The following is a 72,089-nucleotide window of genomic DNA, read 5'->3' as shown; positions in this document are numbered from 1 at the left end:
CAGGATATAACTTAGTGTCTTGCAATGTAATTTGTCAGATTGATCCTTAATGGTAAATTCATAGTATATAAGTCAATATTTGAGTGTAGTCAGTGTATTACTAGCTGTGGGTTATAACAGCATGAAATTCATTGACTTCTTTTTCTAAAAGTAGTAGATATAACTCCAAGCATTTGCTTCCCACTTGTAGTTATATTTTCCTGTTAGAATCCACTTATTAGTTATTTCTCCCTTTTAAACAAAAGGAAAATTACTGTGGCTTGTTCACCTTTATGTTTTAATATATCAGTTTGGTGCATTAACCAGCTAATAGTGTCCTTTCTCGTTATTAAACACTAAAGAATTTAATCTTATATTCACTGGGGAAAAATACTTATATAATCCAGTCAAAAAGACTTAATATATTGATCCTCTATGTATTAAATCCACAGTGTGATCTGTATATGTAGATTTATGCCTTCCATTATAAATTCCTTCTATGGAGTACATATGTATAAAGATGTGTAAAATGTTAACAGCATACCACTCTTGTGAGTCTGTATTTTATATTGCTAGAGTTTTTGTCTGTTGATAAATAGTTACCCAATGAAACAGAAATATAGCTATAAGATCTCATAAATACAGTGTCTCCTGTACAGGGGACGTGAGATTTATCTTTAAAAGCACTGTATGTTAGTGCCAGTGATAAACAGTAAGTTACCAGGAATAGGTGTAGTTGGTTATATGCCAGTAGTTTTTTATTTTATTGACTTTTTTGAACTTAACATTTAATGCTAGCTATAATACTAGATATATGGCTTTAAAGAAAACATTGAACGCTTTGGGAATATTTATTGAATAGATAGGCTTTTACATTCTAGAGTGATAGACTCTATCTTTTTTTTAGTATGTTTAGTTGTAGACCATACTATCATTTATGTGTGCAATTATAAAAAACAGACTACACATTTTCTCCTTTCCTACTGTTAAAAATAAGAATTAAACCAAAGTAAAATTTTTCAACCTATCAACTTTTGTGTATATGTTGCTGAGGATAAATAGATGAAGTGTTTAGAATTAACAATCAAACCATATATGGATTGATACTCTCTGAGCCAGTTTTTAAAAAGACATATACATATAATCACATATTGTTGACATTTTATTGTTACCTATTAAAATATCATAGTGGTTTTTGAAACTATATCAGAGTACAGTATTAAAACAATAAAATCAGTTTCCTAATTTTCAGCAAAGCAGTTCATTTTTTTATCACTTAACTTGTTATTTCACTTTTTATCCAATGAAAAGTAGAATCCACTAATTGCATTTATTATTACTATTGTATTTGGATCGGGTTCATATTCTTCCTGTTTTGAAGAGAGGATTTTTTTTTTTTTACCATATTTTACCATAAGTAGCTATTTGCTTGAAAGACAATATTGAGTAGAGAGATAGTTCCCTTTTATCTTTTTTAGAGCATTAAGGAGGGCATGTGATGTGATGAGCACTGGGCATTATATGCAACTGAGGAATTATTGAATTTTACATTTGAAATTAATGATGTACTATATGATGGCTGAATGGATTTAAATTTTTTAAAAAACTACAAAAAATAAAGAGGTTATAGCATACAGTGAATACTATAGAATTAAAATATGTAAATATTATTAGAAGAGGAGAAATATATATATCTAATATATATGAAAATATAGAGTTTCTTTTATAATAGAGTAAAATGTAGCATTCTGAAATCTATTTTTCCCCATAAACTACTGCATAATCTTGAAAGAGGATGTTTTCAAAGCATTGAATGTCAGTAGTTTCACTTAATAAGCTCACTTAGTAAGCAAAGAGTTTAATAAATGTCATAATACACCAACCTTTAAAGGAAATCTTGGAAACTGTTAAAAATCCATTAATACATAATGAGAAGCAATAAAAATTCTGTTTAAAAAAATCTGGGCTGTACCTAACAAGTTACTACCTAATTTTGGATGGGAAAGAAAAGAAATATATGTGTGAGTGTGTGTAAATGTACGTGTATACAGATGTGTGTACACATATATGGAGTGGTTACGATATTATAGAAATATGCTATTTTTTTAAGGCTTTGAAGACAAACTCAAACTCTCATGAAAACAATGCCTTTGTGAGTATTTTTAAATCGTGTTCATTTATTCTAGAGTATTAGCTTATTCAGGTTTTCTAATTCTCTACTTGGGTATATTTTTCTAGAAAATTGCTCATTACAAATATAATAATCAGCATAAAAGTTATTTATTTTATTTCATGATCTCAATCATAACTATAGTCTGCATTGTTTATTTTATTAATAATGCCAATTCATTTTTACTTTATTTTATCGTTTAAAGTATTTTTTCTTGTTTAAGTCTGACTTTCTCACTCATAATTTTCCTTCTCCATGAAGAACTTATTTTATTTTTTCTTGAAGGGAATATCTGCTGGTTGTGAGTTCTTTAAGATTTTATCTGAGAAAGTTTTTATACCCCTTCACTCTTAAAGGGCAATTTTTCCAGATACAGAATTCTAGACGTTATTTTTTCTTTATTTTAACACATCAAATATTCTGACCAACTTTCTTTTTGCTTGCTTTGTTTCTATTCAATTCACTGCAATTCTTACTCATATCCCTCTATAGTTAAACTTTTTAAAAATTTTTGCTTCTTTCAAAATTACCCTCTGTGTTTTGTTGTCTGCTTGAATAAGATGTACTTAGATGTAGACATTTTGGTAATTATTCTTTGTTCCCCAAGCTCCTTGGGTCTGTAGTTTTATTCTTTCTCTCTCCAAATATATAGGAGTGTGTATGTGTGTGTGTGTGTGTGTGTGTGTGTGTGTGTGTTTGAGTAATGTTTTACCATTGAATGCTAATAAACATTTAAGAAGAAATGATGCATATTTCCTACAATCTCTTCTAGAAAATAAAAGAAAAAAATACTTCTTATCCATTCTTTCAGCCCAACATTATCCTAATGCCAAAATTAGATAAATATATAGTAAAATAAGAAAATTATAGTCCAATATCTCTTATGAATACACATATAAAATTCCTCAACAGAATATTAGCATCTTAAATCCAACTATATAGATATAGATATAGATATAGATATAGATATAGATATAGAGGGGATCCCTGGGTGGCGCAGCGGTTTGGCGCCTGCCTTTGGCCCAGGGCGCGATCCTGGAGACCCGGGATCGAATCCCACATCGGGCTCCTGGTGCATGGAGCCTGCTTCTCCCTCTGCCTGTGTCTCTGCCTCTCTCTCTCTCTCTCTCTCTGTGACTATCATAAGTAAATAAAAATTAAAAAAAAATTCAAAAAAAAAAAAGATATAGATATAGATAGATAGATATATACACACACACACAGAGATATAGAGTAAAAATATGGTAGATTAAGTGGAACTTGTTCTAGGTATACAAGGCTGTTTCAACATTAGAAAATCATTCACTGCAATTCACCTGTAATATTAGCAGCTTGCAGGGAAAAAAAAGTTCTATAATTATCAATTAATGAAGAAAGCACCTAAATCAATGAAACAGAATGGAAAACCCAGAAACAGACTCCAAAAAATTTAATCAACTGCATTTGTTAAAAGGGAAAAAGTAATTCAATCAGTAAAGGATAGTCTTTTCCACAAATAACACTAGGAAAATTGCCTAATAATAATCATAATAATAACCTAGGCACAGACTTTGCATCTGTTATACTAAAATTTACCCAAAGTGGTTTATAAACCTAAATTTAAAAGCAAAACAATAACATTTTTTAAAGAAAGTGTAGGTGTTAATCTAGGTGATCCTTGAGTTTGGTGATGAGTTTTAACACCAAAAACACAATTCATGATACTGTATTAAAACTAAAAATTTCTACTCCGTGAAACACACAGTCAAAACCATCTAACAGAAGTCACAGACTGGAAGGAATTTTTTCAAAATTCATATGTAATGAAGACTTCTTCTCATAATATACAAAAATCTCTAAAAACTCAACATCAAGAAATCAAATTTTAAAAAAGAAAATGGCATAAACAGACACTGATGAAAAGAGATATACAGATGGCACACAATCATATGAAGAAATATTTCATATTACTTATGGAATTGCAAATTATAATAATGAGTTATCACTACACAACTATAGAATTATTAAAATCCAAATGACTGACAATATCAATTTTTGGCAAGGGCATGGAGCAACAGAAACTCTCATTTTTTGCTGGTAGAAATTTAATATATACCATTTTGGAATAGTTCGGTCATTTCTCTTATAAAGTTAAAATTGGTTTCATCATATGAGTAGCAGTCATGCTCCTGGATATTTACCCAAGTGATTTAAAAACGTATGTCCACAAAAAAGCCTACATAGCAATGCTTATCACATCTTTGTTTATAATCATCAAAACTCAAAGTAACTGAGATGTCCTCCAATAGCGAAAGAATAAACTTGCATGTTCCTAGATAGCAATAGCATCAGTGAATCAAAGGTATGAATTATCAAGCCATTCACAGATATGAATGAATCTCAAATGCATGTTTCTTGTAAAAGAAGCCAGTTTGGAGTCGGTATTACACTATTCCAACTATATGACTTTCTTAAATGGCAAAACTATAGCCATGGTACAAAGATCAGTTGTTGACAGGTCTTTGGCGGGGGGCGGGGGGGGGGAGGCCTTAATAGGAACATACAGTGAACATTATAGAGCAGAATATTTTGTTGGATACTAAAATTATGGATTCATGATCCAAAAGGGGTGAAGGGGAAAGGTGCTCATCTCCTGAAAATGGGTAGAATGAGTAGAATCTGTAAAACTGAAGGTAAAAGAAATTGTACATAAATACTGTACTTTGGTTGATAAACTTACATCCCACTGAGGTATGAGCTAACAATTTTGATATTGCTTTACATACATACTGAAATTGAACAGTTGTATAAATGGGTGATGAAAGCTGGTTTTCTCTCTGTTGGAGTGGGAGTTTACAGATAAGCAGGAGAGTAGGCTGGAACAACTGTAATGAATTCGCTTTGTAAATATCAATAAAAACTTTGTTTAGTTTAATATGGATACAAATGGTTAGCATAGATGCATTTATAGTTATGTATTTACACAGAGGTTAGTATATACACTCAACATATTTCTTGTTCTGTCAGCTGAGATTGCCAGGAAGCACTGAAACCCAGTAGCATTGAGCACATCTATACTTAGATTCTAGTATCATTATTCAAAAAGAAATCTGGAATCTTTGGAGAAATGTCTGATTCTAGGAATCAGGTACTATGTGACAAGAACTATAGAAGATGATCCTGGAGCAACTTGTTGTGCCAGAATATTAAAAAATATATATATCAGAAAGAAAAGCAAACACCAAAGGCATAGTCTATGAAAAAATAATTGGTAAACTGGATTTGAATAAAATTGAAATTTGCTCTGTGAAAGACAATATCAAGATAATTCGACAAGCTACAGAAGACACCTGGGTGGCTCAGTCTGTTAAGCATCTGCCTTCAGCTCAGGTCATGATCCCAAGCTCCTGAGATCAAGTCCCCAGTTGAGTGTATATACCCGTTTAGTGGGGAACCTTTCTCTCCGTCTTTCTCTGCCCCTCAACCCCACTTGTTTTCTCTCTCTCCCATGCTCTCTCAAATAAATCGAAAAACTCTTTAAAAAAAAGACAAGACACAGACTGAGTGAATATAGTTACAAAAGACCGCCTGATAAAACAATGTTATCTGAAGTAGACAAATAACTCATAAAACTCAATAATAAACAACCTGATTTTTAAAAGGGCCAAAGACCTTAACCGATACTTCACCAAAGAACATATACAGATGGGAACTAAGTATATTAAAAGATGCTACACAACATATGTCATCAGGGAAATGCAAATTAAAATAATAATCAGGTATCACTACACATCTGTGAGAATGACTAAAATCCAAAACACTGACAAAGTTTTGGTCAGAACTGTGGATCAGAACTCTCATTCACTGATGATGGGATTTGCCATATTGGAAGACGGTTTGACAGGTTCTTACAAAATGGGACATTCTTACACCATACAATCCAGCAATCCCACATTTGCCCAAAGAAGTTGAAAACTACTGTCCACTCAATAATCTGTATGTGGATGCTTCAGTAGGCAAATGGAAAAATAAACTGTGGTACAGCCAGACAATGGAAAGTTATCCAGTGCTGAAAAGATATGAACTATCAAGCCATCAAAACACATAGAGGAAACTTAAATATGTATTACTAAGTGAAAGATGACAATCTGAAAGGACTGCATATTCATATTATTCCAACTGTATGACATTCTTGAAAAGGCAAAATTATGGATACAATAACAAGATCAGATCAGTGGTTGCCTAGGGCAAGGAGAGGGATAAAAAGAGCACAGATGATTTTTAGGACAGTGAGAACACTCTGTATGATAGAATGATAAATATCTGTCTTTATACGTTTGTCCAAATGAATAGAATGTTTAACACCAAAAGTGAACCCTTAATGTAGGCTATGAACTTTAAGTAATTATGATGTATGAATGTAGGCTCATCCTTGATAAAACCTTTAATCTGACGACTGATGTTGACAAGGGGGAAAGCTATACATGACAATGGGGAAAAAGCTATACATGAAGGCTGTACAGAATCTACTCATTTAGTGAGTATATGGGGAAAATCTCTGTACATTCTTTTCAATTTTGTTGTAAATCTAAAACTGCTCTAAAAGAATCCTAAACAGAATAAAAGAGAGAATGGAAGAAAATTAACCCCACAATCATGAATTGTGTCAAAGGAATACAGGGGCCAAGTGAAAGAGCTTTCAATGACCAAAACAGGAAAACCTGAACAAAATAAAATAATACTTTATGAAGACCCAAATTGAAAATGGATATCCATGAATCCATACTGATATACTTTAGCTAAATGACTGAATAACTGGGGAAGAAGAGACGAGTTTCTCAAGCAGAGAAATTCAACATATTTATTTAGTAACTCTACTCAAGGAGGTAGAAAAACACTCGAGTTTTTAAATGTGGATTGTTCAAAGTGACATCTTTCCAAAGAGTACGATATGGGAAGGGGAGGGGAAATAGTACTTTATAGTGGAGAAATTTGATAATATCTCACTGAGGTGATCAAGGTTTACATCAAAAGTGGTAAGCCCTGTTGATAGTATGTACCCTTGATACGATGTGACAAAGCATAATTTTATCTCCATGGTTTTCCTTCTTAAAACACATACCCTCCCAGACTAATCATAAGAAAAGCATTAGACAAGTTTCAACAGTGGAAACAATCTACACAATTCCAGAGCAGTACTCCTCAAAACTGTCCAAGTCATCCAAATGAAAAAAAAAAAAAAAAAAAAAAAGCATAGTTAAGAAAATGCCACAATCAAAAGGAGTCTGAGAAGACATGATGACGACTATAAATGTAATGTTATCCTGGATGGGATTCTGAAACATGAAAAGGATGTTATGTAAAAAAGGGAATAAAAGTATAGATTTTAGTTAATAACCATATGTCTCTTTTGGTTCATTGATTGTAAAGAATGTGTTGTACTAATGTATGACATTTAATAATAGGAGAAACTGGATGCAAGATATATGAGAATTCTGTACCATCTGTGAACTTTTTCTGTAAACTGAAAGCTGTTCTAAAAAGTAAAATTTTTGAAAGTATATAAACCTAAGGTTATAATTAGAATAATCAGTAATGAAATTAGCTTTCAAAATATAACTACACAAATCTAAAATAGAGAAAAGGAATTCTAATAAATTATACATGTTGTTTATAACTGTATTTGTATAATTTTAATATGGAGAATCACCATTACACTGGTAACTGTCATTCTGCACTGTATCTAAACACATTGGTTATTATAAGTGAAATTATAATTTTCTTTTTTTTTGAAATTATAATTTTCATATTAAACACCTATACTTACACTTTGAACAATCAATATTTAAAGATTTAGAGTGACAAAAGAGCTTGTTTTGGGAGGTAGCTAACCTATCTAACATAGTTGTCGTGACTTTTTTCTTAACAAGCTCTATTCTTTGGCACCCTTCAAATTTATCTGTCATTGAAAAACAAGTCACATTTTTTAATGAAATATTATAATCATTAAAAATATAAGACAAATCTGTAAGCTCAGCTGTCCACCTCTCGTGTTTAGAAAGAAGTTGAGATTGAAGTTGGTTTATTTATCTATTTTTTAATGCTAAAATCTTATTCTGTGGTTCAAATATTCTCCTAGAATGTTTCACCTCCATAATCATTGTACCTTGGATTCAAGAACACTTCTGTCTTACTAGTTTTCTTATTATTACACAATACAGAAGCCCTTAAGTTTAAAGTTTTGACTTTTACATAATTACCATTTTTACTATGTTACTAAACACATAGTTTGGTTCAGCTGACTCCTTTTTCCTTGGCAAAACTTTTCCGTGAAGGAAGCAGGACATTTAATTCATATATTGGTACAATTTCCTTGATCTGGGTAATCATTCCAGAACACATTCCCATCATTGAGGTTGTGTCATCAGAACTTACTTTACACAAATTTTAAATTCCAAATCTCATATATTGACAAGATAGCCATTCATAATGTTATACAATCTATTGTACTTTTGTCAATGAAGCTAAAAATGTAATTATTTCTCTTCATCACCATTCAAATTACATCTTTCCTAAAGGGATTGCAAAAAAGAATACTATAAGAGTTTTATTTTCCTACAAGTTGGTTTTCATATCATTAGCTAGTTCTTGAACTTGTCATGCTATGGACATCACTAGAAAACAACTCAAGCTACTTTTATTGTCATAGATTCACCTAACACTCCCAAGAAAACATCTGTTTCTGTCTTTTATTAATGTCTCATTAATTGTATATATTTTTAGTAATAGTAAACCCAATAATGGTACATTTTCTCAGATTCTACTCACTTTAAGTGACAATTGACAAAGTATTGTAACTAATTGCCATATTTGATTCAAAATAAGAGTTAAGAAATACTTTGAATCATCTGTGCCCTGTTGTAAAGACAAGTTGACCACATACTTTGATGTCATGACAGTGGTAAATACTTAGAAAAGGTTTTAAATTCTAATTCTCAAATGCTGTACTTATCTTGTAACTACATTATCAATAACAGCATTTTGCTGCTTGGACCCAGTCCCAGGATTACACTTAACTTTTCCTCTCTGGAGGAATAAAAATTTAACACATCTAAATGTGTGTAACTTCTTTTCAGAAAACAGATTATTCAATGGCTCATTGAGCATCAACAACATTTCAGGTATATAATAAATCAAACATTGACAGGATTTCTGCTCAGTAGTTCTATGATAAAACAGAAAGGGAGATAAGAAGAAAGGATATAATTATATACATTCAACAATGAGGAAAGTTTAAGAAAAAGGGAGGAAAATTTTCAAGTAAGGAGGTGCCTTTCATTATTCATTTTTATATTTGTCATATTAAAGTCTTTCAGCTAAAACCTATTTACAAATGAAATGTAAACAAATGAACTACCAGGCATTTTATATGCAAATAACACATTGAGCATATGTCTCTAAGTAGTTTTCTGTTATTCCCACTATGAGAAAAGCTATCTTGCCAACATCCAAAGGGATTTGTAGGCACTTGAATATTTTATAACCCTTTGAGTTTTTCTAATTGAAGCCCGTATTATCAATACAGTGAATAAATAAGTAGAAAATACTTTGAAATTAGCATCATGCCATTGGGATAGCTATTCTAACACTTTATTACACAAAACTATGATATGAAAAGTTCTTTCATTTTTTGGAGGGGTATTCTTTTAGTACTATAATTTGTGAAATGGGAGAATTATAAAATATGTTAAATGTTATCATAATATCTACTTTTCTAGGAAAAAAAAACAATGTATTTACTGAATTTAAAAGTTAAAAATACTATGTTCAACTAATATAGTTATGAACCTAAGGTAGTATTCAGTAACTTTAAGCTTTTTAGGTTTTTGTTTGTTTTAATGATGTAACTTGTTTCCATGAAGGCAACATGAATGATTGAATGAAGGAATTTGAATATAGGCCCTATTCCTAACTAGGGATAATGACATTTGTTTTATTAGAATGCTTTAAGATGATCTTGTATATGTAACATGATCTATAATTCTCTCTCTCTTTTCTTTTTTGTATATTTATTTATTGGAATTCGATTTGCCAACATATAGTATAACACCCAGTATCATTCTCTCTTGAATCTTCCTTTTGAGTGTTCTTATGGGTTGCATGTTCCTGTCAATGATTCTCTGTTGTGTCATTAACCCTCATTTTCTTGGTTATATGTTATTGTCTAGATCTATGGACTGAGGATCTCTAGATTTATATTGCAAAGATGTCTCTCTGGGTTTGATGTTTAGTTAATTCAAGACCATACATTTTAGGATTCCATACTTCACTTACTATACATATTGGACTTTATTAATTGAGGAAACATTTATATATTGAAACAGAACAACAAGGATAGAATTAAACTGTATCCTAATTATTAATTTTGCTGTAGTTAAATTTCCTAATGCCCTAATAGGCTCTTCAAGATCCCAGTGTGTCAAGAAAGAACTCCAAAGATTTTGCCCTGAACAATAGGAAGAGTAGAATTGCTATTTATGAAGACTGAGAATACTAGGAAAGAAGCAGCTTTACAAGAGAAAGGCACAAGTTTTGTTTTAGATGTGTTAATTTTGAGTTATTCTAGATACTCAGATTAAGAAATCAAGTAGGCAATTGTTATATTATTTTACTTAGTACTATGCAGGAAATACAAATTCTGGAAATGTCAAGTTATACATGATATTTAAATTTACAGGTATGAATGAAATTATAGAGGAGTTGTATGTAAAAAGAGAAAGGCTTGATAAGGAGTAGTAGAACTAAGAAAGAATTTCTAGGGAAGTAGAGAGAGAACCAAAAGAAATGGCATCTAAGACCATGTAAAGAAAGGTTTTTTTTATAGAGGAAGAAGAGATCTATGAGCAGTGTTGCTGATAAGTGCAGGTAAGTACTGGGAACTGGTAATTGATTGGATTTATCAACCTGAATATTACTGGTAACCTTGACAAGCCCAGTTTTGATGGACTTATGAAGATGGTTATAAAGAATTTGAGAAGAATGAAGGAACTTAATGACACTGAAATTAGAGTGTAGAAACTCTTTGAAGACCTTTTGTTATAGAAGAGTGGGGAGCTAGGTGAAAAGCAGGAGGGAAAGAGAGGTCACTAGATGAGAAATATGAAATATTTCCATGCTAATGGAAAAGATTCATTTGGGATGCAAAAGATGTTAATGAAGAAGATACAAAAGACAATTGCAGAATTGTAGATTTTGGGTATAACATTTTATTATTAGAAATGATTATTTTAAAATAATCTTAAAATATAATCCATAATTGCAGGCAGAATCAAATATGGCAGTCACTCACTGTTTCTCATCTTATTTTGAATAAAAATAAAAAGGAGATGGATAGAAATGTCTGAAGAAAAAAATGTGGTCCCTAAAATATACATGCATTAATGAGGCACCCAGGTGGCTCAGTTGGTTAAGTGTGGAATTCTTGGTTTCAACTCAGGTCATGATCTCAATTGTTGTGAGATGGAGCCCTGCCTTGGCCTTCAAGCTCAGTGGGGAGTCTTCTTGAGATTCTCTCTGTCTGTCCCTTTCCCCTCCCTGCACATGCACACACTCTCTCTCTCCCACTAAAATAAATAAATAAATCTTTAAAAAAAAAGTATATGGATTACTGTGGTTAAAGATTAACAATCAGTATGCTCTGCTACTAGAGAAAGACAAAAATATTAGCGTAAAAAACAATTAGTTACCACAACTATCTCTTTTTAGAATTCTTATAATCCTACCTTCTCATAAAATCATTTATTCTCTGCAGCCTCAGCTTCCATGCATTCAAAAACAAGAGTATTTTAAGTACATTTTATACTGGAACTTTTGAAGAAATATACCCAGTATTTGAGGCAAACAGTAAAGATTTATGTTACCCAGTAGTATTATATGAGCCAAATTGACTTTTTAGAGTATTAACAGTTGTATAACTGTTCAGTTTTCAGTGTTTAATGAACTTTTGTGCCAGAGACACTTATATAATTCACATCTACTAGAAGCCCTTTTAAAGAAGTAAAGATGGAATTAGGTCCATTACAAATTCATATTGCAAGGTGTCCTTTAATTTCACCAATTTTACCATAAAAAATGATAACTCAGACTGAGTTCCGATTATATGCCTGAGATCCACCTAAGGGCTTTGCATGGATCTCCTCAATTTAGAAAGGAAAAACAACAACAACAAAGGTGAGAGTACCTAAGGTTATATTTCTAGTTTATCATAGATTTGACATTTTAACCCAAGAGTTTTTTTCTCTGAAATCTGAATATCCAATATGTTTCTGGGGAACAGAATTGGAGGACATTCTCAAATATACTTAAGAAAGAAAACAAAAAGTTGTCCCTTTAAAGTTAATTCTAATTGCATACTACAAAGAAACATACAGGTAGACAAAATTACTTGATCATCTTAGACAATATTTTATTGCTCATAATAAAAATTGTTCCCTGCATAAGAAAGTGCAATAGGAGATAAAGGGAGGATACAATTAAGTTTGGGAGAACCACCGGGAAAGCAAATGGCCACAAGTTAACTCTAATCTTGATTGGAGGCTGTACCAAAACCAAGATTTTATAGATTCTATCTACAGAAGTCTTACTTTGCATTCCCTTTCCCTTAGGCGTCTGTCCTTTTTCCAGTACCATGGCTCCAAACACATTATTTTAATAAATGTTTGTTGAAAATCCACTATATGCCATGTACCCCTCTAGATACCAGCCATACAAATATGATTAACACAGTAATATATTATACTGAAGAAAACACAACATATATTCCAGTAAAAGTATATATATTCTACTGAATAAAACAAGACACCATCAACAAAAAGTGCAGTATCAACAAATATATAGGGGTTCAAGGATAAAGATGTTAATTTAATCACAGCATGACCCTGTTTATTTGACTAATTACAAATGGATGAAACAAAAATTTTGATGAAAATAAAACTAAAGATTTCTTTTGAGTGAGGAATATCTTTAGGCAAAGGTAATAAATATAGTAGAATATAATAGGAACACATAAATGAGCAAAAATACGCAACCAAAAATCAGATATTCCAATCGAAAATTAAGTGAAGGATGTGATGAGATAATAACTAGAAAGCAACTCAAATGCTAGCAAATGCTCGTTATAAAAGAAATTTAAAAAATGAAACAGAGCCAAATATTACTTTAAAGTAATCAGAAAGAGCAAATTAGAAAGCTGTGTAATTCAAATATTTACTTAGGATATGGATGTAGAGGAACCCTCACACACTGCTCTTGTGAGGGTTCATGGGACAAATATTCTGTATGGCAGACTGTCATTATGGATAGTCGGCAAAATTTGGTAACAAAAATCAATATGATTTAACAGTTTGTCCTGAGTTTCTATCTCAAAGAATTCACATACATGTTGGAGCATATGTGGGGATGTTCCTTTCAGTATCGTTTCTGTCAATAAGAAAGTATAGAAAAATGAGGTGTCTATTGCTTAAAGAATTCAATAGATAATGTATATTAAACATGCTGGAGAACCATATACAATTAGAAGCAATACATCAAACATACACATAGAAAAGCAAATGCAACTTAAAAGTATGCTATCAATTTTAAAAGAAAGCAGAAAGAGACATGTAACCAAAGAACATTATAAAAATTGAAAGTAGTATTCAACATATCGAATCATTGCCTGTGGTGGAAGAGAAGGATCAGAGTGAGAAATTGGGATAAAGTAGAATAAGTAAATCAGAATGGTATTTATGCTCCTTGAGCTGGCTGAGGCAATATCACAACTCTGTTTCTAAAGTCCTCATAAAGAGAAAAAAAAAAAGATTAAATGAATAATGTGAAGTGATATGGCAGGTAGAGTTTGTGTTCTTTGTAAAATGCATTGTATGATGTACATAAGGTATCTAGTCTCTAAAAAAATCAAAACTATCCCTTAATATTAAGAAGTCAACAAAGGAAGAGAATATCTAGTTAGTTTGCACAGTCACACACAATCACACACAAAAAAAACAGATCAATGTCAACACATAGTCATTTCTGGGCCCTTGAACATTGTCTAGTTAGTCTGATTATTGGATGCCCACAATTACTAATTTCCTTAGAGTGATCTGTTTTCTTTAGTCTCATATTCCTGGACTTTATATTATACAAAAATATAATACAGGCATGCACTCTCTTTGAAAATACATGTCAGTATTCAAGGGGACAAAATATTGCACCAAATTTTGAGATAGAGCTAGTCCAAAGGAGTGGAAATTAATTCAGGATTTTTGCTTTACAGAGGACTGCATGTTGAATTGCAATAGGTTAATCATTTTAGGAAAACTACTTTCAAATATTAAAAATTATAAGTTCTACTATGAATCAAAGCCCATTGTGGCTAAATTATAAGGTCAGGGGTGACCCTGACCTGGCATCTCCAGGAAGACCAAGTGCACATTAGTTCAATGTTTTCTAATATTATAGTTATAGTAGAAATGAAAGCACATAGCTAGAATACTCCCAAGGCTTATATATTATGCAGGCAGCACAGAACAATGATTATAAATCTTCTTCTAGACATAGCAAAAACTGACCTTACAAATCTGCCCTTACTTTAGGTAGCAGAGAGGTTAAGGATATGATAAGAAATTTTCCTAAATAACTTCCCAATGCCTTGATAAATGATGTCATCCATCACCACTAATGTGGACGAACTGAACAGAATTAATTATTTTGCAATCGTGATCTGGTACAAAGATCAAGGTCATAGTATTACATCAGCAGAACATTGACCAGTTGTGAATTATTCTTGATGAGACAGCCAATTCTTAAATCTTGAGTTGGTAGCCACCGGAGGCCTATTAACCATTATAGATTATAAGGCATTTTATACAATACCGTTATTCACAGCTCCTACATACTGCCTCTGTGAATTATAATAATGCACATGGCATAGGAAGCTAACCTCTAAAGAATATTAAGCATTTGGGTGGCAGGTTAAAAGAAATTATCTCTGTGATTATTTACATATACTTGAGCAGTTGGCATTTATAGTCTTTATAATAATGCTTCTTTATATCTTGAAATATCACAAGACAGCCTATGCTCACTGCTTTGTTTTCAAGTGCAAATGAATTTCAATTGATATAGATATTAGATAAAATTAAGTAAATTCTTGTTAATTTCCAATTTATGCATAAAAAGTCACCTGGAAGTGTCATTGTCTTTCTTGTCACCAAGATGAATCGGGATTTCACCAAGCCTATCTAATATGACCTGACAATTCTAAAAGCTTTTTTCTTACTCAAAAAAAAAAGTGATACCAATAAATATCTAATTATATCAACAAACTAGCAAAATATAGGTACTCTAAATTTGGTACTGAGATTGCATGGTTTTTTAGACAAGGTTTATGTATCTTAGACAGAATTACTAGCACCTATAAATGTGTCAATGTATAGTAGCTCTTCAGTACTTGCTTAGCAAATAGATGATTAAATTAGAATATCTACTCTTCAAGATCTCTTGTGTTTAATAACTATATTTAATGTGCTTGTAGGGGACCTTTCCAAGTTTTACTAGAGTAATATTTTTTCTTTATAATTTCAAATATTATACCATAGAACCCAGGACTGTTATTGAAGAAATTATTACAAAACCTTTTGAAAAGAACTATTTTAAAAATATTTTATTTATTTATTCATGAGAAACACAGAGAGAGTGAGCCAGAGATACGGCACAGGGAGAGGCAGGCTCCCTGGGATCCCGATGTGGGACTCCATCCTGGGTCTCCAGATCACACCCTGTGCTGAAGGCGGCTCTAAACTGCTGAGCCACCCGGGCTGCCCGAAAAGAACTATTTATGAAAGTTGCAAACCACGAATTTTAAGTTTGTACTATATAAAATATTAAAACATATTTTAAGTAAATTGTGCAATCATACATGTATGAATTTATAATGTATGCTTATAAAGAGTCATGCCTATATATTGCTAAAAACATCTTAAATGCCTATTTTGAAGGGTCAGTATGAAGTTGGGGAATCTCATAAAATATATATGCACATATGCAATAATATGGGTATATTAGAGAAGAGGAGAGAGAGAGAGGGGGGCAGAGAAATACTTTTAATCATGTGTGTTCTGAGGAAAAAGCTACATCATCAGGAACAATGCTAACACTGTAAAGAAATAAAGACGTAAAATAAAATATTCTTTAAAACCCTTTAATTTATAAGAAACCTGAATATATGGTGATAAATTAGTAGGCTTGAGTGTAAGTTTTATAAAATTCACTGTGTGACAATCTAGGAAAATTCATTTGGTTTTGAGGGACTATTAGAGAAAAGTGAACACAATACAAAGTTGGGACTTGATTTACTTAAATCCCTCATTGGATCCAGGTGATCTCATATTCTGCAGTCAGATGGAAAATCAAATCATTTTTGGAGGCTATTAATATCGTTTAGCATCTTTACAGTCATATACAACACGTGACATACAGTAAAACAGTAAAAAGGATGCCAGGGAAAGAGCTGAATGACCAAAACTCAAGAGACAATACACAAAATAGAAACACTGATAGGTCATTTAGATGTTCTAATTATAGACGTGGTCTATAAAAAAAACTATAATTATTATGCCCTCACAAAGATGACAAGATAGAAATTTTCATGAAAGAACTATAAAGAAGATAAATAAACATTCTAGAACTGAGAAATGAAACAAGTCAATAGAGTATAATAGCAGCTTAGACCAATAGAGAGAAATATCACATAAAGAATAGCTTAATATAAAGTATATGAACTAAAGCTTGGAAAGACAAAGAACACAAAAATAATCAAAAATAGTTTAGAAGGTACATGAAGAATAAATCTGAGGCTTGACTTATGTGTCATTGTATTTCTATAAGAAAAGAAAAAAGTATATTGTGTGATATTTGGAACCAAATACTAGCTGAAAATTTTTATTTAAAATACTGACATTGATTCATCTATTTTTTAAAGATTTTATTTATTTATTTATTTATTTATTTATTTATTTATTTATTTATTCATGAGGGACAGAGAGAGAGGCAGAGACACAGGCAGAGGGAGAAGCAGGCTCCATGCAGGGAGCCCGACATGGGACTCAATCCCGGGGCTCCAGGATCACACCCTGGGCTGAAAGCAGTGCTAAACCACTGAGCCACCTGGGCTGCCCTGACTCATCTATTGATGGCACTGGGTTGCTTCCATATTGTGGTTGTTCTGAAAAATGCTGCAAAAAACATAAGAAAGTAGTGTGGCATGTATCTTTTCAAATAGTGTTTTTTTGTATTCTTTGAATTCCAGTGGTAGAATTACTGAATCATATGGTAATTTATTTTTTTAATTAATTAATTTATTTTTTTTTTTGAAGAGCCTACGTACTGTTTTCCACAGTGGCTGCACCAGTTTGCAACCAACAATGTTGCTTTTCCTCCACATTCTCACCAACACTTGTTCTTTGTGTTTTTGATAAATACTATTCAGTCATAAAAAGGAATGAAATCTTGCCTTTTACAAAAAGCATATTTGCACCTAGATATAACGGTAAGTGAAATAAGTCAGAGAAAGAAAAATGCCATATGATTTCACTCATATGTGGAGATTAAATCAAACAAATGAACAAAGTACAAAAGAAACAATAAAAAAAAGACTCTCAAACATAGAGAACAAACTGGTAGTCATCAAAGGAGAGGTGGGGGGAGGATGGATGCACTTATCATAATGGGCACTGAGTAATGTATAGAATTGTTGAAACAGGGGTGCCTGGCTGGCTCAATCTGTAGAGCATGTGATTTTGATCTCAGGGTTGAGTCTGAGTCCCTCATTAGGTGTAGAGTTTAGTTCAAAATGAAATCTTTAGGGCAGCCCAGGTGGCTCAGCAGTTTAGCACCTGCCTGCAGCCAGGAGACCCCAGATGGAACCCCACGTTGGGCTCCCTGCATGGAGAGGTGCTCCTCCCTCTGCCTGTGTCTCTGCCTCTCTCTCTCTGTTTCTCATGAATAAATAAATAAATATTTAACAAAAAATAAAATCTTTAAAAAAATACTTGTTGAATCACTACATTGTATACCTGAAAATAATGACACTGTGGGTTAATTATACTGAAATTTAAAAGTTAATTAATTAAACATAGAGCTACCCTACGACCCAGCAATTGCACTGCTGGGGATTTACCCCAAAGATACAGATGCAGTGAAACGCCGGGACTCCTGCACCCCAATGTTTATAGCAGCAATGTCCACAGTAGCCAAACTGTGGAAGGAACCTCAGGGTCCATCGAAAGATGATGGATAAAGAAGCTGTGGTCTGTGTATACAATGGAATATTCCTCAGCCATTAGAAACGACAAATACCCACCATTTGCTTCGAGGTGGTTGGAACTGGAGGTTATTATGTTGAGTGAAATAAGTCAATCGGAGAAGGACAAACATTATATGGTCTCATTCATTTGGGGAATATAAGAAATTGAGGGATTAAAAGGGAAAGGAGAGAAAATGAGTGGGAAATATCAGAAAGGGTGACAGAACATGAGAGACTCCTAACTCTGGGAAAGGAACAAGGGGTGGGGAAAGGGAGGTGGGCGGGGGTGGGGGGCAGGGGGGGTGGAGGGGTAGGGGTGGGGGTGACTGGGTGACGGGCACTGAGGGGGGCACTTGATGGGGTTAGCACTGGGTGTTATTCTATATGTTGGCAAATTGAACACCAATAAAAAATAAATTTAAAAAAAGTAAATAAAAAATACTAATGTTGAACCACAATTCAAGAACTCTATGATACCCAAGCAGTGTAAAATGCAAATAAAACCATATGGGTAAAAAGGTAAACATTTGAAAATTTAAAATAAAACAAAAATATTCAAATCAGCAGAGGAAAAAAACATTGTTATTTCATTGTATATGAGAGTCTTATCTATGTTGGATATACTTTCACTCCCAACCAAATATCACACCACAATAAACACATTATGATACATGTTTAAAAATATTGTTAGGCTCAAATTGGAATTAATTTATTGTCATGGAATTATATTAAAGTGGAATATAATGTACATCCAAAATGCATAAAGAAATTGTATTGTAAAATGTATATTAAGTGAAAGAGGTCAAGTCAGATAGAGAAAAGTTACAAACTGTGTAATTCTATTTATAAAAATTTTAAAGCAGGTCAAAATCTAACAAAAGGCTAGGGATCATTATATGTTTTAGAGAAAAGAAGAGAGATATGACCAAAAAGGAATGAAAGATAGATTTTTTTGGGGGGGGGGAGGCTAACGATGTTCTATTTCTTTACCTGATTAGTAGTAACAGTATCTTTATAATCAATTATTAAATTATGCATTAATGTTTTATACACTGTGTGTGATGTGTGTGAAAAAAATGAAAATAAAATTTAAAAACATCTAGCAACTCTATTAATTTTATATTGCTGCTACAACATATTACAATAAAATTCTTGACTCAAAATTATAGAAAAATATAACTTTACAGTTGTAAAAATGTACAGGTTAAAAATTTGAAACAGGTCTTGTTGGGCTAAAATCTAGGTGTCAGGAGAGCTGTATTTCTTTCTGGAGACTATCAGAAAAAATTAATTTCCATGCCTTTCCTAACTTCCAGGGATCTCCTCCATTCCTCCATTTATGGTCTCCTTCTTTCTTTCTTTCTTTCTTTCTTTCTTTCTTTCTTTCTTTCTTTCTTTTTTCTTTTTGTCTGGGTACAGTAGTACAGTATACTTTATTGATGGTACTTGACAAGGTAGGGCTCCTCAAGCCCCTCCCCTTCCTTGGGGTCTCGGATATAAATTGGAGGTCAGGAGATTCTCAGTGTGTTGGGGGATTAAGTTGGGGCAGGGACTCCCCAGCAGCTGAGGGCCTCTCTCTTCCTCTTATTCTTACTGGGGATGGTGGTCCAGGAGGCTCTTATTCCTTGGAGGCCATGTGGACCATGAGGTCCACCACCCGGTTGTTGTAGCCAAATTCACTGTCATACCAGGAAATGAGCTTGACGTGGTCATTGAGGGCAATGCCAGCCCTGGCATCGAAGGTGGAAGAGTGGGTGTCACTGTTGAGGTCACAGGAGACAACCTGGTTCTCAGTGTAGCTCAGGATACTCTTGAGGGGGCCCTCCCATGCCTGCTTCACCACCTTCTTGATGTCGTCATATTTGGCAGCTTTCTCCAGGTGGTAGGTCAGATCCACAACTGACACGTTGGGGGTGGGGACATGGAAGGCCATGCCGGTGAGCTCTCTGTTCAGCTCAGGGATGACCATGCCCACAGCCTTGGCGGTGCCAGTGGAAGCAGGGATGATGTTCTGGGCAGCCCCTCGGCTGTCATGCCACAGCTTCCCAGAGGGGCTGTCCACGGTCTTCTGGGTGGCAGTGATGGCATGGACGGTGTTCATGAGGCCCTTCATGATGCCAAAGTGGTCATGGATGGCTTTGGCCAGAGGAGCCAAGCAATTGGTGGTGCAGGAGGCATTGCTGACAATGTTGAGGGAGTTGTCATACTTCTTATGGTTCACGCCCATCACAAATATGGGGTCATCAGCAGAAGGAGCAGAGATGATGACCCTCTTGGCCCTGCCCTTCAAGTGAGCCCCAGCATTCTCCATGGTGGTGAAGACCCCAGTGGACTCCACAACATACTCAGCACCAGCATCACCCCATTTGATGTTGGTGGGATCCCATTCCTGGAAGATGGAGATGGACTTCCCATCGATGACAAGTTTCCTGTTCTCACCCTTGACCGTGTCGTGGAATTTGTTGTGGGTAGAATCATAGTGGAACATGTACACCAAGTAATTGAGGTTAATGAAGGGGTCATTGATGATGACAATATCCACTTTGCCAGAGCTAAAAGCAGCCCTGGTGACCAGGCGCCCAATATGGCCAAATCTGTTCGTTCTGACCTTCACCACCATGTCTTGGGGACACGGCTGGCCCTGCACCAGAAGATGTGGCTGCCTGTTGAATGGGGTGGGGGGGCGGAGTAGAGAGCCTCCTTCTTCCATCTTTAAAGCCAGCAATTGTGGATCTCTCTGACCATTCTGTAGTCACACTCTTCACTCTTAAGGATCCTTGTAGTTGAACTCATCTCACCTAGATAAGGTTAGAATGGGAGGTTAGAATGTGGACATCATTGGGGAGTTATTGTTTTATCTACAACAACTCTAAACAAATTTTTACAGTATTTAATGAGATGGTATTATCCCTGGTATATGATGATGTTGTTCTGGTCAATGAGCAAGATTTCTAATTTTTTTTTTTCAAGTTTGATGAAGCATTTGTTAATAATGAAATGATTTGTTATAGAAAAATCTTTACTCTGCTTGTTTTTTTTTTCTTTTTACAATTTATTTATTTTAGCGAGAGAGAACCAGAGAGAGGGAGCAGTGAGGAGGAGCAGAGGGACAGAGAGAGAGAATATCAAGCATTCTCTGAATGGCCATCCTGGGTCATGGTCTCAGGACCCTGAAATCAAGACCTGAGCTGAAACCAAGAGTCAATCATTTAACTAATCATGCCACGCTGGCCCCCCTCTCTGGACTCTTAATCCTAATGAAACTATCAAAAATACCAATTTAATTTTTAAAATAAATTTTAAAACATTATTTCTTACAAGATAATAGTGTTTGACTCATATATTCCAAAATATTTATAAGATATATACTTATTTTTTAGTATATTAAATAAAAGGATTTCATACAATATGTTTATGTAAATATGTATTTTATAGCATACAATACCATTCTTTTGATGTCTAATAAGTGAGCTTTTCATTAAACTAAAGCTAGGTTGGGTTTTGTAGAGAATAATTTTAACTTATTCAGAAAAGCAATAGTTTTAAAAGTTTTTGGTTTGTTAATTGTTTGTATCCCAATTGTCCTTTTTTTTTAAAGATTTTATTTATTTATTCATGAGAGACACACAGAGAGAGGCAGGGGCCTCTGTCCAAGAGCCTGACCTCAGGAGATGCTACAGATCAAGTGACCACCTCCCAGCTGGAACTACTTCTGGAACAGGGACCCACCAGAGACACCACCCACACCGCAAGCTTCTCAGGAAATTGCACATGGCTGGCTCACTGACCATGACCCAGTTCCCTGAACTTCAAAACACTGGTCAAAGGTAAGGAAGGAGCACCAACCATGAAGCTGTGGCTTTACCTCGTGCTTCAAACAACTCATTCTGAGGTTCTTTAGCACTTTCAGCTTCTTCGTCTGACTTGAGACTCTGGGAAAAAAAAAAGAGAAAAATGAATTCCCCAGAGTATGTGGCAGTGACTAGAGAGCTCCAAGAACAGACAGCAGGGTATGTTTTGGGACTGGGTAGGGACTGAGGAAGAGGAACAACAGTGGGTAAGATGCAGCTCGAGGGAAAGCCCACACCTGCAGGTGGCCTCTGCACCCCAGCTGAGGGCCCTGGCATAGAGCTGCTCCCCCTCACAGACCAAACACCACGGTATAGAAACAGGGACACGTGGGGATGCCTGGGTGGCTCAGTGGTTGAGTGTCTGCCTTCGACTCAGGCATGATCCCAGGGTCCCAGGATTGAGCCCCGCATCAGGCTCCCCATGGGGAGCCTGCTTTTCCCTCTGCCTCTGTCTCTGCTTCTCTGTTTATGTCTGGCATGAATAAATTTTAAAAACCTTAAAAAACAAACAAACAAACAAACAGGGACATGTGAGGCTCCTCCACATAAACTAAGTCATCAGTAGTTCACACAAAAACACAATCCAGCACTTGTACCCTAATAGGAGAGAAAAAAAAAAAAAAGAAAAAAAAAAAAAAAAGGCCCCTCCACAGGCAGAGGGAGGAGCAGGCTCCATGCAGGGAACCTGACATGGCACTCGATCCTGGGTCCCAGGATCAGGCTCGGGGATGATGGTGGCACTAAACCACCGAGTCACCTGGGCTGCCCCCCAATTGTCCTTCTAAACATAAGTACCAGAAAATTACACAGCAGTTTTTATTGTTCTACCTGGAAATTCATATTGGCCATTATGAAATATTTACAAATTATCATATAACTCATAATCATTACTAATGTATACAGAATCACTTTGAGTTAATCTAAACTTGATTTATTGTGATTTATTTTTGTTTTCCAATATTTTTTACTCTCAGAATATAGTATACCTTTCTGCAGTCATTCCCTTTTCTCTCATGTCTTTTAATTTTTATGTCTATTTATAATTTTATATTCCATAATCCCTCTATTTTTCTTTAATTATTTTATGTATATCACATTTTCTGCTTTTAGTCAACTTTTCCTTATTCTTTTGTTATAATCAATAAGATACACGAGCTCATGGCTAGAGCCCCTTGGTGCTCATCACAGTAATACTGTGCAAATGACTTCATACAGCTCTTTTCAGATGAGCATCCCAAATTTCTGATGTTTATGCAAATTTTGGCCTAATTATCCAAAAGTTTTCAGAACAATGACCCCAGGAGTGTGACCCTTCTCTATAAACATCTTCCTATACTAATAGGCCTGGAAGCCTTCTTCTTCCTTTCCTCCCATGTAAATGGAAATTGCTGAACTTATGTGCATTTTAATGTTATTAAAAGCCAGAACCGGTGGGGAGCCTTAGCAGAGACCGAAGAAATATATCCAAATGTTGAATAAGGGAGACTATCTAGGACATTATCACCTCCATGTTAGACTTTAAATAGAGATTTTGCCAAAAGAAGAGAGTCACCTAATTGCTTTAAGAGGTAGTATGTGTCCTTTATCTGACCCTTAAGAGGTTCAGAGAGTAAGATCCAGTCTTTAGCATCATTTTAGAGAAATTGATTATCTGGAATATGCCTTTGTATTTCAAGAAAGCATTTCTTACTAGAATGTTTTAGAAACAAATATGATAATTCTGAATAATTAAAATATATCTGCTTAGAATAAAGTTTCAAAAGCCAAATTTCATTTGAGAGGGTTTATGCCTCACAGTTTCTTCACCCAAAATTATAAATATATTTTACTATGTTATTGAATATTCCACAATCATTTATGCAAAATTATATTTGTGATGTATGTATGTATATTTGTGATATGTCTCTTTGTGAAGTTGAATATTCAAAAGAAAAATATCACTAAAGCTCACAAGTGCAAATAAAAATGCATTTTTCTTTAAAGGATTCTAAGTTTTACCATATATTTTATCATGTTGTAAATGACATTTTATTTTATTTTATTATTTTTTTTGTGAATGAGATTTTATATATGTATTTTTTAAATCTCAGCACTAACAAATTCAGTTGGAAATACAGACATGCCTTAAAATTTATTTAGGATTTTATTAACGAAAAACTAAAGGCTGAAGTTGTTGGTTATAGTGGATATGCTTTACTGATTTACTATTGCATTGGGACAAAAATAGAAAACAAAAAAAAATTTGACTTTGAATATCAATTATTAAAATTAGCCAAGTTTATCAAACCTTTGAGTTGGATGACACACAAATAACATACAGTTAAATGATCACTACCAAAACCAATTCTCCCGTTCACTGATTTTGAGAGGAATATATGTCAAATAAATGTGAGAAAAGGGTCCATTTTTATTTTCAGTACAATTTTTCTTTGCAATGTCAAAGTATAACGACCAATCATTTGATTCCATCTTCATTGAATCCAAGCTTCATAAATTAGCATAAAACTTTGCAGGTTTCATAAAGTTGTTTCTCTAACAGTAAAGATTTAAAAACCCTCTGTGGAAGTATAAGTTGGAAATTGCCTGTTCAGAGAAATTTATGATTTTATTACAGCTGCATATTGACTATTCCTCTAGTAACCCAGAGGCAGAAAGTAACAGTTTATTTATTCAAACTGCAAATGAAATTGGGCAAGAAAAGTAATTAGCAAGCAACAAAAAATAATGGAAAAGCACCCATAAAAGTAGTTCAGAATTTATGTGAGTTGTCAGATCGTTAGAAGAATAACACTTTAATTTTAAAAAGGTAGAAAACTATATATACACATATTTTTTTTGTCAAAGTACCTAAACATATGTATAGTTTTTTCACACAAAGGCAGTACTCAGAGATACCAGGATTGTTTCTTAAATTTACAAATTAAATTTAAAATTCTTCTTAATATAATTTTAAGTGTTCTGTTTAAAATAGAAACTTTATCATGAATGATCCATTTATTTTTTAATTAGAGCGACAGGGAATGTTTGACTATTCTGTTTTCTAAAATGTCAGTGATGGAATTTTTTATCACTAACATTGCGCAAATAACCAAGACAATATATATATATTTAGGCAAAAAAGTAACAATGATCATACTTAGATATTAGTGCCAGTAACAAGATAGTGGTGCTATTTTCTGGGTTCCGGTTGATTTTGTGACATAGAAAAATTCTGCATCCACCAGAAAATAAGTCATATATTATTGAAGAGATAATTCTTTTTAACATAATACATATATTAGTTACTAAATTGTCAGCATAAAAATTCAGTTAAAGGAATACAAAAACCTTATCTAAAGCTTAATGCTTAGTGCATTATTTACTAGGGGCATTATATTTTAAAACTAAGGACAATTTAAAACTTCTTTAACATCCTAGATTATAGGTGAGAACAATTTAGAGCAAAACTAGCTCAGTTTATTAAAAGCTTCTATCTCATTTCTGTTTTCTTTAAAATGTTTAATGACATTAGAAATTCTTAAGAAAGCCTTCAGAAAAATGTCAGAATTCCTTGGCCTGGTAGTTAGAAAATTTGGCAATCTCTGAGCCTACTTCCCATATATTTTATTGTTGTTGTTTTTATTATTACTGACGTGTAGTTGACATACAATATTATATTAGTTTTAAGTGTACAACATATTAATTCACCAATTTTATGCGTTACTCAGTGCTCACCCCAATAAATGTAGTCACCATCTGTGTCCATACAATGTTGTTACAATATTATGGATTATATTCTCTATGCTACACCTTGAAGTTCCCATAACTTTTTTTTAAAGTTCTCATAACTTTTGATTATCTTCTACCTAAATATCATTTGAGAATTGGCCTACATCTCATACTTCTGTGAAGCCTTTTTATTATTCTAGGACTCACAACTACCATCATCATATGTCCAGAAAGCATATCTGTTACATATGCTGTTTATATCATGAAATAAATGATTGAAATGAGATCTCTACCCCTACAGGAGCACAGGCTGGTAGAAGTTGGTGGGAGAGAATGGTCTTACGTGTAAAACGTAATTAAAATGCATTAACAAAGGTGACGTTAACAGATGTGTGTACAAAATACTTTAGAGCCACTTAAGAGGGAATATCTAATTGCATATGGACAAATGTAGGGACATTTCAAAATAGTTCAAATACATACTCATTTACCAGAAACCTTCAAATTGTCTACTCCTCAACAAGTCTGCTCCCATTCTTTGCCTTCTGTCCTATGCACTTTAGAAATCAGAATAAAATTTTAAAAGAAAAAAGCAGAATGGGATACTCAGTTCCTTGTCTTCCTTTTCATTGCCATTTCAGTTTAAATATTTTGCATGCATGCTCAGTGTCTCTCCATGGGTAACAGATTTGAAAACGGTCTGAAGGAGAGAGTAACTGCAAAATTATGGTTCACATCTTTTAGTGGCTTCCCTTCTCCTTCTCTAAGATTTGACCCCTCCTCAAAGGGCCATTTGGTTGATTCTTCTTTTCTGCCTCTCTCCGCTTATTTTTTATTTCTTGTTTTAAAATTTCATCACGTTTAGTTCTCAGTAGGAGTCCATTGGTCTGATTTTAATAACCTTATCAGAAATGGAGTATGAAGAGCTTTGATTCTGAAGTCAGACATGGATTCCCATTCTAGTAACTCCTTACTGGGAAAGTAACTTATTCTTTTTAAAGATTAATATCTGTCATCTTAATGTTCAAAGTTTAATTCAAAATTATTTCACTCATATATGTGAAATATGCATGACATGTGGTTCAGTAAAAAAAAAAATCCTAATAAATGCCAGGTTTTCTTTAGAACAAAATATTGGATAAGATATAAAAAATATCATGTAATAATGGTTCAAAATATTGTATTTTTAAAATGAAACAATTTCAGGTAAGTGAAATGGGTTAAGGAATCTAGTGCAATACTGAGCACAATACAAGATGGACAAGGCTTTTTTAAAATGTATCTTTTATAAAGGCAGATATCTATAAGAATCTGATGTTGAATTAAGGGCTCCGATGTAGAATTTTTTGTTTTCTAATGTCATATTGCTATTTTCCAAATGACAGATAAAATAATAATAATTCAGGAAAAAGACACAAATTAGGTATACCAGCCCAATTCTATTACTCTTCAACTTCTCTGTAAATGATCTGTGGTCTTACCAGTATTAGCATCCTGTTGAGACAGTATTCATTTTTCACTGAAAATATAATAACCATGTTTGAGTTTCATGTTATTTTGGTGAGAAATGAATACTAGCAATCTTGAAATATGCCTTGAAAAATCTCTTCACACATATATATGCATGGATCTACCTTATACTCCAACTAAAATTAATTTGACAAAAGTATTGCTAGATAAGACATGATGTGATCTATTTCTGTTTATATGATAATGTCAAAACTCACGTGACACCTTCAAACAATATATAGCTGACAAAAAGACAAATAAAAGGGAGATTTGTTTTCTTCAAATTTGGGATAGAAAAGTAGCATATTCCAAATTTTGAGTAAAACATTATAAAATCAGTTAAGATTTTTTTCAGAGTGCTGACAAAGAAAATGTAATAGTTTAAATAATCATGCAATAAATAAGTGAATTAGAAAAAGAACTTAATTAGTTGAAAGCACTTGATTTCACTGAATACCTGTGGGTATTAAAAATCTAACATTTAATTTAATATTATTTTGTACAATAATCAATCTGATAACCAAAGATGCAAGCTGTAAGAAGTAATTTTATTGGGCAGCCCAGGTGGCTCAGCGGTCTAGCGCCGCCTTCAGCCCACGGCCTGATCCTGGAGACCTGGGATGGAGTCCTACATTGGGCTCCCTGCATGGAGTCTGCTTCTCCCTCTGCTGTGTCTCTGCTTCTCTCTCTCTCTCCCTCTGTGCCTCTCACTAATAAATAAATAAAATCTTAAAAAAAAAAGAAAGAGGTAATCTTATTAACGTGAAATAAAGATATTTTTAATCTATAATATTGATGAAGCAACCAGGAAGATGGCTTTTCATTTTGTTTTTTTCCCTTTTTTGCATCATAAATATTGGAGTATGAGATTTAACATTTAAGACACATTATAATTAAATTAATTTGAAAAGCAAATAGCTATTCTTAAAATCTAGATTTGTATCTATGGACCACTACATACCTCATTTAAATATATTAAACTGTATCTTTTAAAAATATGACTGTCCTTCATATAGTTCATTAATTGATGTGTAATAGTCACAGGGAAAAGTAAGTCAACGAATAGAGACCATTCTATGCCATCTCATTTTCTATGTCGGCAGATTTGAACCTTTACTATTTTGGTATGTGCCTTTCCACAGTCATCTCCAAGTACCACTATCGAGCAAATGATATTTTTTTTTTACTTCACATTCAGTGTCATTTCCCTTTTCAACTGATTGTCACTTTCTGTGGAAAGAAACAACAATTACGTTACGATGTGTGTGTTTAGGCCTGCATACACGTGCAGGTACCCACACATTTATTCATTCATTCATATTTAAAGGAGTAATCACCTTGAATTGATGCAATTTTGAGAACTTGAAGACCATTTACAATATCAAGAGAGCCAGCTCATCACTGATCATGTGATCTTTGTCGATTGCGATCTTCTGAGTTTTTCTTTATTCTCATGGAAAGGTAACTTATAAGAATTTTCTGTCTTTATCATGACATAAATTATGATATAATTGGCTCTGTTTATGAAATTAGTTTGTGGTTCTTTCTCAGCTATTTTACTGCTGAGGAAAAACTAAATAAAGGAATATCAGATAATGTTTTCTGAAATCATCTCTTGATTTCAGAAAAGAAAAGGAAGAATCATTTTCTTCTTGTCATGATTACTCAATTTCTAATTAGCTTCCAAATCCAGGCCAATTTATAGCTCAGGCTGATTTATGAACTTCTAGTCTGGGGGAAGCTACTATTATAATACTATAGATATTTTTGTGGTTGACAGAAATGTCCCTTATTTATATTTTAATTTTAATTGCATATTTAATCAATGATCTTTCTATAGTTTCAGCAGTTCATGATCCCAACTATAGTAAACGTTGCTCAGTTGCTGTCATTCTTTCTGAAGGTGATTCTTGTCAATACTTTTAATATTATTCCTATCCTACCATGGTTTTGGTAGGGGTTCATGAGATTTACTGTATTTTTAAAAAATATTTTATTTATTTATTCATGAGAGACATAGAGACACAGGCAGAGGGAGAAGCAGGCTGCATGCAGGGAGCCTGACGTGGGACTTGATCCCAGGACCCCAGGATCATGCCCTGAGCCAAAGGCAGATGCTCAACCACTGAGCCACCCAGGTGTCCCAATGTACTGTATTTTTGATGATGAGTAGATACAGCCCTGCAGAGTGTGTAGTGCCCTAGAGATTCTTGCTGCCACTACTTTTGTCATTTCCTTACTTGCGTTAATGATATATTCTCCTTTTTAAATCAGTTTATATGTGTAAGTATAAGCTCTGCTGCAGCAGGACATTTATTCTGCTCAGAGCCACATCTTTGGGACCTAGAATAGTGCCTATTTTAGGCACTAAACTTAGGGAGAAGCTTAAGGAGCGGTTCCTGGATGAATGAATAAAAGAATGAATAATTGTTGCATGTGTGAATTGAGAATGAATTCTTTATGACAAATCTTCGAATGATATTTTAGAAGAGTCCTTTATCTAACAGTTCAAATTACATGAAATGGCTAACTAATTCACCTTCTTCACAGCTGGAACATCAAGTAACAAGAGAAAAATTATAATAGTCACCAAAATCAACTACAATGCATATGATGCTTGGCTTGTGTGTATTTAGTTTTAGAGAATGAGTGGGGTACACTTGGGAATTTCTGGCACCAAATTATATTCACTCCAGTCATTGTAATGGGTCATTTAGTTTAGTTCATTACACAAAAATTTGCGCCTGTGGAGTTTTCAATTAGCTTGAGATTCCGTCTGCAACGTCTTGGTCTGAAAACATATCAAACAACATCAGCTGGAAAGTTTTCTCCAAATCATTTTTAGACTTTTTAGAATTCTAAGGTCACTGTTTTGAACAGTACTAGGAAAGCAAGTTGGAAAACACAAAAGAAGGAGATTTCAGCATTTCTTTTGATTTTTGTGGTTTTGAAAAAGAAAAAGGGAATGTGTCAAAGGAAAAAAGAAATGTCATCTTGAGGTGATTCTGGTTTCTCAAATGACATAAAACCAGTCATCCCCCAAATGACATGGTCTCTTTACACTAAAATATGATCCAAACAGCTGAGGTCAGATTAAAGCTTAAAAAGGCAACAGACATAAGCTTTTTCTAGTGTTGCAAGTACTACTAGATTAGGTGAGGTTATTAGGTGAGCAGCTGAGCTTTCAGTAGTAATTTAAACTGAAAAAAAAAAAAATAAAGATCGCGTGTGTGTGTGTGTGTGTGTGTGTGTGTGTGTGTGTGTTGTGTATGTTTGGTGTGTTTTGCCCATTATTCTAGTCTGAGCAATGTGACAGTAGAATGTCTTTGCTTCTAAGAGAGTTAATCTTATTATTAATACTGATATATTCTCTATACCACATAAAACAGTCTTTGTTCCTTTAGGCAGAAAAAAATGTCCTCCTAACTAACTCTATCCCCTTAATTTCATAGGAACAGTCTCCCTATTTTTTTCTTTTGTGTCTATCTAACCTGGATTAGCTTTTCTTTCACTCCTCTTCTCCTAGATTTTATAAGTATCCGTTGTCCTATCCATGCCTTCACCATATTATATTCTTTCCCCTTCCTTCACTCTTTTCCTATCAATTTCCATTTGCCCTCTTTCCAACTTAAAAAAAAAATAGCAAATTTTATCATACTTATTTTTTGAAATTCCTATTTTGTTATTTTTGTCATTCACCTGTGTTAGCACTCGGAAGTATTGGATAAATAGAAGCAGAACATACTATGTGCCCTGTATAGAGGAAAAGCAAACTGTTGAATAAGGAAGTTGTTGAATTTAGTGGTGAACTTGTGAGGGTTGCAAAACTACAGGTAGACAAGCACTGCACACATCCTCTCTTTTACCCAGCATTTGGCATCTCTGCCTTATTCAGGCCTACATGTGTTCCTGCGTCCTTTTAACTTGACAAATGTCATTTGGCAATTGAATACCAAGCAGAGACTTTATATTTATGTCTTTCATACTAATTATATGCTCTATATTTATAACTTTTGTTCTTGTAGAGACAAATTTTGTAGTTCATATTAGCAAAATAGAACTTGAACTGGATGGACACTTCTTTAGAATATAGATTCAATATAAATTCAAACGCCCTTTGCCATTCAATTCTTTACTTCAAGAGAACTGCTTATCCTTTAACCTCTACCCTTCTTTATAATTACTCACGTCTTTCATACATGAAGTCCTATGCACACACTACTGAGTGGTCTTTTTCTTTTTATTCCTCCTTATAGTCAACTAAGGAAGAAGCAGCACAGCAACTGTGGTTAGAACCACTTAGCTATTTACTTACTCTACATACCAGTATTTACAAGGCTGAATTTACCTGAAAAAAAAACTATAGCTGTGATGATTGGATATACTTAATGTTATGAGCACAACTTCTAGAACAAACATAAAATTGACTTGAAATTCTATTGCAGTTTCAGAGTTTGTTGGCTCTTCTACCCACTAAAAGTATGTTCCTCTTCTTAAATATCCATTAACACCCCATATTCTACTCCTTAGCAAAAATGTCATTTCTCTTCTTCCATCAATTAAAGTAGGTTTTTCATCATCACTAGTTACACTCAATTAATTTACATTTTAGATCAGAATGAATATCTGAAATTATCTCATTTACCCATTTGCTTAACTATAATCACCTATGTCCTTCTCAACTGTGTACTAAGTGTGTGTGTGTGTGTGTGTGTGTGTGTACTCTCAAGCCTCAGAATAGCTATTTGATCTTGAATTTATTATCACCATTTTCCAAGTGAAGGAAAGGATCTGTAAGATCAGAGATAAGTTGAAACTGTCTTTATTTGCAATATATTTTCATATATTGCAATTTTTCTTCCCAGACAATACAACTAATGAATTTCAGTGTCCTAAAGTTTCTATACCTGGTAATAATAAAATATATGATTTATATTAAGTAATTTTATCTTTGCATGAAATTATTAAAAGGCAGTTAGTACATTAGAGACATTATTTCTGTTTAAGTTATAAAAAATAAGCTAACTACAAAATGTCCTTGAAAAGTTCTAACATTTTTATAAAACTGATTCAAAATATGTAAGCCCTTTGAAGAAAATGAATAAAAAATATTGAGAAAAAGTTATATGTGAATACCGAAGAAAAGGGAACAGACTTAAAAAGGTAGCCTGGAACTTAATTTTGAGTAGCTCCCATATTTGGTAAGGTAAAGGATGAATGAACTAGTAATGGATATAATCCATCAGTACATGGCAGTTATTTTTATTTTTTATTTTTCATAAGATAAAAAGTATCTTTAAGCTGTAGTTACAAACATCATAGATTTTAGTAATTTTTCAAAAGTTTTTTTTCTTTTAGCAAATTCACTAAAATCAAAAGTCATTCTAAAATGCATTGCCTAAGTATATGTTATGAAAATATAGTTACAAGTATGAGTAAAATGTTTCAGTATTATTCAAGAATAGTTCAAATCTCTATTACAGAAGACTTACTCTAATAGCTTAAAATAGAGAAATACCTTTCAAATAATGTATACTTAACTCCGGAATCTCCCATTCAAAAAGCAATGGCATTAAGGTTTTCCTTCGAGGAAATCAATATTTTAACATATAATATCTCTCATGTTTAATAATCTTTCATGAATCTAATAGTTGTCGTTTCATTTAAATTCATTTAAAAGCCATGCCAATACTAAATTTAATTTCATTTAATTTCAAATGGCAAGATTTTGAAATGGGCACAATCACTAAGTGCATAAACAGAGCTAAATTACTTCATCACTCTGGGTTTCCATTTCCTCATTTGTAGTCAAGCTAATAATACCTACCTTATTTTTTCCCAAGTTTTAATTTAAATTCCAGTTAGCTAACATACAGTATAATACTAGTTTCAGGTGTACAATTTAGTGATTCGTCGCTTGCATACAACACTTGTTGCTCCTCAGAAGTATGCTTCTTAATCCCCATTACCTATCTAACCCATTCTCCTGTCTATCTCCCCTCTGGGAACCATCACTTTGTTCTTTACAGTTAAGAATTAATACCTGCTTTATAGAGATGGGAAAACAAGATGATATAGTACTTGTGCAAGCAACCAGCAATGAGTCAGACTGATATAAGAAGATCAGTACCTTAATATTTAGCTTGAAAACTATGATTAGTTTTCTCAGCACTCTTATATAGTTGAAATCTATCAACTTTTTTGTTTTTGTTTTTCAAAGATGTTATTTATTTATTCATGAGACACACACAGAGAGAGAGAGAGAGAGAGACAGAGACAGAGACAGAGATACAGGCAGAGGGAGAAGCAGGCTCCCGGGCCTCCAGGATCATGCCCTGAGCCAAAGGCAGCGCTAAATCATTGAGCCACCCAGGCTGCCCCTCTCAACATTTTATTATTATTGTTTTTTATTTTTTTATTGGAGTTCAATTTGCCAACATATAGCATATCACCCAGTGTTCATCCCGTTAAGTGCCTGTCACCCAGTCACCCCAAGCCCCCACCCACCTCCCCTTCCACTACCACTTGTTCGTTTCCCAGAGTTAGGAGTCTCTCATGTTCTGTCTCCCTCTCTGATATTTCCCACTCATTTTCTCTCCTTTCCCTTGTAATCCCTTTCATTATTTTTTTATATTCCCTGAATGAATGAGACCATATAATGTTTGTCCTTATTTTTGATGCCTATCAACATTTTTGATGCCATTTACTTTCCATTTGCAGTTTGCTGCTGGGAAGATGTGAAACATATTACTAAGCATTTTAAAGAAGGTGCAGAGCCTATTATATTTGTGATTATCTTAATAAAGCTTTGTACCTCATGAACAAATTCTGAAATGTCTGGCTTCTATCTGAGATCAAATGTTGTAGCTAAACAAACTAAAACAGTGAGTAAGTTCAAAGTGGGAGGGAGAAAAATCAAGCCTAAAGGTAGGGCATGTGTAAATACTAAACTTAAAGTATACAAGACTGCTGGATTTAATTAAACTTGAAAGCCCCACCTTGATCTCAAGTGCCCCATACAGACTGAGCAGGCTGATTGGATCAATCATGCCTTTTACTTTTGATTAAATTTAACTCCTCTACATAGATGCAACTGGAAACAATCAATGCAGGTAAAAGTAGGGAGTAATTAACACATAGGTGACCAAAGTTTCATGCCTATACATTCAAATATACATTCAGAATAATAGATATTATTTGCCTTGATGAAATATGGCTTGGATTTACAATTTGCATATTTCATATAGCAATAAAATGAACATTCATTCAGAGCAGACATAAATTTTAGTAGCAGCAAATCATCTTAGAAACAAAACCAGAATCCCAAACTCCATAATAATGAACAAAAATAAGATTAACTGCCTAGCACCTATTTTTTTTAAGACCTTCTTTTCCTCTTCATTATATATTTCCAGTGGAGTCCTTTATGCTAGTACAAGCTGAGCAGGCACTCTCTTTCAGGCAGTGGAAAGTGGGGGTGGAGGTGGGGGTGAGGTTATGTCCCTGAACTCAAATTAGGCCAATCAGTGTGCCTTTCCCTGAATTTAATAAAGAGACAGAGAGTGGTCATTCTCTCTAGATTGGTTGAGCATGGGTATGATGGTTTAGTCAAGTTATGCTACATTATGCTGAATAACAAATTCCAAAATCTGATTTAACAACATAAAGATAAAATTTTCACTCACACCAAAGTCATTGTTGCCAGGTGGTTGTGGCTCAGGAAGCAGATGTTGCATACAGAATTTTTAGCCTTCCACTTTTCTTCCTTTCTAGAATCTTTCATATATATATATTTGAGATTGCCTTAGTGGCATCTAGCTGATAGTTGGATGTAAAATGAGAAGGACTTTGAAGAAGACATTCCCATAATTAACGGTCTGGGCCTTGATGTTAGGTCTGACTTGTGCTCTTTGTCCAGTGATGGAAACTAGGCACATAATCTTACCAATATCTACAAGAGGCTAGAAAATGTTGACTGGTAAGATAGGGAGAGGAGAAGAATATGCTGAATATATCATTTCTATCACAGTATAGAAAATCAAATGTTCTCGGTGGATATATTTCCCACGAGGCATTAAATGTATAAAACTGACAAATTGCAAAGTTAAGGAGGAGTTCAAAAAGGCTGCTCTCTCTCCTCATGCTTTGCAACTTTGGGGATACCCTAAACCATCCTTAGGCTTAATAATTCCCTAGAAAGGCTTGAAGTACTCACTGAAGACTGTTACATTCATAGTTAAGATTTATGACAGCGAAAAGAGAAGGATTAAGGTCATCAAGGGCAGAGAAATGGCAGAGTCCAAGAAAGTTCCGAACATGGATCTTCCCATTGTATTCTCCCTGTGACATCATGGACAATGTTATGTTCCTGGCATTGCTGTAGGATAGTATGTGGAGTATTGCCAGCAGGAAAGCTCACCTGAGTCTTGAGTCCAGAGTCTTTATTGGGACTCCCTCATGGACAAAATTGACTCCCCAAGTAACTGATCACAGTCTCCAATCCCCTTGAGAGGTCAAGCTTATACCATGTGACCCAAAGCCCTGACCCTATATCATATTGTTAGATTATCTTGTGTGGCCAGTTCCATCCTAAATTGCACTATTAAAATACCTGGGTGATCCAAACAAAATCACACTAACAAGCATGGCATCCCAAAGACTTAGCGATTACCTTCCAGAACCCAAGCACAAAGGCCAAACTGCAATTTAGACTAAATTCTTTACTGTACACACATAGACACAGCTATGGTATTAGAAAGAGATTAGTGACAGAATCTGAGTCCCTTTTTCAAATATTCCTGAAACCATATTTTTTTCCAGTTTATTTTAACCTTTCCTTTAATTTGGTTATGCCATAAATTCTTTCATTTTGTCATATGTGCACACTTCAAACTAAATATTGTGTGTGTCTTACACAATACATTTTATATTAACTGTGGTCATAAAAATAAGTGATTTCCTTAACTCAGCTCTAATGATTCAAATATATGGAATGCTCCCCAAAACAATAACAGGAAAAAAGTAATTCCTCGGGCATGTAATGTACTGAAGGAAGGAAAACTGGTCGTGGGAAAGCTTTAACACTTGAAGGAAAGAAAGAGGGACTTTTATAAATTTTCTTCTCTACGGTAGTGAGTTTATATAAAGTTATTTTACTTACTATTCACAACACCCACAGCCTTCCAATACCATTATGTAGGAGGGAAAACACTGATATTATACTGGAAACTTGCATAAGCTATTGAATAAATTAGTAAAAAATAGTTGTATATTTAAACAATGTTCATATTGGCACAAATACTGTTATACTGCTATGTCACATTGCTTTTATTTTTTTTAATTAATTAATTAATTAATGATAGTCACACAACACAGAGAGAGAGAGAGAGAGAGAGAAAGAGAGAGAGAGAAAGGCAGAGATAGGGAGAAGCAGGCTCCATGCACCGGGAGCCCGACGTGGGACTCAATCCCGGGTCTTCAGATCACGCCCTGGGCCAAAGGCAGGCGCCAAACCGCTGCGCCACCCAGGGATCCCATTGCTTTTAAAGAAACAACTACTGTCTAGTCTATAACTTTGTTTGGGACCTTTCTAATTCAAAATAAAGAAAATGGAGAGCATAGAAAAGTCTTGTTTTTCAATCCAAAACAATGAATAGAAACCTTAAATGTAAATAAAAGCAACTAAGAATATCACAAATTTCATAGTTTTTCCCTTAACATGGGTGGCATCTATCTCTTGGGATCACCACCATATTTGTATGATGGAGGGTTAACTTTTAGTGTTAGTTGGAGGATCAAATGAGTTAAAATACATAAAGCACTTATAAAAGTCCTAATCACAGACTAAGCCTTCGATTGTGCTTAATCATTATTATAACTATAATCATTATGTTGTAACTTTTTTAAACTTAAATATCAATAAATTTTCAGAGTTTCAAAATTTTTCCTATTTTTGATGGACAATTTAGCTTTTACATTCTAAATTTGTGAGTTAATTGTATTTGATGAGGGATATTGTTCACAAAGTGTGAAAATCATAAACAATATTTTGAGAATGAAGCAGGTGTAATATCATAAAATACTTAACAATCACCTTTTATTTATTTATTTTTAAAGATTTTATTTATTTATTTATTCATGAGAGAGAGAGAGAGAGAGAGAGAGAGAGAGAGAGAGGCAGAGACACAGGCAGAGGGAGAAGCAGGCTCCGTGCAGGGAGCCTGATGTGAGACTTGATCCTGGGTCTCCAGGATCACGCCCTGGGCCAAGGTAGGTGCTTAACTGCTGAGTCACCCAGGGATCCCCAACAATCACCTTTTAAGTGATGATTTAAATACTCCATGTCCAATTTGACTTCACGTAAGATGTAAACATAGAATCGAATCTAGAGGAAATTTTTAAAAATGTAAAAGAATATAAGTCAATAATAATGAAAGAAGTGCCTGAAAATAGACCAATTAAAGTGTGGAAAAGGGCAATAATGTTTATCTATGTTAAGCTAAGTCTTTTTTTACAATACATGTTGGAACTTTAAGAACTAAGACATGGTTGGATAAATTTGCAAAAATGAAAATCAATGCCATGAATATAATGTTCAAATTGTATGAAGAGGATAGACTAAAACAGATTTAATCTTATGGTTGAGAAATCAGTGGAAGCTGATAATAAAGGACAATATAATTTTAAAATAAATTGAGTATAATAAGATGGTCCTAATTTTTAATGAGCTGATCTCTTTGAAGGCATTAAAAATTAGGGTAGGTTTGGAGAGGTTTTATGTTTTTCTTCATGTTTGGAAGGTATAACCCTGAGTTTTTTAATTTTTAAAAATATACTTCTTTTCTGAACAACTCAGAAAACTTTACAAAACTACTAACTACTCATTAATTCTAATGGAAGGGAAATAACTGCTTGTTATAATTATTTAGAATATTTCATGTAGTTTTACTTATTTTTTATTTACTTATTTTTAATTTATTAATTTAATTCAATTATTAATTTAATTTTATTATTTTATTTACTTATTTTTCAAGGAATCACATATATTTAATAGAAATTTTATATAGCAAATCTATTACTGCATTTTAACCAAACTAACAAATAGCTTCTGAGCTCAACTCACCAGGGTGTAAGTAGGATAGACCCAGTGTTCAACACAGATCACAGTTTGAATCTTGGTATAGCTAATCAGGATGAAAATCAAACTTCAGGGAGTACTGATCTCCTAGGGATTACAGGGTCTGTTCTTAAGAAAACATAAGGGAAATGCTTAGAAATACAGAAAATGAGAATTGAAAGAAATGGACTAGGAGGAGAAAACTATAAACAGAGAGTTAGAAACAATAATTTGCTTCAAAGTAATCTGAAAAAACTGCAATTAGGCCTTGTGAAGTTTTTGAATGTAGAATTAATAAGGAATAATATTTTTTAAAAAATCATTTAAAAGTACTATTGTTAGTACTTTTATTAACAAGTACTTTTATTAAAAGTAGTATTATTTTTCTACTACTATTGAGTAGTAGTAGAAAAAGAAAGTATTATTTAAATATATATGTACATGTACATATATACACACACATACATATGTTCCTCTCAATCCTTTCATGACTTTAAAGATAGAGGTAATTATTCAGACCTAATCCAGTATTACTGGGGGTTCCATTATATTAGAATAGAATATTTGTCAAAAACATTTGTCACCTGTGGTAAAATCTGAAATACTGAAAGGAGAATTATGACATCTCACTTCTGATTTCCAGCATAATTGTTGTCATAACTGGGTCAATGACCTTTTTAGCCAGATAGTGACATTTAAAAGACATATATGCCATAAGAAAAAAGAATGAAGAGAAGAACCTATAGGTTCCTATAGGAAGAAGGAGAAAATTAAAAAAAAAAAGAAAGAAAGAAAAGGAAAGAATACCCCTTACATATTTTATTAAAATAACAACAGAGTCTATCATTTGTAGCACTGGTAAGATTTGTCAAAGAAAATTTGCACCAGGCAAGTGAAACAGGCAGGAAAGACTTTATTCAAGACTATTGTTAACAGCAGAAAGATTGAACTCAATTCTGCTGAAACAAAAGGTAGGAGAGCTTCTAAGCATTGAGGTGAACAAATGGCAAGTACTGGAGGACACTAGGGGAGAAGTAGGTCAATGTATTAGTCCATTTGTGTTTGCTAATTGGAACTTCCTAGAGTTAGGTTCCTATCCTCCCACAGAGACAGAAAGACACAGTCATTATCTTTTCTGATTATATTTCAAAGGCATGGCTGGCAGAACCTTGGGTTGTTAAACTGGTAAGAGCCTGGGAGAAGATTTACATCTCAAAGAAGAAAAGAGAAGAAATTTATAACTTCTGGCTTAAGTGCTCTAGGAAGACTAGGTCTAGGTCGGGGGGACTGTAGTCAAAAGACACTTGTCTAAAGTCTGTTCAACCTGAGGAGAATGTCAAGGCTGAGCTAGTCACATTTAAAGCTTTTGACTTCTTTCACTGTTTCATTAAATAATTCCACTCTCTTTATGTTACTCTTTTTCACTCTGTCATTTGGTTTTCTTTTGCCCTCAAGATATTCATCCATCCATCTATATCTATCTATTATCTATCTATCTATCTATCTATCTATCTATCTATCTATCTATCTATCTATCTATCTATCTATCTATCTATCTATCTCATCTATCTATCATCTATCATCTATCTATCTATCATCTATCTATTTATTTATTATGGTGTTCTTTGTTTCCTCTTCTAAGTTTTTCCCTTTCTGCTGGCAATCCATCTTAGTTTAGTGACTCTCCAAGGCCAATCTTTATTAATCAAGTAGTGGTGGTTGTTTCTCTTGCTATGAAACTTACTAATTGTCTTACTTAGAATGAGTCTCTTATTCAAGCTTTTATACAGATTAACATAATAAAATCAAAAGCCATTGAAACAGTACTAAGTGACATAAACAATAGTAATAAGATGACAACTGAGTTAGAACCCAAAATCTTTATTGAAAATCATCTTTTCTTTGACAGACATCAGATATTTCACATTCTGAGATACACATTTAACTGAATGGCTTTCACAACTAAAAGTTTTCATAAGGCTCCCACACAAAAATATTGTAGGACTTAAAGTACTTTTAAAATACACCACATTTTAGGCAAAATTTTGTTTTAAGTCCATGTATCAAATAATAAATATAAAAGTCTTAGATACCCATATTCAATCATCTAGCATTAAGAACAAATTTAGCATGTATTTTATATGACATATTTGTATATTTCCATTAGTTGGTAATATATGCACGTGGTATTAAAATATACACACGTTTATTAACACACATTCATTTATAAACAGTGGAAATGATGAAATAGAGTATATACTAATCTTAAGACTCTATTAAAAGAAAAAAGATTATACACCAAATTTAATTTCCCCATTTCAATATCCAATCTATTTTTATAAAAATTGATAGAAGAATGTACATATTAATGATTACAAAAGAATAAAATCAAAGGTAAAATTTTAAATAATTAATTCTAAGTTACACTGTGCAAAAATAGAAGTTGAATAATCTCACATTTATTTACATCTATTTACAGCGTATGAGTAAGTTGATAGGTATAAAAAATGCAATACATTTTATTTTATTTACTTTTTGCAATACATTTTATACATATAAGAATCCTCCATTACTAAGCCAAATGATATTATTCAAATAATTCTGTTGTTGCAGTAATTGTATGTTTCCATTGGACATATTCTGAAATAGTTTGAAAACTACTGTATATAAATAATAAGTTCTGTGAAATTTCTACAGACCACGTTTTTACTTATTGAGCAATAGGGAGGGGGACATCTTATACGTCCGTGTCTCCTGAGGCATCTCACAAAGGTTACAGTCTATTTATGTTATTGAAGTTTTGTGGAGATAAATACCTGTTCTCCTTTCAAAGTCCTAGATAGATAAGTATGTCTGCCAAATTCTAGTCAGTCTTTGGCAGAATAAAGCATGACACATTCTTTCAGTGTATGCCCCCCCCCTTTTTTTTTAGTATTCTTTATGTGAAGTCTGGTTGTAAATTGTATAGACATTCTGAACTGCTGATAGTAGTCAAGTTGTCAGTAACAGAGCAATGCAATTATTTTGCTCTCTGATATTTGCATTTAATTAGTAAAGCACCCTCTTTCATAATCTTCTGGTTTTAGAACAATGGCTGTCAAAATATTGTCTATGACTAAATATATAATAACCAGCTGAGATTTATAATAAAAATATATAGATTCTAAGGCCTTACCACAGTCTTACTGAATCTTGAGGATAGGACACAGGAATTCGAATTTCCTTTTTGGAATCCTGGCAATACTTCATTGTTGTTGTAATTTTCTTTCTTTTCTTTTTTAAAAAATATTTACTTATTTATTTTGAGAGAGAGAGACAGAGAGAGATTGAGAGAGAGAGAGAGAGAGAGAAAGGACAAGCGGAGGGGAGAGGCAGAGAGAAAGGAAGAGAGAATCTCAAGCCGACTCCCTGCTGAGCATGGATCCTCATGCGGGACTCAATCCCAGTACCCTAAGATTACCACCTACACCAAAACTAAGAGTCAGACACTTAACAAACTGAGCCACCCCAGTGCCCCTATTTCTTTTATTTTTTAAAAATAAATGTTGATTATACACAACTTTATGTATATTTCTTAAATCTGATTTCTCCATACCCTTTATTATATGTTAATCTCTCCCTGTGGGCAGCCCATTACAGATCCCTTATATGCAATCAGTAAATATTGATTGATATGATTTGATGAATGAAGTTTATTTCTTCTAACTAAATGGACACTGGTTTAAAGACTCTTTTTTCTTAGACTTTGTTATAGTTGAAAAAGCTCATATTTTGAAACTCAGCAAAAAGTGAGATCAAATATCAGTTCTTCCCATATAAATTTCAATGTGGGCAATTCACTGAACCTCTTTATACTCCAATATCCTTATTTTTGAACTGGAAATTATAGACCTTATAAAAATCAGGTTACAGCATATTTAATGAATAGCAAAGACACATATTAATAACTCAGCATTTCTATTCACTGAGGAATGAAAATTGTTCCTGTGTTTTTAGATTTCACGATTCATAGTAGAGTTTAGAGAAGGAAGGACATAGAGAGTTATACACTGAGCTGTACTACACACACACAAAACTGTTCTCTGCTGCTATTAAATTCCATGAGTGGATAGAATGGAAGTGGAGTGATAACAATATATCTTAGTCACATATGACATAACAATTAAAGTTGATATTTGAGTCAGGCATTAGAGTCATGATAGATATGAACCATAGAGAAGGATGAAGGTGAGCAAGACAATATAAGCTAAGCCACAAAGAATGAACAAATATATAATATTTAATAGAAAAGCCTGGTAGTTCAGTATAATCAGGAAATAAAGAACATTAGGGAAAGGTAGAAAACCCAAAAAAGAATATTACATTCTAGAGATTTTTAGCTTTAAAACAGAGCAGGGACTTTTTTGGAATGATTTCTAGTGTTGGAATGATATTACCAGTGTTTTAGACCTCCCATTGTGGTGGCGGTGGGAAAGAGGGTACGCTGTGGGAAAAACCAAAAGCAGATGATGTACAGCCTGAAACTGAGTTCTGGGTGTTCAATGTGGAGGAGTGGCTTTTGGTGTATAGAGGAGTGTGAGTGTGAGACATGACTAATTTTATATTACAAGCAAAAAATTCTACCTGCAGCAGAGAAATCACTCAAGAAAGGAAGAGTGGGTGCAGATGTCTCCATTAAAACCATTCTTGACTTCCAGTTGCTCTTTAATTTGTTCTAGGGTAGTCTACATGCATTGACCCCTATGTAACATTTCAGCCTTATCTTCTTATCTTCAGTGACCTGAAGAATCTGTCCCTCATATATGTCTTCAGTTTTGTCTTCACTTATTTCATCCTTTTCTCTATGGTTTAGCTACTCTGACTTTCTACTTTCCTGAGTACCATCTTCCACCACAGGGCATTTATATCCATGATATTCCTTGGGCAAAAAACAATTTCCTATCCTCTCTTAACATAACTGACTTTAGTTTTATTGCTCATATCTCAGCTAAAATTTCTTTCTCAGGGAAGGCCTTATTGTCTTCCCTAACTGTTTAAATGCTCCATCATGAATATTAATATCAACATATATTTCTCCTTTGAATACTCCCTTTATCAGATTTCCCAATTATTCATATAATCCATCACTTACACTGATCTATAAACTGTAAGAGAATTGTTTTTAGTTATCTTTGTATATCAGGACTAGCATGGTACCCTCCACCCCAGTAGCCTTAGTAAATAATTATTGAATTATGGAGGGACAATGACTGAGAACACAATTTTGAGGAGACAGCAGGGACATTGTAGGATGTCTGGGAGCTCAAGACACACGGCAGAAAGAATAGGTAGGTGGTTTTTGTACTCCTTCTGGAGTAAAGGAGGCCTGGACCAACCAAATGCCTGAGGTAATAAAGAGCAGATGTTATTACATCCATTGAAGCAGTAGAATTTATAATCCTTGATCACAAAATTAGATCCAAGTCATAAAAGTAAAAAGGTAGGAATGACTTTAAGAGTGGCGCAGAGGTTTGGCGCCTGCCTTTGGCCCAGGGCGCGATCCTGGAGATCTGGGATCGAATCCCACGTCGGGCTCCCTGCATGGAGCCTGCTTCTCCCTCTGCCTGTGTCTCTGCCTCTCTCTCTCACTGTGTTCCTATCATAAATAAATAAAAAATAAAAAATAAATAAATGTCAGTCACTGGGTATCCCTGGGTGGCTCAGCGTTTTAGCGCCTGCCTATGGTCCAGGGCATGGTCCTGGAGTCCCGGGATGGAGTCCCACATTGGGCTCCAGGCATGGAGCCTGCTTCTCCCTCTGCCTGTGTCTCTGACCCTCTCTCTCTCTCGCTCTCTCTCTGTCTCTCATTAACAAATAAATAAAGTCTTAAAAATAAATAAATAAATGTCAGTTACTTTCTTTCCTAGGAGAAAAACTACTAGGCCTTTCCAATGGGCCTTTCAAAATGTTACCCATCCCTGGTTCCATTAAGTCTTCTACAAACTCCTTCTTATCAGCATCTTTTACTCTGACAGAATGAAGTATGCTATACTCTTCCATGTGTTCAAAACTGTTATCACCTCTGCTTGTAATATCCTCCCCATTTTTTCTTACTGCTATCTTCTTAATAATGATATTATTAACTTATTGTCTTATTGGGAACATTTACTTGAATTTTATTTTGAAATAAGTATTATTACTCTCCTTTTAGAATGTCCTGTGACTACCATGGCAATAGCACTTATCATACAATCTAATCACTGACTTAATGTTTCTCTGTTGTCAAGATATTTGTCTTTTTTTTTTTAACTTTATTTTGCCAATGTTTGCCACACTGTAGGCACAAAAAAGGTACCTATGAAATGATTTAATTGTCTGGAAATAATGCAATGAATATAATAAATACATTTGAGAATGATTATACAAAGAGACATAAGCACAAAGGACTAGAAAGTGTTACTAAGCAAATAATATTTGTAGCTAGAATACATCTCTGAATGAACCAATGGAAGTAGGTGTTGAATATTATGATAGCATGTGAAATTTGAATACTTTAAAAATAAGAGGTAAAAAATTTAAAATGATCCATAGTCCAAATGGAACATTGCATGGAAACAAGTAAACCTATATTTATGTTAAAAATGTCTGATCAGTGAATAAAGAGACTTCCAACCCTACATATAAGGGTTGGATCCATCATTTATTAATGCGTCCATTCAGTAGGTATTGTTTACATAACTGACACTGCTTGATAACAAAAAAGACAAATAGAATTAGACTGAATCCTTTTTCTTCAAAGTGCTTCTAATTGGTGAAAAGTCAGACACCAATCCAATAATCACAAAAATAAATCGCAATTCAGAATATGATAAGCATTACGAATATAATATTATAATAATATTATAACATAATATTTGTGAATAGTGCCGTAAGATTATGGAACAAGATAAGGTACAGGCAGAAGGGGTTTCCTGGACAGTGATATTGGCTGGAGATCTTTAAAAAACAAAAACAGTGGTGCCTGGGTGATTCAACTGGTTGAGCGTCAGACTGTTTCAACTCCAGTGGTGATCTCAGAATCATGCAATTGAACCCTCATCAAGCTCCACACTCGGCAGGGAATCTGCTGGAGATTCTTTCTCTCTCTCCCTCTGCCCCTACCCCTGCCGTACTCTCCATCTCTAAAATAAATGAACCTTAGAAAAAGAAAAAGAATACAAAATAAATAAAAAATAATAATTACAAAGATGTAATAACTTTTAGAAAATCAGGTATAATTATAGAGAGGTGAGATGATGTCAAAGAGAGCTTACCCTGTTATTTCCAAATTAGACGGTGGCAGCTTGTTCTAGAATAACAATATTAAGGTACAAGGGATTTATGTTCCTTTGATTTGTTTCTGTGTTTTTCTAGTTGTTTAAAAACAATTTATAGTATCTTTGATCAAAAGATCACACCTCTTCAAAGTCAGCTTCAAAACCAGCTGATTCAAAATTTAAATAAGCTTACTCAAAACACCATATGAGATCGCTTTTGTATAGTTTCTTATAATACTACTTCTTATAGGAAAGTTGTTGATTAATTTTCTGTATAGTGTTTCATGACACTACATCCTGAGTTCCTCAAAAATATAAATTACAGAATTAATTTGCATCAGATGCTTTTAAATACAGATTCAATATCTTGCTATGTGGCATTCCTAGGTTTCAAGAATAATACCAAATGCTTGGTTTGACATTTTATGAGCAATCACGAGACTAGAAAAAAAAACCCTAATAATAAATTGTAGGTAAGAGGATAGAGAAGGACACAATGAAATACTATATTTTTGGTTTATTATCAAAAAACAATTTTCAGGTTTTATTTATAAAATATCACAGTAGCCCAGTGATGTACCTTTTCACTGTGTATTGGATTTGATAGCATCATGCTTCTGAAAAGAGGCAAAAGGGCAATTCTTGCAGCTGAAGGTGACCTTTATTACATCTGTTTCTAAGTGACTTCTTCCACAATTGCTAGGCCAAAAAGAAAAAAAAAATTAAGAGGCAATAGCTGGCAGAATTGGGCTCTTTCTCTTTGTTTTCCTACACTGAATAAAATTGATCTTTATGCATTCATCTAATCGATTTTTTTAACGATATGCAAAGAAACGTAATTCTCAAGGGTTCATTCTGTCATGATGACTAATCAGTTTTTCTGTGTCCTGTATTTTACAGCTTAGGGAAAATGCAATGTAAGTGATAATTTTCATTAACACATTCAGCACATGTCACATGTTCCACATTAATAGTCAGATAACCCTTATAAATGGAAAGGGTTCCATTGAGACACTTAACAAAAAAACAATAATCAATGAAAAAAGTACATAAAAATATATTTCCTCTGGAAAATGAGTTTCTCCTGTATAGAAAATGCAAATGTAAACTTTTTTGATTCCTGTAAGATGAATTTACCCAGGAAATATCTACTTATGATCCTTTGGATTTATTTATATCAGTCACTTTAATGTGTTTGAAATGTGACTAAAATCCCAGCCTGTGAATTAACTATAATGTTTTCAGCAAGTAAGGTTAATAAGGCTTTTGTATAACGTGGATATAAAAGTCAGTAAAGAGGTATTAGAGATGGTACAACATGAAATTCATACTAAAAATATATAGAGTCAGTATTAGCTGTGTGAGGAGTCTTTACATAGATCATTACCTATTTTCAAAGAAAACATTCTAGAAAGAGGCTGGAGCAGTGAAAATTAAGCTCACTACTCCAAGTGTGATAAATCATTTTAGAAAAATTTCTTGAGACTTATATTAATTACAATTTGGATATATTACATTCCAGCCTGCACAACTGAACTAGAAAGTCTAGGAAAGTAAAAATGAAAAATGACAGATGAAAAGATTTTATAAATGATATGAACTCAGTGCCATTCAAAATCCTCACCATACTTATTTTAGTTACAAAGGCTTGTCTGCTTTATAGATTTTCACACACTTAAGTGTGTGCTTCACAAATAAAATGCATGATGAACTATGAACCTCAGTCAAGCGAGTTGTGTCAGTTTCCTTTTTTGGTATACCCACTTCTCCAGACACAGATCAATAATAATAAAATGTGAACAAAGCAACTTTTATTTAAACCCAAAAAGCTATTTATGTGGACTGGAGATATAAAAACAAGGCAAACTGAAATCATAGATTTTTATGGTTTCCAGTCCTGAATGAGGCAAGAACAGCCAAGAGATTAATGGTTCAAATAATTGGAATTAAAATTCCTTCACTTAAGACAGAGAAAGCAATGGATCTTCTTCATAATCCCAGTAATAAAAGAAACATGAAAAAAAGCCTTGCTGCTGAATTTTAACTAGGTTAATTCTTTCAGGAAATTGGAAAACTATGAAGACACAATTTGAGGAAACATAATTTGAAATTAAACCATCTTCTATGCATTTGGTGACTGGATATCCAACATCATACACAGTAATTCTAAAACACATTTATACATCTGAGTTCTGTGTTGGGGGTCTAAGGACCCAGTAGAAGTGATTGTGTAAATGTTACAGTGATTTTTCAGAAAAGTGAGATGAAAGAAGAACAGAGAAAGAGATTGATAAGTTGGATAAAAACCTCTAAACAATGGAGAACACCTCTAGTAAGAAGAAATATTTATAAAAATACAAATAAAAATTCAAAAAGCAACATGATATTATTTACATATTATAAAACTTGTGTTCATTTTAAAGTCTATTGTTTAAAACCTTTGATAAATATCACAAAGTTGTTGAATGAGAGAATTTTTTCAATGATACTTTCAGTAATGATCACATCTACTTAGAATATGTGACAGAAAACACATATACTATTTTATTATTTTTATTTTTATTTTTTATTGGAGTCAATTTGCCAACATATAGCATAACACCCAGTGCTCATCCTGTCAAGTGCCCCCCTCAGTGCCTGTCACCCAGTCACTCGAACCCCCTGCCCACCTCCCTTTCCACCACCCCTTGTTCATTTCCCAGAGTTAGGTGTCTCTCATGTTCTTGAAAACATATATACTATTTTAAACAGCAAAAATAATCCTAAAATGAATCCGATAATAAATCTTTAAAACACATGCAAAATCTATACAAAGGAAATTTTAAAATAAACATTAAAATATAATAAAATAATGAAAAATGCAGATGAAAGTCATGTATATAATTTGGACCAGGAATAACAGAAATAACATTTGTCATCTCACATAAAACAATTGAAAACTAGACAAAATATATTAAGTAATGATTTTCAAGACAGTGATTTTGAGGTTCAATCTGCCAAATGAAAAAGACACTTGTGTATCACCAAATGTCTAGAGTGGAATGATAAAAAGGAGTAATAAGAAATATTTAAGTAATTTACAACAGACCTGCATTATTCTATGCCAATTTGTTTGAGACTTAGGGTAAATTGGGGGGATTAATAGACCCAACTGTGGATTATTATAATATTAAAGGTGGGGATAGAATAAGGCAGATCCAATGTTTTTTGTATCACCAAAAATGGAGTTTACTTAAGACAGTTAATAATATTTTATACATTTTCTCTTTAAAATTTTCAATTACTATGTGACACTTTTTTTCATAAAGCTTACACAATAAAGGTATAGCAGGAGTGCATCTAGACTTTTTAAAAAAATCAGTAACATAGGGAACCCTGGGTGGCGCAGTGGTTTGGCGCTTGCCTTTGGCTCAGGGCGCGATCCTGGAGACCCGGGATCGAATCCCACATCAGGCTCCCGGTGCATGGAGCCTGTTTCTCCCTCTGCCTATGTCTCTGCCTCTCTCTCTTTCTCTCTGTGACTATCATAAATAAATTAAAAAAAAATTTAAAAAAATCAGTAACATAGAAGTAAGGAATAAAAATAAAAGTTGTTTAACTTCTTCCAAAATCAGATATCTCCCACCCCTTCACATACGTTTATTTTATCAAAACATACAACTTTTTCTATTCATCCAAAATACATTGAAATACTTGATACTGCACTAATTCCTATTATTTTTTTCAATGTTCAGAATTACAAATTAACATAGTCTTGATGTGAAAATTTAAAACGGGCTTAAAATATAAAAAGAAACATATTATCAAATATCATATATTCAAGTAGAGATGGTCCATACTAAAATATACCCTAACCTCATAACTGTAAGGACATTAACTTCATCTATTTCTGTAGTTAATCTTGTACTATATTGGGACACCTGTGATATCTTTGTGTTATGATTTTGCTTCTTATGTGTTGCCATGTTTATATTATATTATATATGTTCATTTGGACTACACAATCTTCTTAAAATTATGAATGACTTAATTTAAATCTATAAATAAGAAATAGTTATACTGACAGAACAAACAAATACTGAAGTCAGTAGAGTATAGGACACATGTCTTGGAGTCAGAAATAATTTTTGACCTAAACTCTTTAAGCAGAAGTTGTTCATCTCTTAAAATAGGAGTAGTAATAATATTTCAAGAGCTGCTTAAATATAAATGAGATCAGTAATTCCTTGATACAAGTATTTATTGAGTCCTCACTCTATATGAGAGATGATATTTCTGTCTGTGGATGCAAAGATAAATAAGACATTGTCCCTCTACGCTTCTCCCCATTCATGCTCACTCTCACTCTCTCAAATAAATAAATAAATAAAACCCTTAAAAAAAAGAAATATATATCGATATAATAAATCAAGTAGAATATTTACAGAAGATGGATTAGTAGATAATTTACTAAGAGGAAAACTAATTTACATACACTTTACAAATCCACTACCAAAACTGAAGACATGGGGAAGACATAGGGAAGCCCAAATACCAAAAGATAGCAAAAGATTTAAGACAGAATTACTATAAATTTGACTTATCAGCTAAATTTGAAGAGATAAAGAAAGAATAAGAAGGAGTGAAAATGAAAAAAAGAAAAAGAAAGGAAAAAGGAAAAGAGACTAAAAAAAGGAAGAAAGAAAAACAAAGAAAAAGAAAGGATAAGATAGAAAAAGAAAAAGAACAAAAGAAATATAGTGAAAAGAAAGAAAGAAAGAAAGAAAGAGAAAGAGGGAAAGAAAAAGAAAGAAAGAAGAAAGAAAAAGAAAGAAAGAAAAAGAAAGAAAGAAAGAAAGAAGAAAGAAGGAAAGAAAAAGAAAGAAAGAAGAAAGAAGAAAGAAAGAAAGAAAGAAAGAAAGAAAGAAAGAAAGAAAGAAAGAAAAAGAAAGAAAGATGGATGGCTGGATAAGAAAGAAAGAAAAGAAGGAAGAAGAAGGAAAGAAAGGAAGAAAGAAAGTTCCAAAGGGGATGAAGGTGAGATGGGTAAAATAGGTGATGGGCATTACGAGTATATTTATTCTGATGAGCACTAGGTGTTGCATGGAACTGTTGAATATATATATTGTACTCCTGAAACTAATCGAACACTGTATGTAAACTATACTGGAACTAAATAAAAAACTTCAAAAATATCATAGGCCCAGAACACCTGACTGTCCTCCTCATGTAAATTTAGGTCTGAGGATCAGATAATACCAAGCCTAAAACTATTCAATCAAGTAGTTGCAGATTTAAGAAAAATAGGAAGAGTAGATCCTAAATTTTAGTATGTGACTTTTTAGAATTGATTCTCCATTCTAACTGTATCTATCTATTTCTACTTCCCTATATTAATCCAAAGATATGGTTTTCCCTCTTTTCTTGGCCTACCCATTTTTTATGCCCTCTCAAAGGCCCAGCTTACATATTATTTTCTCCATGAAACCAGATAACATCACTGTACACCGATCTCAAAGAAATCTCAAGATTTCTATCAGGTTACATGTTATAGTATTGGCATAACATATTTTTCATATTTTTGGATACTCTTCCCATCTACATGATAATTTCATTAATAGTAATGGACATGTCCATTATATATGTTAACACAGCACAACACAGGGGGAATAAACAAATAAATAATAAATAAAACACATGAGTTTTAGTTTAAGTTTTCCCTCTTATCCTATTAATTCTATAAGAGGGCCTATATATCTAATCATCCTTGTCTGGAAGATGATTCTGGAAATGCCTTATAAGCAATTAACAAGTAGTATATATTCATCTGTCCTCTAAAATCTGAAATATATTTGGGGAGTGAGGGGACATATATGTTGTGGTAAAAAAGAGAAAGTATGAGCTTTAGAATTAGATCAGACTATAAATCCAAATCACCCACTACAATATGTACTAAGAGCTATGCAATACAGATATATTCCATATCTATAAATTAGCAGTAATTTTTATATGAAGATAATGTCATGAAAACCTAACATACTGTTGAAAACAATGAGTGCTCACAAATACTAGTTACTTAAACATCAATTTTCTCCCTCTCCCTGCCTCTCTCCCCTCTTGCCACCCTTCTACCCACAGCATGTAGTAAATTGTAAATTTCATCCATGATACAGTGGAAAATCAAATGGTGTGACACCAGGTAGTATCCATTAAACAAATACAGATTGCTTTTGACCTACTCTGTTGTGAAAAAACTGCAGTGTCTAAGTTCTTGAATGGTCAGTAATTTCAGACAAGCATGAAAACTATTCTGTGGTTAAAATTTTTTTAAATCTAGTTGTTGACTATATTACTGAAAAAGAGAACATGCCCTACACATAGTGTTGTTGATAAATGGTTAGCCTTTTGAATATTCAATTTTATGTGTTCTTAGTATCATTTTTATCTATCTTAATTTTATTATTAAGCAAAATGCTTTCTTTAGGCCTATTAATATTCACGATTAGATTTAACATAGAAGAGCTAGTCCATTAAATTTAAATTAAATGCTTAGTTATGTGTGTTTAGAACATGTTATTGTTAACTGTTTATTCTGACTTCAGTCATTATATCTAGTGCTGGCTCTGGATTGTCTACCACACTGAAAAATGCAGCTGGGCTGGGTGTTTTCTTTTTGAAGATGGATAGGGAATGGTGATTGAAAATGTTAATGATGTAGAATCAGTTCTGGCTCAGTAGAAGCATTCTCTCATGATGAAGCTTTTGATGAGCTGTGTTACAGAGTAACTAACTATCCCCAAATATCTATTAGGATTTAAATTTCCTGATGCACAATAAAACACTACTATTATCTGTTTCTATCCAGTTTCCTTTTCCTCCTGTTTCAACAGTTGACATAGCATTCAGTGTGATATTGCAAAATACATATCATCGTTTTGCTTGAAACCATTCACTAGCTTTTCAGAACTTTAAGGATATCTGATAGCTTTGCCTCTTGCTTCCCTGCCTGTACAAATGGATTCATATTTTCTTCACCCACTACTATCCTCTTCAAACTATACACTCCATTAGTTTTGAATTTAGCATTTACATTTCCTTTCACTCTTCCTGCTCCATTGCATTTGAGCTTTTTCACATGATATTCTCTCTGTTTTGCACCCTATTTTATCTGGCTAACTCACTTTAGTTCTTGCTTTTAAAAGTCATTTACTCTGAAATGTTTTGATTTTTCCCAATTGAATATATAAGGTGTTCATGCTATGTATTCTGACAATACTTCACTTTGCCTTCATTACAGAATATGTTATACATTATTATAATCAAATCTTAGTTGTATTTATTTCCTACCAAATTATAAATGCCATGAAGTCTTGGAAAAAAAACAAAATCCCATCCTAGTGTTTGGCACAAAACATAGGCTTAAAATAAATAATAGACTTTATGTAGATAAGCTGGCATAGATTCATCTTCCTGCTGCTTCTGTTAAGTTTACCTATGAACTCTGGGCAACAGATATTCAAAGACAAACTCTGAAAGGTGTATAAATGAAAGAATATTGGTTAGGGATTCCAGAACTGGGAAGAAAAAAACAAAACAAGGCAAAATATAGCACAAGTTTTCTTACAACTCCCTATCCAGCAGAAAAATTTGACTGGGCCTGCCATTTCCTGATTCCCAAAGTACTAACAGAAGTCAACCCAATTAGAACCCTCTCCCACCTCCTACCAAGATCAAACAGAAGTCCAGTTGACAACACCAGACAAGCCAGGTAGAGCAAAAAGATCAATTTCAGAGCACACTAACAATACGCCACCAGAATAAATGTCCCTCCACACCCACCCCATCACCCCCACTGGGTTTGACTTTCCTTCACCAACCAGAAACACAGCACAGCTCAAGAGCACCCACAAGGGTAATTCTGCTGCAACAATGTCATCTCCAGAAAGTGTTCTTTGTCCCCATGGGCTAGAGACTCTCTTCCCTCACCTAGAAGCAACAGATAGCCTACATTGGTGAAGCTTCTTCCATCCCCTCAAGTGGGACTAACAGTGAATTATGAGCTCCACTCATATGAGGTAAACCAAATAGACCAAATACTACTTCAAAGACTGAAAATTGCATCTTCATCGGAATAACAACCCACAAAATTGGCCAGCACCTTTATGCAAAACTTAAACTGGGTGACTTCCTGCTAAATAAAAGATTCAAGTAAAACCAAGAGTCTCCTCACCATAACAGACAAATCAAAATCACTCATCCTAATAAGAAATGAAATTTAAAACATGAGTGAGAAAAAGCAATTAATTCATGGCAACACTACAAAGAATTAAATGTTGGAATTATCTAACAAGTATTTTAAAGCAGCCATCATAAATATGATTCAATACAAATTCTCCTAACAATCTTGAAGCATCAGAACAGAAAAGAAAATGGGAAAAGATACAAATATGATTAAATAAAACAGACTATCCTCTCCACATAAGTTTTCTAAGTATATGTGATAATTCAAGTAGAAATTATAACACAATCTGATACTCGTAACAATGATATTTAGAAATAAGGAGGATAAAGGAACCTAAATAGAAATAAGGCTTTCTCACTTTACTTGAAATAAAAATGTTGATGTCAGCAGACTGATAATCATGTGTATTAAAATGTGTAGAGCCCCACTAAAAAAATTATGGAAAGTAATACATTCAAGCACAGTAAAAATCCAAACTGTATGCAATTTTTAGGAAGACGCCTAAAATTCAACGTTATAAGTAGGTGAAAAATAGAAAGATGGACTAAAGATATGCGATGCAAGATGTTACTTCAAAAAGTAAGAGCGGCTATAATAACATCGGATAAAGAAGACTTCAGATCAGAGAAATTTACTAGAGACAAAGAGGAATATTACATAACAATAAATAAAAAATATACCAAGATATATAACAATCCTAAATATGTACACATCAAACAATAGAGCCTCAAGGCAAACAGTTATAAAGTTGAAAGGATAAATAAAAAGGATAACAAAATAGCGGTTATAGTTGGGGCTGTTAATAGAACTCATAGCACTAAGAGAAAATATAGATGAATATGGATCTGAACAAAACAATAAACCGAAGGCTCTACTTAGCATGTTTAGACCATTACCTTAGCAACACCAGAATAAACATCTTTTTTGAGCATCTGTGAAACATTCACCAAGACTGACAATTTTCTAGTAACAACATAAATCTTAACTAATTTAAAGAAACTAATCATATAAAGTATGTTCTCTGATCCTAATGAAATCAAACTATTAAAAAAAAGAAATCAAACTATGAATCAACAATAGAAAGACAATAGGTGACTCTCAAATCACTTGGTAATTAAATAGCACATTGATAAGTAATTAATTGCTCTAAGAGGACAATTATAAATGGAAATACAAAGAGCAGAATTATAGTGAAAATACAACATATCAAAATATTTGGGACATTGTTAAAGCTGTAGTAAGAGGTAAATTTATAGCACTAAATGTTTATATTAGAAAAGCAGAAGCATGTTAAATCAATAATCTAAGTTACAGACTACAAGAAATTAGAAAAAGAAGAAAGAGCAAAAAGCCAAAGCAAGCAGAGGAAAGAAATAATAACAGTATAAATAAATTAAGGTGAAAAAACATAGAGACTATCAATGAAAAGCAAAACTGGTCCTTCAAAAAATTAATAAAATAGATAAACTTTAAGGAAAATTTAAAAATATACAAGGAGAGAAGACATATACCCATTATGAGGAATAAAACAAGAGATCTTGTAATCATTAAAAGTGAAAAGCCATTCTATAAGCAGATATCTTTACAGAAAATGAAACAAATAGAAGATAAGTATATATACTTATTGTGTAATATAAATTTAAGATCTTCACTTATTTTTCTTGCATGTATTGTTTTCCATGAATATCAATTGATATTAGTTCTTATTTAAATATGTGATAGAATTCCTTAGTGGAATCATCTGAATCTGGAGATTTCTTTTAGGAAGATTTTAAATTATAAATCAAATGTCAATAATAGTTATACTCCTATCCAGCTCCTCATTTTAGTTGAGTTTTAGTAGTCTGTAGTTTTTGAGAATTTGGTCCATTTCTTTTGAGTTTCAGTGGATATCTGCTTATTAGTGTTATTGTTTCTGTTTTAAAATTAACCAAAGGAGGGGAACCCGGGTGGCTCATTCAGATAGGCATCTGCCTTCGGCTCAGGTCATGATTCTGGGGGTCCTGGAATGGAGCCCCTCATGGGGGTCCCTGCTCAGCAGGGAGTCTGCTTCTCCCTCTCCCTCTGCTCCCCTCCTCTACCTGTGTTTTCTTGCTCACTCTTCTCTCTATCAAATAAATAAATCTAAATCATAAATAAATAAATAAACTAATTACTTAAACAAATAAAATTAACCAAAGGAAAAATACATATTTTTTACATATCTTCACAAAATATTTCCTGGATTTTATTACTTCCATTTTGTGAACTGAATATGATTTATTAAAAAAATCTCACATGTTTGCCTGAGATAGTAGACTATATATGCAGTTTATATATTTGGTATTTTTAATATCATTTGAATTCTCTTTCTCATAAGCTTTTTGAAGCGCTGATTTAATAAACCCCCTTGATACCCATGATCACTTTTTTAAATTAAAAAAAACCCTACATATTAGGAATTTCTAGTTTATAATATAAAGTCAACTAAACTGTCATTTAAACAAATAGAAACCATGAATTGGTTGCTTCAAAGAATATACTTCCCAAGTTAAAGTCAGTAAATGCCAAACATAATTTTTTCCCTATGAAAAATAACAGTAGGGACAGTATAAAGAATATTATAGAATAATAGTTGAATGGTTTTTAAGGTTTTATGGGGAGTCCCAGTAACACAATTTTAGTAATATTAAAAAGTGGTTTTATTCTTTATATGCTAGCTATTATTCTTAATGTCTAAACTGCTGGTTGAGAGAAGGAAATGTTCGTATATGTCCCGAACTAGGTGATCTATATTTTGTTTTTCTCTTTTTTAAAAACTTGCAATTAAAACAAAAGTCAGAAATGTAATCTGGACAGCAAAAGCGTTAAAACATTTAATGCTGTTCCCTAGAATTTATCTTTCTAAATAGCCCCACCAGTTCATAAATGTTTCATCAGGATTTTGAACATTCATGTGTTTGCTATTCAGCATTATTTCAGAGAACAGTAATTTAATTAATATCACAAGTATGATTTTTAATAGTGTTTTTTATTTCATAATCTTTTACAAAGCTTTGTTAAAACAGTACCTGCTAAGTTTCGAGCTTCATGAGCAACTCAGATACTATCAAAATTATTTCCAAAACCAAGAAATCTGCCAGTAGATATTTGCCAAAAATTTATTTTTCTCATTGAAGCTGATACACAATTATATCATAAATCATGTATTACATTTGAGACAATTGAAAAGTGTTTATTAATTATAATCATAGTGTGACTAAAGCCCTCTTTGATCTTCTATCAGTGTTAATATTCATAGCAATAAAATATGGAACAGTTGTAATTGAAAGTGAAAAAGTAGGATCAAGAATCAAGGGAACCAGAACAATGACTGATTCTTTCCTAACTATACTTCAAGTTCCCACAGAGCTGTCTTTACTCTCAAAATCAATGACTGCATACAAGGATCTCATCATATTTGTTATACTTTGATAATAGTTAAAAAGATAACTGATTATGACCTAAAAGTGTTAAGATCCATCCAAGACCAAAATACAACCTCCACTTGCTTTTTTATTATGCTGCTTAACATAGAGAATTTGGGCATATATTACTCTTTGTGTGCTTTGCATCATTAAAGAAAACAAATATATATTTATTTAGACAGAGCATTTTGAGCAGTTATAATTTCATTCCACAGTGCTCTCTTTATATGCCGAAGTAGGTAGAGATTGTGTTTGGCTTTCACAAATGAGGAGGTGACACTTAAATATGACTGTATGGAGTACACTAAAGAACTGGAAGCAGTAGCCCACAATAACAACCTTCATAAATATTTTATCAGACTTTTAAGATTTTTTAACATATTAATTTTGTCTTTCTCTACTGACAGAATTTCCTGTTTCCTTATTTGGTTTCTATACATTTTCTAATTTTGATAATTAAAAATCAATTAAATTTTTAGGCATATTATATATTTCTGCTAATGCTTTCTGGAATATAAAAAAAAACCCAGAAGTATATGTACAAAAGTCCATTTTAGCCATGACCTAACACACATGCACACACACACACACACACACCCAACTGTCATAGAGAAGTTAATGAAGAAAGTTAAAGAAGTGAATATACTATGATCCTACTGAAAATATTAATTACAAAAAGGAAATCGAGAAGGAAATAGCTTGCATCTAATTTTTAAAGCTTCATTGAGATATGAGTTACATACTGTAAAATTACCCATTTTAATCATATAATTCAATGATTTTTAATAAATGTATATAAATTGTGCTGCTGTCCTCATAATCTGAATTTAGAACTTTTCCATGTCCCCAAAAAAGAAACATTATGCCCATTGGCAATCACTCCCTATTCCCACCTCAGCTTACTTTTGGTTCTATAGATTTTTTTTCTGGACATTTCATATATAAGGCATCATACAATATATGACCTTTGTGAACTGTCTCTTTCACGAATCATAATGTTAGTAAGATTCATCCATTTTGTTATATACCAGTATTTCACCCATTTTACTGTCAAATATAAATCCAAATATGTATGGATAGGTCACATATTTACCCATTTACTAAATGACGCACATTTGAATGATTTACACTTTTGGCTACTATGAATAGCGCTGCTATGAACATTCACATACCTGTCTTGTGAGACCCGCATATCTATTGCTCTTGGGTTGATACTTCAGGGTGGAGTACTAAAGCCTTATGGTAACACTAAATGCATTAAACAAATGCCAAACCATTTTCCAAAGTGATTGCACCACTTTACACCCTTACCATCAACATATGAAAGTTCCTTCTCATTTTCACCAACATTTGTTGTCTCTTTTATTATAGCCATTCTAATGGATGTGAAGTAATTCTGAAGATGTAGCCAGTGGAATCAAGAGCCACTAAACTATAATTTCAAACCATATTGTCTGTCACTAGTTCTCTCCAACAACTTACATTTGCCCTTTAAGATGTGAAGCAAAACAATTTTTTTCAACTTTATTGCTTCCACACTTAACCGATATATAATGATTTTCAGAGATAAATGTCAAACAGTATGCTTTGTTTGCAATACTTTGACTACTTGGTAACTACACACCAGGTCACTAATCTCTCTTAAACTGCTCTAATTCTAATCAAATTCCAGTACATTAGAGCCTGTCTTCATATTATTTACATAGTAATTTGCTTTTGTGAAACTATTTGAGTATTTTATACATGAAATAATGTGCGGGCATTAAGGGGGTAAAATTGGAGATGTCAGTGATGTTCAGATTAGAGATATGTTTCATACTGACCAAATGTTTTGTAATTACTGAAGTTGACATTTGGGAAAAGATAAGCTGGATTTGTAGAAAGATAGATGAGTGGATGTGTGTATACACACATACACGATAATAATATATATTAAACAAATATAGTTATTACCTAGTTAGAGAGACTACTAGTCCCATAAAGTAGGATAATATTTTAAAATTGGTACTAAAATCAGTGATAAGTTAGAAATAGATCTGTGGTTTACTATAATGAGAAATTTTTGGAAATTTAGAAAATTTCTAATAATCAGTATATGAATGTGCCTGATTTTATAAATCTTGGGCTATATTTGTAAGGCAATAGCCACTATAATGAAAAATCTGATGATTTGCTTGTCTTAGCAATCAGTTTATACTGTAGTGACTCCTGAGCTGTAACATTCTGTTTTACTTATGAAAATTAGCAAAATGGTGTTAACCAATTAGCAAATTTGTTTTGAGCAATAGGTAGCAACTGCTCTCTTACAACTACTAAGCTGTAAACTTTTTTTTTTATTTTAGATATTATTTATTCATGAGAGACACAGAGAGAGAGGCAGAGACATAGGTAGAGGGAGAAGCAGGCTTCCTTGCAAAGAGTCTGTGGGACTTGATCCTGGACCTGGGATCAAGCCCTGAGGCAAAGTCAAATGCCCAATGGCTGAGCCACCCAGGCATCCCTAAGCTGTAAACTTTTTCAAGTTAAAGGGTGTACCGGGGATCCCTGGGTGGCGCAGCGGTTTGGCGCCTGCCTTTGGCCCAGGGCGAGATCCTGGAGACCCGGGATCGAATCCCACGTCGGGCTCCCGGTGCATGGAGCCTGCTTCTCCCTCTGCCTGTGTCTCTGCCTCTCTCTCTATCTCTCTGTGACTATAATAAATAAATAAATTAATTAAAAAATAAAAATAAAGGGTGTACCATATTGGTCTTTTCACCACCAAATCAAAAATTTCTTGGTATATTTTAAGAATCTGATGAGCATTTTATTGATTGATAGAAATGTGAAGCTTCTATTTTTTCAATTATTCATAATTCACCCTACCCTAGTACCAACCATATACATCATTCTAATATTAAGGAGGGGACCAAAATGATGCAACATCTGAAGTCCATTTATCAACACTCTTCAGTGTGTCCCAGGCAAGTGTATAAATACATATATATACATGTATATATATATATATATATATATACATACACACATTTTTTGAATTTAATATTGCAATTTTAGGTCAAATAATTTGAACCTGAAGAATATCTCAAGTATTTCCTCATTCATCAGGCCATTTTGTAAAACGGTTAACAAAGAAGAAATATATTCTTGCTGAATGCTAGATTCACAGTCACAGATATGAACCCGTAATTTTAAAGAAAATTGATGAAGATCTTACTGTCAGGCACTTTGTTGCTGACCGAAAAACAACTTAAACATCTCAAAGAAGATGCAGACGTCAAACATTAATGATAACCAATGTGCATATCATGGTCCAGTAGTTATTGGTACTTAATTTCAACAAAGTCATGTTCCTGCTGCAACCTTTTCAGTGTGGCTGTGTAAACTTGACAGTAACCTTAAATCTTGTTGACAGCTACTTCCCTTACCTTTCAGCAGCCAGTCGGTTGCAGTTCAAATGGTATCACACAGAAAGGTAATTCCCAATTTCACTCTATTCTCTAAACTCAAATGTAGTCATTTGGGACAAAGGAGAAACTAGGTCAGAAGTGCTAACGCTTCCCAAAAGGATACACAATCTGCTGGGCAATTAGAAATGCAGTAGAAACAGTGAATCGGTTTCATTTTAACATAAAATTCACCTTGATTTCTAAATTGTTCCAGACGTTATTGTTTGTTAGTAGGGGAGAAGGAATTGTTTCTGTGATAGAAGAGTAGACTGAGATTATACACCCAAACCAAAATGAAGACAAATGACTCACCTTAGGTAAGGTTTACCCCCAACAATGGATGTGCCACGTGATTGTTAATATTCAGAGAACTCCCTCTTGCTACTATGTTGCAAGGACTTCCAGCAGCTAAAGTGCAAATGTCTAGGATAGGCTCCTTACTGAGACAGGTAGTTAGTTACCTGCATTGTGTGCGTGTGTGTGTGTGTGTGTGTGTGTATGTGTGTACCTAATCTCAACAATATAAACAAATTTCATTTTATATTTATTTATTTATTTATTTATTTATGACTTTGATAGACAAGTACTTTAATTTTTCGCATCTGTATAGATGAATCAGTGGCCAATTTGGTTAGCTGTAAAAATAGACGTGGCTTAATATTCTTACTTAGAAAGAATGGCTTTGAGTCCTGGATCTCCAATTTATTAAATGAACAATCTTGGTTAATTTCCTTAAGCATTTGGAACTTGAGATGTCTTGTAAAACAAGGATAGTTATTCCCCATACTTCAATTGTGTTAACCACACATAAAGGGCGCGGTGTAGTCCAAACACAAATCTAATGATACTGCACCACTACCAGCTCCCATTCCAAATATCTATGCCTTTGTTCAAGTGGTTTCATCATCTACATCATCATGTATTTTTCCCTCGCAGACTCAAAATTTCCCAGAAATATCTTTTTTTGTGTCATTAAATTATCCTCTGCAAAAAATTCACATCCTCTATTCTCCCATAGCACCTCACAGAAATCTATTATTGCTCCACTTACCATTTTATGCTGAAATTGTCCATTAAGGTGTCACTCTTAAACTGGATTTAGAACATCTGAAAATCATATACATATTCCACTCAAATTTTTATTTTCAGCTTTTGACGCTGAAATCTAGCACACTCTAGGTGCTCATTAAATGTTGATAAATCAATATTCTAGGATTGAAACTATAGCCAGAGTAAAAAGAAATAAGCATTGTGCAATCACCTTTCTTGCTTTCATTTCTTTTTATCTTTTCCCTCTGGAACTACACTTTTAAAGAATGATATTTGGAAAAGCACATTTAAGAACTAAACTAATTATTTATTTCACTGATTAAATTTTAGGGAAGACATAGCAAGTCCAGAGAAAAAGAGTCAAAGAACTATTTTTAAGAGACAAAGGAATTTGGAAACTTGAGATCCCAATTCTCTTTACTAATATTGTTTCATCCAGCAATAAGTAGAAAGAACTTTAGGATGAATTGTTGAGGAAAAAAATACATATTATGATGTTTTCTAGATTTTTCTATGTAGAAAAAGATGAACACCAATATTTACTTTAGAAATTATATACATTATCCTTGTCACTTCATAAATATTTTTCATTTTCTTTCTCAAACAATTCTGTGAAATAAATATCACCTCTATTCTACAGATGGAGAGATTGTTAATTAAGTCTATGCTAAATGCCAGAACCAGTATATGAATCTAATTCCAATGCTTTTACTTTTTTCCATTATAAGCTCTCAAAGCCCTGTTTTAACCTAAGAGGTAGATATATTTTATGACAAGTAATCATATTATGAGCCAGAGTCAGCAAATTATCAATATTTAATTGCCTATGCCTATGTAGCTTTAGTGTTCCCTACCATACATTCTTATATTCAGATTATTTTGATTTGGACACAATGTAGGATATTTGACTGATGCTAATTTTTTTTAATAAATGTTTAGTTGAGACAAATATTAATAGCCTGCTTCCTTGAATTTAGGCTATTATTTTGCATACTTTAAAATACATGCAAAAGAGTATTGAGGGTCCTCAAAAAGATAAAAAATAGAACTACCCGATGATACAGGAATTGCACTACCAGGTATTTACCTAAAGAATACAGAAATACAAATAAAAAATTAAAAAAAAAAAGGGATCCCTGGGTGGCGCAGCGGTTTAGCGCCTGCCTTTGGCCCAGGGCGCGATCCTGGAGACCTGGGATCGAATCCCACATCAGGCTCCCGGGGCATGGAGCCTGCTTCTCCCTCTGCCTGTGTCTTTGCCTCTCTCTCTCTCTGTGACTATCATAAATAAATAAAAAATTAAAAAAAAAAAAGAATACAGAAATACTAAATCAAAGGGATACATGCTTCCCAATGATTGTAGTAGCATTTTCTACAATTGCTAAACTATGGAAATAACCCAAGTGTGCATCAACTGGTAAGTGGATAAAGAAGATGTGGTGTATATATGGCATATATATATATACATATATATATGCTATATATATATAATATATATATTTAAAGAATATATAATATATGTGGAGTGCATGTGTGTGTGTATATGTATATATACAATGGAATATTAGCCATAAAAAGCATGAAATCTTGCCATTTGCAATGATGTGAATGGAACTAGAGAGTATAAGGCTAAGTGAAACAAGTCAGAGAAAGACAAATACCATACAATTTCACTCATATGTGGAATTTAAGAAACAAAATAAACAGCCAAAGGGGGGAAAGGAGAGAGAAAGAGGCAAACCAAGAACACACTGATGGTTACCAAAGGGGAGGTGAATGGGGGCATGGGTGAAACAGGTGATGGGGGTTAAGGAGTGCACTTGTTGTGATGAGCACCAGGTGTTGTATGGAAATGTTGAATCACTGCATTGTATACCTGAAACTAATATTATACTGTATGTTGACTAACTGGAATTTAAATAAAAACTTAACTATAAATAAATAAAACACATTCAAAAGGCCAAAACCCATCAAGTCTATACCTTATATTGTCTGGTTTACTTTAATATATCAAACCTTCTGAGTTTTAACATTCAGACTCATTGAGTCAGGTTTAGATTCTATCAGAATAAAATGCTCATAAGCTTCTTTAGGGAGGACACCTTTGTGTGAAAAATTGGCACATTCCTAATTGCATTGCGTGTCTTGGCAAAAGAATCCTACTTTATATGGGGGACTTTGGCATTATTCACTGGAATTTCTTTAACTAAATCAAGAAGTCAGCATTGGCAATTAGATCACTGGAACTGTTTGCTTTTTCTAAATATGACAGTGTGTAAACCAGAGGCCACATAAAACAAATGGATGAAGCAGGTGTGAGACAGACTCAGAATTGGAAGACCGCCAATTGATCAGCTCCACCAAGGTTTTATTATCTAACCAGAAACACATTTTGTTGATATTTAGACTTTCTCCCTCTAGATTAACTTCTGCCAACTGGATACAGTTCAGTGAACATAATGGCCACAACTATTGCGGACTCAGGTAACTGAGTGGCATTGTAATCTATGCTGTACCCAAGATTTTTCTCTGCTTGCATATAAAGACATTGATATAACCATGCAACTTCAGCCATTTCTCAGGCTTTTTATATAGACCCATCTAGAGAGATATGTCTTTACATTGGAACTTGCTTTAACAAGTAATTCATATAACAGAGAAACAAATATAATCAATAATTGCTTCTCCTAAATTGACGCATCAAAAATGAGGAGTTTATACATTTAAATCCATGAAAAAGTTATAGATTATAAACAAGATGACAGGTGTGGAAGGGACAGGAATTGTATCTATCCAAGCAGTAATAAAATTAGCTTGGCTGTGATCATTTACATATCTGAATTAGATGTGCCCCAAATTGTAGGCTTCCCTAGCTCCGTATCTCATTATATATTCAACAGATGTATTCAAATATCAATATTCATGCTTCTTTTCCAGGTCATAACACTTATGCTACTTCTTGTATACAGAGATTTACACACAATACTGGAACATTTTACTATTTCTTTACTTCTTCCAAGTATTGCAGATTTATGCATATTTGGTTTTGAAGAACAAAGAGAAATATAAATATTAAAAAGGAGAGTAAATTTTGTGCAAAAATATAATAATACTTTTGGAAAAATATCTTAGTCATATATGGCAGATGATGGGTTGATGTTCCTATAGTCATTTTTTAAGGTAACTATTGGGTAAAAATGACATTAAATGATAAAATTATTCTGTTAGTTTTTTGTGTATTACACTGGCAAAGGACCTCTGGTAGAATGCTCACTGGAGGGGCACTTGGGTGGCTCAGTCATTTTCAGTGTCTGACTCCAGCTCAGATCTTGATCTCAGGGTCCTAGGATCAATCTCTGCTGTCAGGCCCTGTGCTCACCAGAGCATCTGCTTCTCCCTCTCCCTCTCCCTATGACCCCGTGCCATATGCACTCTATCTCAAATTTATATATATATATATATATATATATATATATATATATATATATATATATATATATTTTAAGAATGTTCCCTGGAAGTGCTGAGGGAGGATATCCTTGCCTTATTTCTAATTGAGGGATTAAATCTATTAGTTTTTTCTCGCTACCTTAATCATATTAGCTGAAGGTTGTTCAAAGATATATTCTAGATGGTTGAGGATGTACTCTTCTGCTTTCTTAGGAGATTTTCCTCAAGCATGAATGTTGAAATTTGTTTAAAAATTCTTTTTTTCTTTTGCATCTATTGAGATGAGCATATAATTTTTCTTTTTTAGTTAATAAGGTAAATTATGATTTTAAATGTTAAACCAACTATACAAACAAACCTGCACCAATCGTAGTGATATATCATTCATTCAATATCTTCCTGGTTCCATTGGTTAAAATGTGTTTGAGAAGTTTTTCATCTATATTGATGAAATATATTAGTCTGTAAATCCCTTTTTTGTAATAGCTGTATCTAGTTTTGCTTTGGAATAAATCCTGACCTTTTAAAATTAATTGCATTGCATATTCTTTCCTGAAACAATTTCTATGACATTGGCATTATTTCTTCTTCAAATACTTCATATAATTCTCCAGTGAAACCATGTGTACCTAAAGTTTAGCTTGTGGGAAGATACTGAATACATAATTCAATTAATTAATTATCACAAGCTTACTCAGATTTTCTATTTATTTTCATCTCAGTTTTGGTAACTTGTAAATTTTATAGAGTCTGTTTCCTCTAAGTTTTAGAATGTATTGGCATAAAATTTGTTCATGATATGTTCTTATCTTTTTGATATCTTTAGTAAGTGTGATAAAGTATCCATTTTCATTTCTAATCATGATAATTTGGATTTTTCTTTTTCATGACCGGTAAAACTAGACTTTTGTAAATTTTTTGAACTTTCATATAAATTCACTTTTTGGTTTCATTGATTTTGTTTAGTCCATTTGTATTCCATATAAACATATTATGTATCCAATGAACACATATTTTCACTCTAATATGGGAACATAATAAATAATTCTGAAGAAAAGGCCTTTCCTGATTCTAGGGTCAAAAGTTTCTAAGTGTCTTTCAGAATTGCTAAGAATGTAAAAGTTGAATATGCCATCCCTAATTGCCTACCTATAATGAGTCAGAGTACTGCCTGTCAAATCGTATCTCGATGGTGCTCTGTGTCTACCTGGGATCTGGAACAAACTTATACAATTGCCTCATCAAATCTTCCGGTGGAATCTCTTTAGTTTTGTAAAATTATGTTCCCTAGTTCCCCTTTCATCTTAAATTCCATTGGTCAAACACACATAAATGCTTGCTTTTGTGGAGGCTGTATTAGTTAGGCTTCTCCAGAGAAACAGAATCGATATAGGACACACACACACACACACACACACACACACACACACACACAGAGTTGGCTCACACAATTATGGATGCCAACAAGTCCAAAATCTGCAGAACCAATGTTCCAGTGCAAAGGCCATTAGGCAGGAGAATTCTCTTAGGAGACAATCATTTCTGTTGTTGTTGTTCTATTCAGATCTTCAACCGACTAGATGAGTCTCACTCACATTGGAGAAAGCAATCTGCTTTACTCAGTCTACTAATTTAAAAGTTAGTCTCATCCAAAAGCATCCTCACAGAAACACTCAGAGTATAAACCAAATATCCGGGCACCCTGTGGCTCAGTAAAGTAAACTATCACAGGAGTCAAATATTCAAGTGAAAATAAAATTCTGCTCTTAGTTAGCTTATATCTCTAATGCAACAGATTACAAACATTTACCTCCGCAGTCTCCATATGTAGTATGACACCAGCCAAATACATCTGGTGAATGTTTGGTGGATAAGCCGTAATACAGTCTGAAGAGGTTGTACTCTGGCAACACAGCAGAGTGGTTAAAAAGCTGGGATTTGAAGGCAGATCTAATCAGAATTCAATCGTGTCCCTTGTGACCTACTGCACATTATATAACTTCTCTGACTTATCTCTAGACGTCTTCAATTACACCCATCTTAGAAGTATGGTTGCAAGGGCTTTACAAGTGCTTGGCATAATGCCTCTCATACTGTGGGCCACTTAAGGATCACAGGAGGAGTTTCTTTACTAGTTTTATGCATTTGTCTATGCCTCTCGACAAGCCATTCTCCAAAACACAAGCACAGTAGTTTTTCCAAGACACACATCAGATCACACCACTTTGATTCCATCCAATGACTTCCATCAGAATAAAATCAAACATCTTGGCCTGAGTTGTAAACTCCAGTGTTATCTGATCTTGGACAAATTCTCCCAACTCCTAGCACTTTACTCCTGTGCCCACTATATTCTAGCCATCATGGCCCTCTTCCTATTTCTCTGGGGACTTGAGTTTACCAAGGGCCTTTGAAGTAGTTGTCATCTCTGCTTGGCATGCTCTCTCTCTACTTCTGTGTGGCTGCCTCTTTCTTGTCACTCAGATCTCATCTCAAATGCTGTTTCCTCAAATGGCCTTCTTTCATCCTGATTTGAAAGGAGCATTGTGACTGCCAGATTTTTTTTTTTTTAATTTGTCAGTCCAGCTCACTGCTGTGTTCTCCAGTCATTAAAACTGTGCTTGCACAGAGAAAGCATTCAATAAATATTTTTAAATAAAGGAATGAGTTATTTCTGATCACCTAAAACTCCACCTTACCATGCTTAACTCCTCCAGCCCCATTAAGGTTCGTATGTACAGGATCATTAAGTTCTGTGGATTCAAATTGTTGAATAAAAGTAAGTTTACTATTTTTTTTCCAGATCTTTAAGAATAACTTATAGAACTATCGAGTCCCATTATCTTAAGAGAATGTGATTAAATTTGCCTGTATTGTATTTTCAAATTACCGGTTTAACTACATATGGCCATTTTGTTGAATTATGTTTTCCCTTCTACAGTTTTTTCTTTGTTCTGATAAATGGCCCAACACATGTGTATCTCTTAATTTAGACACTTAACTTCACTGACTGTAATCAATCAACTGCCATGAACAGTTGCCTAAATGTTTCTTTTTCTTGCCTCAGTGGGTATTTAAATTTCCTAATAGAAATCACTGGGGTAAAAAAAGCTAGCAGGTATCTTAGCAATTTCAGAAGGTTACATGAATAACAATTTCATATTTTAAAATGTAGAATAAAGACAAGATAGTTAACCAAAAAGTTACTTTTTGTGGTATAAAACTTGGAACTTAAATTGGAAATGGAGAATAGCTTTTAAGCCAGCATTCCTATTTTTCTTGCCCCCAGGAGAAAAGAGCTCAGTCCTATTTTAAATTAATTCTGTGATACAATTTCCCATGAGGATTTTTCAAGTTTGACTTTTCTAAAACTTCTTCTTCGCTCTGGTGATTATATTTTCCTAATCATGATGAGAAATAAAAATATATTTCCACCAGGTCTTTAATCCATTAGCTCAGGTCTTTAACTGAGAGAGACTTTCCACATGAACCAAAAATACAATGTCTGGCCACCAACTGATGGTAGAATGGTATCAAAAATTCTTTTGATAATTAATTCTAATCAAAACATTTGGTTAAGCAAACCTGTATTGGAGATGAATTAGTAAATGGTGACTACTGGATTTATGTTAATGTTCTTAATCTCTAGCAAGATAATCCTGTATTCTTAATTTTAAATTTAGGAGGTAGTGGTTTTCAGAATGATTTTTCAACAGTTGAGTATTTACAGAAATAACAAACTTGTTCTAAGCTAGAATTATGTAACACAACCATTTATTTTCTGTCTGCAAATAGCAGCCATATAATCTTTTCCAAACCAATATGCATGGCCCATCCAATACCCTTTTCCCTCTCTAAAAAATACATTGCTTTCTTCCAGTTTCTGTAAGAGAATGTTTGGAAAGGCATAAAAAAATTAAAATCACCTATACTTTCACCACACAGAAATGAAGGTGATAAATTGTGGTGTATTTTATGTCATTCTTTCTCTATGCTTAGCTCATAATTTTGCTGCCTCTTAGCAGTGTTTCTACTTCCCCACTAATATGTATATAAAACACGTGTTTACTCCCCAGGATGTCCCCGTAATGATTCCACCAACCATACTATTGAGCAAAATTGATTTTTATTATTTTAAAAGGGAGAGAAGGTTGAGTTTTCACTTCAGTGAGTCCATGCCATTTAACCATATACACATGTTTAACATTTCTGTTTTCCTAGATTTTTTTTTTGGGGGGGGGGAATGGAACCAGATCAAGGACTAGTGATTTTATTAATACAACATCGTTCTAAAAGAGCAGCAGTCCTTGTTTTTACCTTCATTTATTAGAAATTCTTCCCCAATATAAGTGTATCCTACAGATGAGTTAATTGGGGTATTGATTTAGATTATATTTTTTACATTGGGAAGCATTTAAACACTAATTTTATATTTTGTATCAGTGAAGTTTCCAGAGTTTTTAATAAATAATTGTGAATTTATAAGAGGGACATGTTCTACATGTACTACACAGAACATGGCAAAAAATTTGTTCATATATATGTATATGTATATATAATTTATCAAGCAGAAACCATTCAAATATTTTGTAAGGCTAGTGTTTCATGCACCCAGCTTTAGGAAACTCTGCTCTCATGAGAGGAGATCAAGTATGATTTTTCCCTTTAAAATATATTATATAAACATAAGTTACCTTATCTTGAGGCAATAATTTTTCATGTTAATATATATATAGATGAGTATGGATGATAATTGCAGCACTGTTAGTGATAACTGAAATAGTAAGCAAACTCAATAACTAACAATAAAGATTTGTAAAAGTAATTATATGCCCATGCAATGAAATACTATGCTCTCATTAAAATTTAAGATGGAAAAAAGTATCTTATAAATTCATGTGTATATTACAATCCCATAATTTATTTATTTATTTTTATTTATTTTTTTTACAATCCCATAATTTAAAAGTAAAACATTGCCTTTATTAAGATTACAAATATTTTTCAACATATAATATGTGTAAGTGCTATTCAATTTACTGTTGAAGAAGACAACAGGGATACTGTGATGCTTATTTTTTAAATTTAATTAATTTTAGTTAGAGAGAGAGAGAGAAAAAGCACAAGTGGTGGGGGAGTGGGAGAGAGAGAATCCTAATCAGGCTCCACACACACCAAGGAGGGCTCTACTCAGGGCTCAATCTCATGACCCTGAGATCATGACCTGAGCTGAAATCAGGAGTCGGACACTCAACCAAATGAGCCACCCATGCGCCCCCTGTGATAATTTTATGTTTTGAGTTGACAGGGCCCCAGGGTGCTCAGATATTTTGTTAAACACAATTTTGTGGTGTATCTGTGAGAGTTTTTCTGGATGAAATTTGCATTTAAATCTATAGACAGAGTAAAGCAGAATGCCCTCCCCAATATAAGTAAACATTATCCAATCCTTTGATGGTTTGAATAAAAGTTAAAGTGGAGGAAGGGAGAATTTATTCTCTCTCTGGCTGACCACTTGAGGTCCTGCCCTCAGACTAGGACTTAGACCATCAATTCTCCAGGTTCTCAGGTCTTCACCTATGGACTAAGACTTACCACCAGCTTCTCAGGCTCCACAACCACATGAGCCAGTTCCCTATCATACATATGTGTGTGCATACTATTGGTTCTGTGTTTTTGTAGAATTATGACTAATCCAGAAACATTGTGTTCAGAAACTTCTTTGCAAAGAAATTTGTGAAGAATCCATACCAAGATATTTATAGAGTGGTGGGTTTATGAGTTTTTTCTCCTTTTATTTTTAAATCTTAGATTTTCTGTTAATAAATGGTTTTAACATTTCTAGTATAAGGCCTTCTTAGAATACATGATTGTAATACATTACTATTAAACTAGATTTGTTGGATTTGGTTTTATAATTTTAGATGCTCACATATTTACATATAAATAAAAATGAATTATTTATTTACTTACAAGTATTACCACCATTTATCACTATCATATTTGTAATGAATGCTTATGATGATAAAACTATTAGCCCTTGACAAAAAATTGACAATATTTATTTTGCTTTTATTAAACCAAGCAATACCTATTTTGTGCCTAAATGCATGAAGTTTACTGTATACTTGTAGAAAATACATGACTCAGGGAACCTAGGTATCTTGGTCAGTTAGTTGTCTGACTCTCAATCTCAGCTCAGGTCTTGATCTCAGGATTGTGAGTTCAGGCCCCACATTGTGCTCCATTCTGGGCATGGAGCCTATTTAAAAAAAAAAAAAAATTACATGACAATGCTTACCATTCTCACTCTAATTCATTGCTATAAACCTCAAAAGGACCAAGAATTCATACTCTATACTTCCAGGGAATCTCTCTGCCCTTTTCATAAAAGATTATTTTATTTTTTATTTTCTCTCTTTAAACATCTAATACTTCCTTCCCTAGTCTCATTTAGAGCTGTTAACTAGCATCACATGTCAATAAAACAAACAGAATTTCCATTAAAGTTACTACCACCACTTCTA

At 33.4% G+C, this 72,089-nt stretch overlaps 1 protein-coding gene across 1 annotated transcript; it reads right to left on the bottom strand.

Moving 5' to 3' along the window:
• Positions 1 to 20,091: 20,091 nt before the first annotated feature.
• On the bottom strand, positions 20,092 to 41,906 carry LOC121487134 (glyceraldehyde-3-phosphate dehydrogenase-like). Its single transcript, XM_041748573.1, has 3 exons — positions 41,844 to 41,906; positions 22,320 to 22,405; positions 20,092 to 21,007 (listed from the first exon to the last, which is right to left on the bottom strand). Exons 1-3 carry the CDS (start codon positions 41,904 to 41,906, stop codon positions 20,092 to 20,094), a joined length of 1,065 nt encoding a protein of 354 aa, XP_041604507.1.
• Between the last annotated feature and the right edge of the window lie 30,183 nt (positions 41,907 to 72,089).

This window comes from Vulpes lagopus, chromosome 3, assembly GCF_018345385.1.
Source record: "Vulpes lagopus strain Blue_001 chromosome 3, ASM1834538v1, whole genome shotgun sequence".
Classification (NCBI taxonomy): Eukaryota; Metazoa; Chordata; class Mammalia; order Carnivora; family Canidae; genus Vulpes; species Vulpes lagopus.
Note: the sequence above shows the minus strand (reverse complement) of the source record. Positions and strands in the feature narration are given on the sequence as shown.

Coding starts and splice junctions, on each gene's coding strand:
- LOC121487134 (XM_041748573.1), bottom strand. CDS start 41,906: ATGAAGTATTGCCAGGATTCCAAAAAGGAAATTCGAATTCCTGTGTCC. Junction 22,406..41,843: donor TGTCCTATCCTCAAGATTCA/GTAAGACTGTGG, acceptor TTTTTTTCCCAG/AGTCTCAAGTCAGACGAAGA. Junction 21,008..22,319: donor GGTAAAGCCACAGCTTCATG/GTTGGTGCTCCT, acceptor CAAAGTGGATAT/TGTCATCATCAATGACCCCT.